Source organism: Pleurodeles waltl, chromosome 6 (genome assembly GCF_031143425.1).
Source record: "Pleurodeles waltl isolate 20211129_DDA chromosome 6, aPleWal1.hap1.20221129, whole genome shotgun sequence".
In the NCBI taxonomy this organism is placed as follows: Eukaryota; Metazoa; Chordata; class Amphibia; order Caudata; family Salamandridae; genus Pleurodeles; species Pleurodeles waltl.
The window spans coordinates 1,707,876,009-1,707,948,097 of NC_090445.1; the positions used below are offsets into that span (position 1 = coordinate 1,707,876,009).

A 72,089-nucleotide genomic window follows, 5' to 3' on the forward strand; every position below is an offset into this window, starting at 1 on the left:
CCCGGGTTTTGGTTGGATAGTTTCTTTATTGGTAGGGTTTTCCAGTTCTCTTTTTATTACTGTGCTGGGTTTTCTTGGTTGCTTGCTAGTGAGTTCACCAGGGCTCTTTTTACTTCTTCTAGGTGTTCGGTTGGAGATCTCAACCCGGTCTGTTCATTGGTGGTGGAATGGGGTTTGTTCTTCTCTCCCGAGACGGTGGACCGGTTTCCCCAAAACAAAAAGAACGGAACAACAGGTAAGTGTAGAGGTAGATTTTAAGGGGATTTAAGAGGGTTAGTAGGGGTAGTGGTAGGAGGAGGGGGGTGCAGGGTTGTGGTTGGGTATTTTATCACTCTAGTGAATTCACCTTCCCGTGAATATTGTCTTTCTCTCTCTCTCTCTTTCCTTTTTTAGAGCTGGGGGAGGTGTTGTAGCACATTTGTTTGTGTGGTTAATCAATTCTAGGGCTTAAAGTACTTCCCCTTCTTTACAGCACCTTTCCCCACTCCTCCCTTCAGCCCCTGTAGGCTTTCTCCCACCCCGTAACCAACTAGGCAGAAAGGAAAACCTAAGGTACGATCGTACCTGTGAATGCCACGCCCCTCCTGGGACGTGGCGGGCCCCTCCTTGGTTCCCCGGTCTCTCTCAGAAGTTCCTCTGCGGCGGGTAGTGTGTTTCTCTGTCCTCTGGCTCCCTTGGACCCTCGTCGCAGGTTTCCTGGGGTTCCTCGTCTTGCTGCGATAGCGGCGTCTCCTTCCTCGCGGTACTCAATGGCAGGGCTCCTTCCTGCTTTTCCGACGACTTATCCCTGTGTCCTTCGTCCATTTCTAGCTCGTCGACGCCGCATTCTGCGTCTGACGTCATTCGTCGACGCGGTACCTCTCCTCAGTGCCCTGGGGGTATGTGGTTGCCGGCTCGGGGCGATGAAGGGTGACCGAGGCGATAGACGCCCGGTTACATAATGCAAAAATCAAGCTTCTCTGAGCTCCAAAGAGTCAGGCAAATTGGCAGTCACAGGCTGTGCAGGCTACAAGCAGAAACCATGATCACGGCAAGAAGAGTGGGAAAGTTTTAGCTCCGCTCAGTGTGTTAGTGCCCCTCTTTGATAGGTGCTTGAGCTTCTTCACACGAGATGGGCCGGACATCAAAACACAAATAGGACTGAAATGTTGGCCCCTAACTCTATTTGGCACCATTTATCTTCCAGGTGGATCAGCAGTGTGGAACGGCTCCAGTTGAGCAGTGGGCAGTCCCACAGGAGAGATGCCTAATGAATATAAGGGATTTGAGCACAACCACTGTGAGGGTAAAAATAGTCAAGTCCAGGACCTGTCCATCAAAACTAATACCACTTTAGAGAATCACCATATCAGTTCAAAACACAACATCTTAGACAATGACTTATGTTTGCAGCCGAGTAGCAAAGAAAGAGGAGTGTACAGAAGGGTCAAATGGATGGAGTTTCCTTTTGTTTAATGGGAAATGCAATTTTGATAATGTTAGGAAAATAACTCGGGAACTGCTACTGCGTAATAGACGGAGACTGCCACAGCTGTCAACCTTGCAACTGGATTATGAGTCATGGCTTTGGCTCCACATCCTGTGATTCTCAGGAGCATAGTTTAGTCAATGTGGATTGGGGGAAGTGGGTATGAATCTCGAACTTCCCAATTGAAAAAAGCAGTGGTCTGCAGGGTGGAGAGGTGAAATGACCAAGATTTGGGATGAACTGGTCCCCGAACATGATCAGTACTGATTTGCACTAGGTGGGCCTCTGTCTAGAGTGTCACAGTGGGCAAACAAATGATGGGTTGGGATGCTTCCCTGCGCGACTGCCAATAGTTGGACTATTTACAAGCATTCATCCCATCACCTTTTGGGTATGTTTTTAAATATTTTTATTGAATGTTTAAATAGATAATGCTCAAAGTACACAATGTGGATGCAGAAACACCAGCTTACAATAAAAGAAACAAAGAGATCTTATACAGGTACATCATTTTATGACAACCATTGCGTTCACAATTCCCTTCCTGTAATTGCAACCATTACAAAACAGACAGAAAGGGTATAGGGCAGAACTGTAAATGGTGTCTACTAAAGGTAAACGTGATCTATGAGAAAGAAAGGCACAGGTCTACAGCGAGTAATGTCAAAGGCAAGGGGTGAGGAAGAGCCAAGTGATATAAAGTCACTAGAATCCAGAACATAAGCTGCAAAATGCTAAACTGCAGGTTTACAGCTGATGAGTGAAAATGTGTGGAAGGGCCCTAGGGTGTTGCCCTGTGAACAGGTAGGTGGCAATTCAATGAAGTCCCCCCACTCCCATGAGAAGTTAAACTGTGTCAGATCGCCAGCACGCATCTTGTTAGTTAGGCGCAAACCGGACAGAAGCAATCCAGTGGAATTTCTGTGAGGTATGAATCTGCAAGCCTCTGGTGTGGTCCAGGATCCCCAGTGGAGCTTGGAGGGGAGTAGCATGGCCAAGGGTTTTTCATAGAAGACGATCAGTCCCATCCCAGAAAGTCTTGAGTGCAAGGCAGGACCAGAGAATGTGTAGTATGTCGCAGTCTGGGCCATGACATTGCCAGCAATCCCACGTGGGTGTCAGTCATGCCCTGTGTAATTTAGCCAGAGACCAGTGCCAGTCTTGTAAAACTTAAAAGTAGCAGAACTTAATGTGAGATTCTTTCATACCCTTGCTATAACAAGCAAGGAGCTACAACCAGTGTGCAAGGGAGTAAACAATTTGTTGTTAAGTCTGCCACCGAGTCCAGGAAGGCATTCTAGCAGCTCAGAAAACAATTTGGACACCAGGAGACTATAAAGTCCAGTGATCAGCGTTTTATTGGTGCCCTACTGCACCAAGTATGAGTGGAGCAAAGATGGGGAAAACCAGTTCCTCATGTATTTTCTCCAGACTTATGAGTGTGGAAGGTGGAATTTCACTGCAAGCCTCTCCTAGGATTTAAGAGCATCCTCAGACAGTAGATGGCATAACTCCAGAATCCCTGCACAGATCCAACCCAACCAAGACAGAGTGGTCAATGGAAAGTGGGTGGTGTGTTCTGAGACTGGGGCGCACTCAGATGTAGAAAGCCTTCTTCCTGCAGGGGGGCATGAGTCGCTCTCCAGACCACATTAATCTTCAATAGCATGGGGTTACAATTGGTCCTGTGATGCCCACAGACCTGCATACAGAACTGTGAGGCCTGGAGTGTTGTTAAGTAAGTGTTGTTCGATCTTCACCCAGAGAAGCAGTTTGTTGTGCCAGCATAGGTGGTATGCCACCGGTGACAAGTGCTGAGCCCTGTAGTAGGTCTGAAAACAAAGGATGTGCAGGCCCCCAGAGGATGTGGCGGCATACAGTATCGTAGATGTCAGTCTCTGCGGACCATGGAATCAATTTGTTATAGGAGGCTAGCCGGTATATTAAGATGAAGCATGTCAAACAGGTAGTTAAACCATGGCCTGTCCCCAACATGACCATTTGGACTTTCCCTCATAAAGAGAGTTGAAGCGCCGACCACTTGGTGAAGTCCCATTTAGAGTAATCCAGGACCACAGCATGAACATCTCCGTGTAACAAGATCCCCAAATATACCAGAGTGTTAGAAAGTCATGTCCCCGGTAGGTTAGATAGCGATCAAGAATGCATTTTGAGCATGTCACACCCCAAACACCCCTGGAAAACTACTCCCTTGTCCGTCCCACTTAGGCATGGTAGTTCTCCCCAGGAAATCATGAATGATCATGTACAACATGGTGACCTGAAGTCCCTGTCCTTTGATCACTTCTTTTAAATTTATTCTCACCGCATGCACTTGTCTTTGTCTCTGCTACAAGGAGACTTGATGGTAAAGTTTTAAAATCTGTGCATTTAGTCACGCCTCCATGTTTCCTGTCTTCTCCTTTTCCACATAATTTTATCAAGTGACTGATGACCCCATGTACTTAGCTCAAGTTGCAAATAGATGTGGGTGCACCCACAAATTAATATGGTGAGCCGAACCAAGGGTCTAGCTTAGCTCTAAGAGTCCAAGCACAACCCAAGCCATGAGAACCCTTGCATGTATGTTGTGCAACAATGTAAAAATAAGAAACCGTCACTTGAAAATTCTAAAAAGTGTACTTCTTTAACACAGTGAAGCGTTTCACCTTTGTGCATCAAATCACTGCATTGACATACATATGTAAAAAGTGATCGGCTTTTTTTTTTATAAAGAACTTTTATTGGTTTTGCAAAAACAATAAAAATTAAAATACACACAACATGGTACCAACTGGTACCCGGAAAAAGGTCCCCTCCCACACCCCAAACAAGCTACCATAGACAAGGTTTACAACCAATATACAGCTGCCCGGACATATTCTAAAGGAGAAAAGAAGAGAGAGAAGAGGATAACAGGCGAAAAACCCCCACGAATTACTACTGGAGGTAGGCTCCCCCCAGCGGACCGTGCAGCTCATGAGCGAGTTAAGTGCACCACATGGCCTCCCATTTCCCCCACACTTTGTTGTATTTAAAAAGTGATAGTTTTTAAACATGAACTTAGAAACATTAATGGCTCGCCTCCCGAACGAAAGAGTCATTAGTGAACTCAAAGGCGAGTCAGTAGTCATGTAAACCGTAAAGGATATGTGGAGGTAGACAGTTACAGCGCTCTTAGACAATGTTATGACAGGGCCACTGGGATTGTGCGGCCACAGCAGTTTTCGAATAGTTACTGATTTGCCGCATTTGTCCCAGAATCCATCATCTATTGCATAATCTGCAGATTTTTTTTTTTTAAATGGTTTCTGGCTCAAACGGTTCAAAAGTTGGAAAAATGCAGCAACACGTGTTGCAGTGTGGTGAAAGGCCCTTTGCAACACGGTACTGGTCACCTTTCTGTTGCTTATAGCTATATTTGGGTGTTGCCATGGTAATAGAGTGCATACAATGCCCAGACAGTGTTACCAAGTTTTAAAATGATGAAATATTGAAATAGTACTACTAGAAAATTGCCGCATTACGCCACATAAATGGCCTTTTCTTGCCGTATAATTTACTTGACTGTGCTGCATAATTTAGCCTTCTCTTGCCCCATAATTCAAGTCACCCTTCATTGTGGTAATTCTCCTGTCAGTGGTACCTCTATAATATGGTCGTTTATTAATCAAAAGATTGATGAACTAATGCAAGAATCTTCTAACAAACACTGCATCTCAGCATCTTTACTCAGTTCCTTATTAGTGATTTCAAATTTGAAGATAAGTGCAAATTCTCATCTCCTCATGCTCAGCTCGTGGTTGCTACCTCTTGAACATGCTTTTATGTGTTCTAGGCCGAAGTGGAAAGTCTTGTTGTGAGGTTGGTTGAAACTGGTTATAGTGTTTCGTTAAATGTGGACCCAGCTCAAATTTGAAGTTTCTGTAGTTTCCTTAGATGCGGACTCTCAGCGGTCTGATCGTGCTCCCTACATATAGTTTGGAGTAGGGACATATGATGTATATTATGAATGTACAGTTACAGTTGATCCAGTCTCTCACCAAATGTTTAATTCCTGGTTCAGGCTCAAATTCCTTAGTGTTAGAAATTGGGTTTCTGGTTGGCAGAGCTATGCACCCTCTCCAAGCAGGAACCACAATCCTAGTCAGGGTAAGTCACAAACACAACCTAAATTAACCTGTGCCCCACCCGATGGAACAGAGCAGTCAGGCTATACTTAAAAGTAACATAAAGTATTTGGTAAAACACTTCAAACAGTAAATCAGTTAAAACACCGCACAAAAAGATACCACATTTGGTTGGGAAAATGTAACTTCAATAAAAAACACAAGACCAAAATGACAAGAATCCAATGAACAGAACTTGAGTTATGAATTTTTAAAGATTAAAATGTAGAAAAGCACTTAGAAGCATAACGCGCCAACTGGACCTATCTGGTCGTGCTGGACAGTGACAAAGTAAAAAGTTCAGGCCGACTGCGATATAGCATGTGACGGCTACAGGAACCCAGCTGGAACTCCTGAACCAAAGTACCTTAATCCTAAATGTGTTGATGATGAAGATGCAGTGAGCAGGCTGAAGTGATGAGTTGGTGTTGATTCCTGCAGTGGAGGCCATGCTTCGATCTTTCCCACTCGGTTGCAAAGATACATCCATATTCTCCACACAACAACGCGAGGTGTTGGGTCCGAGGTGCGGCATTTCCAAAAGCAATACGCTGAGGTAGATGTGTGCTGGGGGAGGCGATGCGTTATCTCCAATCCACGCAGTGGGGCCAATGCCCCGGGTCCAATTCTCATACCAGGGGCGATGCGCTGGTTCCGATCCGCACAGCACCAGTGATGAGTCATTTCAGCTGCAGCAATCACCTTAAGCCCACTACCAAGGGTCCAGGACTGGGGTGGCACCACTTGATGACTTGGCAGGGCAAACTCACAGATGGCAGAGTCCAGGTGTAGATGTAGATGATTTGGAGATCTTTTATGTCCCTGCGACTTTAAAAAACAGGAAGACAGTCAGCTGGCCTTTGGAGTCATCCTGGGTTCTGGATTTAAGTGATGTGGGTCCCGTCCTTCTCGCTCAGGCAAGGATGGCAGCAGGTCAGCATAGCAAAAAAGCTTTTCTTTCAGAGTGGCAGTCCTTCAGCAGCACAGCAGTCCTTCCTGGCAGAGTATCCACAGGTCCAGAAGTGTACTTAAGTGGTAGGGTCTGAGGTCCAGCTCTTATATCCAGTGGTGCCTTTGAAGTAGGGAGACTTCAAAGGAGTCTTTGAAGTGCACAGAGATCCTCCCTTCTTGCCCTGGCTCCAGACTCACTACAGGGGGTATGCAGTCCTTAGTGTGGGGGACAAGACACATCATATTCAGGTGTAGGTGTGACGGTGTGGCCAGCTCCTCCCTCCCATCCTGTCCTGATGGCCCATCAGGGACCATCAAGTCATACATAAGCTTCTACTATGTGTGGCTGTCTAGAGGGAATACACAAAGCCCAGCTTTCACCCACCCACACAAGTGATCAGAGACAGGCTGCAGGCACACAGAGCTAATAGCAGGAAAACGCTGTTCTAAAAGTGGCATTTTAAAAATTGTAACAATAAGTCCATCTTTACCATTAAAGAAGATTTATCATTACAAATCCATAGGACCTAAACATGACAGATCTACCCCCTCTCAATAAGGAATTGTATCTTATTAAATGTAATAATGAATCTCTAGTGTTACTGTATGAGAGGGGTAGGCCTAACAATAGTGAAAAACACATTTTTGAGTTCTTCACTACCAGGACATGTAAAACTGAAAGCACCCTGCCCAATATGCTACCTACGGCTTACCTTAGGGGTGAAAAGGGGAGTTTAAGGCTTGTCAAGAGGTTTTAAAAGCCAAGTTGACATGGCAGCGTGGCTGGCACAATCAGTGCTGCAGGCCCACTAGTAAAGCAAAATATAAACGCTGTGGGATAGCGTAACTGGATGGACGGAATGCGGAACCAATCAAACATTCACCCCCAGTCACAGATCTGGGTTTAATCCATCCATTATTTTGCTCACCATGCCACCCCAGTTTGACCTGGCCTAGCAGTTCGGGCTGGACTGTTCCCATGGGGAACAGGGTCAAGACTGATTTGCATATGGCTGGGTCCAAACTGGAATGGCATGGGCAGCAAAAAAACGATGGATTTAGGCCCAGATCACTGTACTGGGGGTGAATGTTTGACAATGTTCAGCATTCCGTCCATCACTTGTTGTTTTTGCTTTGTCGCCCTAAGTGGGAAGGGTATGCCCAGACGTGGGTTCCGTGCTTCCCATGCCACTGGATTCAAGCTAGCCTGGCAGATGAGGGGTGAAATCCCGAAACCGGTCCCAGGATGCTTGTTTCCAGTCCAGGGAAGACCTGGCCTAGCAGTTCGGGCTGGACTGTTCCCATGGGGAACAGGGTCAAGACTGATTTGCATATGGCTGGGTCCAAACTGGAATGGCATGGGCAGCAAAAAAACAATGGATTTAGGCCCAGATCACTGTACTGGGGGTGAATGTTTGACAATGTTCAGCATTCCGTCCATCACTTGTTATTTTTGCTTTGTCGCCCTAAGTGGGAAGGGTATGCCCAGACGTGGGTCCCGTGCTTCCCATGCCACTGGATTCAAGCTAGCCTGGCTGATGAGGGGTGAAACCCCGAAACCGGTCCCAGGATGCTTGTTTCCAGTCCAGGGAAGACCTGGCCTAGCAGTTCGGGCTGGACTGTTCCCATGGGGAACAGGGTCAAGACTGATTTGCATATGGCTGGGTCCAAACTGGAATGGCATGGGCAGCAAAAAAACAATGGATTTAGGCCCAGATCACTGTACTGGGGGTGAATGTTTGACAATGTTCAGCATTCCGTCCATCACTTGTTGTTTTTGCTTTGTCGCCCTAAGTGGGAAGGGTATGCCCAGACGTGGGTCCCGTGCTTCCCATGCCACTGGATTCAAGCTAGCCTGGCTGATGAGGGGTGAAACCCCTAAACCGGTCCCAGGATGCTTGTTTCCAGTCCAGGGAAGACCTGGCCTAGCAGTTCGGGCTGGACTGTTCCCATGGGGAACAGGGTCAAGACTGATTTGCATATGGCTGGGTCCAAACTGGAATAGCATGGGCAGCAAAAAAACGATGGATTTAGGCCCAGATCACTGTACTGGGGGTGAATGTTTGACAATGTTCAGCATTCCGTCCCCAGACGTGGGTCCCGTGCTTCCCATGCCACTGGATTCAAGCTAGCCTGGCTGATGAGGGGTGAAACCCCGAAACCGGTCCCAGGATGCTTGTTTCCAGTCCAGGGAAGACCTGGCCTAGCAGTTCGGGCTGGACTGTTCCCATGGGGAACAGGGTCAAGACTGATTTGCATATGGCTGGGTCCAAACTGGTATGGCATGGGCAGCAAAAAAACGATGGATTTAGGCCCAGATCACTGTACTGGGGGTGAATGTTTGACAATGTTCAGCATTCCGTCCATCACTTGTTGTTTTTGCTTTGCAGGCCCACTAGTAGCATGAAATGTACAGGCCTTGGGCACATGTAGTGCACTTTACCAGGGACTTATAAGTAAACAAAATATGCCAATTAGGTATATACCAATCAAACCATGTTTAGGGGAGTAGGCGCAGGCACTTTAGCACTGGTTAGCAGTGGTTAAGTGCATAGAGTCCTAAGGCCAACAAAAATGAATACAGCAAAACATGGTAGGAAAAAGACAAACTGAGGGTGACCTGCAGATGGAGCCGTTTCCAGCACTGGGCTGTGTTGATACTTAGCTTGCAGATGTTACAGTTATGGTACATATAGAAGCCTACTGGTTTATGTAGAACAGTCGTACATGCTTCCCTACTGTCAGTGAATTCTGATTTGCTTAGTAGTTGTCTTAAGTTTTTCCTCTGATGAAAACCCTATTCTGGGTAGTTGTGAATGTTGCTAATGGATGGATTGTTAGGCAAAAGATGCCAATTGCGTTTTAGGACCTTTCTGATTATGTACTGTACACTGTGAAAATCCGTTAGGAACTGAATATTAATTTTGGTTTCTGTTGGTTGATGGGGTTTTGTTTGTAATAGTGTATGGCGTGATGCTTGGTTGTTTCTGTCATAATCTCTGTGTTCCAGCCTTTTGATCAGATCTTTTCATTCCATCATATGTGTTTCCTTGTCACTGCAGTTTTGTTTGATGCATTGTAAGTCTCCGTTTGGGGTGTTTTTAATAGGCCTAAGTGGATAACTGCCTGCTTGTAGGGTTGAGTTAAAGTTTGGTATAAATTTTACTGTCCTTGATATAGATGATGATGCCCAAGAACCCAATTTGTTTGGTGGAAAAAGTTGAGGTTGTCTTGATATTCCATTCATTGATACTGATTTTTTCAAGAGAGACCTTTAAAGGTGCTTCCGGGCCTTGCCATACGCATAATGTATTGTCAATGTACCTGCCCCAAAGGTTTATGTGACAGTTATATTCATCAAATTGGTCAGACTCCCTGCATCAAATTGGTCTTGACCTCTCTCATAACTATACATGCATACGATGGCATGAATTTGGCCCCGATTGCGGTCCCTCATGTTTGTTGGATTCTCCATTGAAGCTGAAGATATTTTTGATGGATTTCGTTCCCATATGATGTCATTCAGTTTTCCCCATGATATCCTTGGTGTCTCATATATAGGAAGGAAGGTCCTTCATAAATGGTTGCAAATGATGGTTGATAAATTTTATTACAAGACCGGAAGCGATCGTTATGCATAAATCCTTTATTGCTGACCCAACATGCAGCCTTTTAAATAACAAAAATACATTATAAAGTAAAATATTCTATTGTGGAATCCTGGCATAGCATGTATATCCGTAGCAACAACCATCTTCCTCTTTTGTTAGCTCCTCGACTGAACAGGTAAGTATACTGTTGATCTCTTCTATATGTTATTGTTTGATTAGCTGATATTCTCTAGAATATGAGAATATTTGATCATTATGGAGTTGTTCCAATTTATGGAATAAACTTATTTCATTTGCTTAGATTTGTTTGGGTTTTTGCTACAATGATTTAGTTGTTAGTCCTTTTTTATTCTTTTAAAATAATGGTTTACATTGTTTTCGGTACATAAGGCTCTTTCTTTTGAAGGCATAGAACGTATTCCTTTCCTCTCCTTTCATGCCTCTCTGCCCCCTCCACGTGATCGGAGGAGAAATGCTTTTGCATTTCTCCTTCGATCGGGCGCTGGAAGCTGAGCTTTCAGCGCCGGTGGGGGAAAGCCTCTGATGAGGTCAGCGCACGAAAGCCAGAAACCCCAGAAAAGGCATCTCGACAGACCCAAAGACACTGGGCCGAGGACAAAGCAGGATGACACCCTGTCCTCAATGCATGCTAGCCTGAGCACTACAAAAGACGTTGGTGCCCATCGCGGCACAGGAGATTATGATGTCCTTCGTGGTACAATAGACAGCCAGGACTTGTTTAGCCTGGATATATTTGATGCTAGTGACAATGATAAGGGCTTTGATGAGTGTGTCTATAACACTGAAGAAGACCCAGACACTCTGGACAGTTTAGATGATGATTTGCAGGGCACCTCTTCTACTAAACCTATTACACACCCTTTGGGCAATTAAATGTCTACTCCAAATTCCAATAAACACCCTTGTATTTCCGAGTGGTGGCCACTTACGCATATGGCAAGATTTAGTAAGCAGTGGGTTAGGAGACCCCTTGAGAGGGAGCAGAGAAACTTAATGAAGGCTGAATGTCCAAGGCCGGTCATTGATGACAAAGTATGTCAGACGTTAAACTTGGATCCGGAACTGGTTATGTTCCTTTTTAAATCTGGCGAGGACCCAAGGAAGGACTTGGAACAGTGCCTGAAACTATGTCAGGACCGTCTCCTAGATGTTATGGGTTCTTTGGCTTGAATTTTGGATATAGCAGAGGAGGCACATATAAATGATTCAGCGATGGATCTAGACCTTCTCTGGGGTTGGAGCCAGAGGGCAGTTTGCATGTTGGGAAATGCCAAAACAGCTCTCATAACTGAAAGAAAGGTCATCCTTACGAGGATGAGCTCCAAACTCACAGAGTTGGCTAATAAAGGCAGAAGGTGCCCTGGGAGGCCTGCTGTTTGGGCAGGGTTTTATTAGATTGTTGTGCAAGTAAGTCTCTCCTTTACCACTCTAATCAAAGCCCAGTATAATTTAAGATGTGTGTTTGGGCCACATGTTTTTGGAAGGGCCGACAGGAAGGGACTCGTTGCTTGCCGAGGTCCCACAAGGTCTAAATTTTATGCCCAGAGCCAGTGAACTCAAGGTTCCAGGGCCACAGCAGAGGCTTCCAGACCTCACCGGGTTTTTAACCCACAGAGGGAAAGATTGAGGGTTAGAGTAGGAAAGACGAGGTTGCATGGATCAATCTCTGAAGGCAGGTGGAACAATTTGCACTGGTTCTTCCCTAGTAAAGGTTGCTGGAAGATTGAAAATGGCTGTTCATAGATGGGGAGATATAACAAATGATCCCTGGGTAATAGAAACCATACTAGGCTTCAGCATAGATTTCTGGAATATTCCATTTCAGACATCTCAACCCTGAGAAACTGTCTTCAACAAAGAGAGAATGGACCTAGTAAATGTGGAGGTTTCCCAGATGATGCAAGAGGGTGCAGCAGTGAAAGTAAAAGACTCACATGATGGGTTTCTGAGCACAATATTTTTGGTAAAAAAGAAAGACAAGGGATGGTGCTCAGACATACATTTGAGAGCTAAACAAATATCTGGTCTATCGTCACTTCAAGATGGAGGGGACCCATCTGTTGCAGGATGTTTTGCAGCAGGAAAAGGATTGGTTAGTGAAGCTAGACTTGAAGGATGCATATTTCATGATCCCTTCGGCAGAGTTTTCACAGAGATACCTCTGCTTCAGATTGAGGGAAGTGTTATACCAGTTCTGTTGTCTTCCCTTTGGTCTTTCCTCTGCTCCATGGTTTACCAAGGTCTTAGCACCTGTAGTGGCTTTTCTGAGTCAGAGAGGGATTTGTTTGATAATTTATTTGGATGACATTCTGCTGATTAGTCGGGTAATGACAGATCTTCTTGATCAGTTAAATCTGACAAGCGAACTCATGGAGAGCCTTGGTTTCATTGCCAATGTACAAATATCAGTTCTGGTTCCAAATCAGTGGCAGGCAGGGATTTCCAAGTTTTCAGGTAGATTCCCTACAAGCTCAAGTCCTTTTACCTTAGAAAAAGATTTTAAAAAATAAGAAAGGAGGTGAGATGTATTTCAGGAAGAGAGTTTGTGACTATCAAAGATTTGCAAGGACCATTGGTCTTTTGTCCTCCTGGATTCAGGCTATTTCGCCAGGTCCACTACATCACAGGGCTCTACAGAGATTCAAGACAATTGAATATACAAGGGTATTTGGTATGCAGATCCGACAAATGTATCCCCAGAGGCTTGTTCGGATGTGGAATGGTTGTTGAACAACCTAGAGTGTCGGAACTGGAAAGCAATTTTTAGGAATGTGACAGAATTTACCTTGGAGACAGATGGCAAGTCTTTGGGCTGAGGAGCCTGCCTTAACAATTTAGAAAGGGGGGGGTTGTTGGTAAAGTTTAGAGAGTTCTTTACACATACATTGTTTGGAGTTGATGGCTGGACTGAATGGTCTAAGGAGCTTTAAGGCTCACTTGGCAAACAGTGTGGTCCTGATTTGCATGGACAATGTCTCAGGTTAGAGATCAAGGCACTTAGCCGAATTACTGAGAGAAATGTTGTATTTCTGTTGGAAACACAGGATTATCTTGACAGCAACCATTATTCCTGGCAAATTGAATCTGAGAACATATTGGAATTCTCGTCACCTCAGGAACTTCTGCAATTGGCAGTTGAATCCAGAAAATTTCAGGGAAATTTAGGAACTTTGGGGTCCGGTAGAGTTAGATCTTTTTGCCAGCAGGCTTGCACGTCAGGTATCGAGATTTTTCAGCTGGAGACCGGACACAGAAGCTCTGGCACTAGATCCGTTTGTCCAGGATTGGAATTCAGGGAAGGGTTTTGCCTTTCCTCCCTTCGCCATGATCCAGAGGGTACTCAGGAAGGTTTGGAAAGAAGAGTGCAAATTAGTGCTAGTCACCCCCTTTAGGAGTTCACAGGTTTGGTTTCCAGGGGTGATGGAGCTAGCAGTGCAGGATCCTTGTCTTATCCCAGTACATCAGGGTTTGCTGATATGCCCAGATGGAGAAGAACATCCCTTAGTGGTAGAACAAAAGCATAGTTTGGGTATTTCAGCTGGTTACGCTTTAATAGGTGACACCACAATTGGGAATGACCCACTAATCTGCCGGATGATGAAGGATATATGAACTAAAAGACCTCCTAGGCCTCGTTATACTTCCCTATGGGATGTTAATGTAGTTTTCAAACTTTTCGACTCATGGCCAGGTAATTGGTATCTTTCCTTAAGACAAATTTCACAGAAGGTGGCAACACTTCTCTGTTTAATATTATTCAGAAAGTTTCTGATGTTAACGTTTTGGAAATTTGTAACAGAGTGTATTCATCAGATGGTGTTCATTTCAACATTTGGAAAAGGGCAAAGAATATGTCTGGTCATGTCTTCTATCTTTTATTCCAGGATTGCCTAAAACTATGTACAGTGATAGCCTCCGGTCTTGTAATGAAATGGCGAATCTCCAATTAACATGCTGAGAGACTCCTGATTTCATTAAAGACAACGGAGGCTATCATTATCCCTCCCACCGCACCCTGGGGCGAGGTATTTATTTATGTTGGTGATAAAGCAGCAAGTTTTTTTTTATTAAAAAAAAAATAATAGATTAATGAGCTTTTGTGTATACTTTTTGTTTTTTAAACAGTTTATTTTAAGCTATATTTATCTTATTTTAAGTAACAGTGTTTTAAACTTATCTTTCATCCTTAGGAAATCATTCTTAATTGGAAAAGACTACAAGGGACTGTCTGGATGTCTTCTGATGGCCTTGTTACAAAAGTTCCATTTTTCTTCAAGTTTTTTTCTTCATGCCGCAGCCTAAAAGGGGATGATGGTTGTTGGTATGGACATATATGTTGTGCCAGGATTCCACAATGGAATTTTACTTTATAATGTATGTTTGTTCTTTAAAGGGCTGCATGTTGGGGCAGTAATAAATGATGTATGCATAATGATAAGGTGCTTAATGGAGAGGTTTTCTCATCCCATGTAAGTCAAGGGAATGCCATTTTTCAAGTTTAATCTTAAGGCTTTTCTGTATGTCTTTAGTTGGAATACTGGCTACTTTCTCAGCAATGTTTGTGTGTAGTTGTTGCAGTGCTTCATTTGTGTAATCTTCTATGTGTAGGACTACACTGCTCCTGTGTCTGCGTCTTTGATGATCACATATTTGTTGTCCTCTAATGCCTGGGGGCAGTTCTTTCTTTTGTACTTAGTTTCCTGGTAAGAATCCGCTTTTCTTGTTGTACTTAGTATATTCTTCGTTAAGGTCAAATGTGACCATTGTATGGAAAAGATTTGTGGTATTTCTGGATGCCAGTTGTGGAGTAAAAATAGATTTTTTTCTGGATGTTTGCAACTCTACATCAGGGTCAGGTTCTGGGGCAACCTCGTTGCAAATCTCTTTGGGCTAAACCTCCTCCCAGCAGGGTGCATGTTTCAACATGCGTGCACTCTTATGGAAGGCTTCTCTCAGCCGGTCGAAGCCTTCCAGGTACCTTGCATCATGTTTTTGTGTCCTTTTGGGTGCTGAAATGTTAAGGCCACTAGAGTCCCCCATGTCCCCCTATATCCCAGCAGCATCGGAAATATGGGCAGTCAATTTGGCCATGCTTTCCTGCAGGGATGCAAGTGCCTTGGCAATAGCCTGGGTGAAAAGTTTGTTAACCTCAACAGGAAAGCGGTGCTGAGGGGCATTCTTCTTCCAACGCCAGGTTGGATCAGTACTTGTGGTCCCTAAAGGACTCCATGAGGCAGAGGATGGGATCACCTGAAATGTTTCATCACTGTGCTAATTACTGAAGGGCAGTCCCCTTGCTTGTGCTCCAAAGTAGAGCTTTAAGTTATATATATTATGCAGCCATCAGGTGGCATCACTGAGGCAATGGGAAAGGCCTGGAGGCCTGAATCCGATTACCGCTAGTGTGTTGTAAGCGAGGGTTGGAGGGAAGGACGGGGGTTTCCTGGTAAAACCAGGGAAAAAAAGAGCCAATTGGAAACTCCCTAACATGCGTTAACAGTTCGAGGAGTGCTGATTGTAAGTACTCTTCACGCGGATCGTAACGCACCGCACAGGCACCACTGACGTGAAAGAGCGCCACCTGGCGGGCCCTAAGGAGACACGCTCAGGCCGTAGCCTACTGCACGAGGTAGAAGCTGAGCAGAGCAGTCAAATACAATACAGAAATAATGCATGATGAACAAATAACAGTGCTATGTGAATAAAATATCCCAAAACGAACACCAATTAAAGCGTAAAGGGAAGTGAGGGACTTAATTGAAGCAGCAGTGAAGAAAGAGGAAGGACTTGGGGAGCCTGGATTATATATGGATTTGCATGTGAATTGGTTGATAGTTACTATGGACACGGTTTCTTGACTCATTGGATACGTAGTCTTTGTGTGTTTTTTCGTTTGAACTTTAAACCTGCTATTAATAAAGTGTGAAGAAAGTAATGCATAATCCTCACCTGTGTCCTTCATAGAATTGAAACTTTCCCTCTTGTTAGTTAAGAAATTTCTTAGTCTCCTGCCTGAATCGGGTATGTTGATATGTGCTACTGATTCAAGTTATCTTTTTGACACTGTTAAATTATGCCAAAAGATGTCTCTCTTGTTTTACAACGAAGGTCACTTGTCTTTTATTCTTGGTGCACAATTAGTAAATCTGACAAAGACATGGCAGACCCGACTCAAGGCCCCCCGACCCAACTACCAAGCCTAGAAGGCATTTTGGGGGGTTGTCCCACCACCTACTGAAGCTATGGACCTGGTTCTTCTTGGCCCAACTCTACTTTTTCTATGTCTTAAAGAAAATCTGACCTCGTATAATGTAATCTGGCGCTGCTGTAGAGCGCTCTAAGGCCTTTGGGCTAAGTTTGCAGTATATAAAAACTGCAAACAAAATAAGGTGGATAAAGATGATTTATAATTGTTAACTCTGGTCCTGACATACATCTGCTGCACTGAACATTGCATCTGGTCCCTAGCCCAAGGATGTGGCCTGCCTCTTCCTCCTGGGACAGGAGTGGTCCTCTTTCCCGCCTTCCCACAGCGTGTAGTCCTACCTCCATGTCCATGACTTCTTTTTCATCAGGGTCTTGTCTTTCTTCTATTGCTATGACCTGCTGGGTGTCACCCTGTCTGCTGTATTGTGTGATGACCCGAACTCCGCCCACTGCCTGACGGACTGCAAAGTCTTCCCATAGCAGAGCCCCTGGTGCCCCGCGCACCCAATCAGAATTGAAAGCCGGCAGCGGTTGGGGGCGGGTTTCGCCCCAACGGACCAATCGGCGCTGTGGCAAAGCAGCGTCTGGAGAGCCCGGCGCCGCAGAGCCGAGCAGCACCGGTCTGGTGGACTCTCCCTGGCTCCCGGGCACCTGCCGCTACAGGGCCGCGGCAGCCCCGCCCTGCCCTAGCCGCCGTCCCGAAATAGGTAGGTGGAGGTCTGCCGCTACCGCTGCTGCAGCTCCACCAATCGCAGCTGGAGAACCGCCTCGACATGAGCGACAGGTAAGCAAGCCAATCCACGCAGAGGATCGTGCTGACGCTATGGCGTCGGTCAAAGTCACGCCTTTTTGTTTGCCAGACGTGTGTCCTAACCAATAAAGTGTAAGAGGTCTGCCCGACTGGGCCAGTGGCACGGCGCGAGTTGGTCCAAGGGGGGTGGGGCTTAGCATTGTTGGCCTAGGAGAGATGAGGCAATTAAGAGAGAAAGAAATAGTAAAATGCACTGATCACATTGGGCACAGCCAGGCTGAGAGGAGCAATTAATCACCGAGAGGAATTAGTACCCAGAGGAGCACGGGGCTACTATCAGAAATGGAATGAGCAAAAACAGCCCTCGGGAGAAGGGGGAATAGCCACAGAGAGAGGGAGCAAGAGCCAAATTGAGAGAGACAGGGAACAGTTACAGCTTTAAAGATGAAGTAATAACCAGCCTGAGGGGGTGACCAATAACCACAGAGAGAGAAGGTGCACAAATGGAGAAGGAGCAATAAACAGCCAGAGAGCAATAACCAGACAAAGAGTGTGCAGTAATCAGACAAAGGGGGGGAGCATTAACCAGATTGAGAGAGGAAGCAATCATCAGACAAAGAGAGAAGGCGCAATAACCAGACTTGGGGAGTAATATCCAGACAAAGGGAGAAGGAGCATTACCCAGACTATGGGAGCAATAATTAGACAAAGAGAGAAGGAGCACTAACTAGACTAAGGGAGAAGGCGCATTAACCAGATTGAGAGAGGAAGCAATAATCAGACAAATTGAGAAGGAGCACTAATCAGACTTGGGGAGCAATAACCAGACAAAAGGAGAAGGAGCATTAACCAGAGTAGGGGAGCAATAACCAGACAAAGATAGAAGGAGCAATAACCAGAGTTGAGTACAATAACTAGACAAAGGGAGAAGGAGCAATAACCAGACAGAGGGAGAAGGAGCAATAACCGGACTTGGCAAGAGAGAGGGACGTGAGACCTGTTTCACAGAGAGGGAGCGATGTCCAGACAGGGAGCGAAAGCAGTAATACAATTGAGAGTGAGGAGGCAGTAACCAGACTAAAAGAGGGAGTCTAACCATACTGAGGTAGAAGGGGAACAATAACCATGGAAAGAGAGAATGTGCATTAATCAGACTTAGAGGGAGCAATAGCGAGGTTGAAAGAGCAGAGACTGTAACCAAATTTACAGATGGAGTAATAATCAGACTGAGAAATGGAGCAATAGCGAGAGAGAGAGTGAGAGTGTGCACTAGCCAGACTTACAGGGAGCACTAGCCAGACTGAGAGAGAGGGAGAGCAGTAACCAGACTAAGAGAGCGAACAGTACCCAGACCTGGACAAAACGTAAAATAACCAGACTGAGAGAGAGGGGAACAATAACCAGAGAAACCACTAATCAAAGTGAGTGGGAGCAATAACCAGATAGACAAAGAGGACGTAAGAGCCAGATAGCTGGAATGGGAGCACAACCAGAAGAATAGTAATTACCATAGAGAGAGCATTAATCAGACCAAGAGGGAGCAGTAATCAGTCTTAGAAAAAAGGGGCAACCACCACACTTTGAGAGGGCACAATAACCAGACTGGAAGATAGAAGGTGCAATAACCAGTCAGAACAGTAACCTGACAGAGAACGCAAGAGAGAACTAACAAGAAAGAAGGAGCGATTACTGTACTTACGCTGCAGAAACAGAGCAAGAGCGAGTGATAACTTCGTAGAGAGATGGAGCAGTAACCAGAGAGAGAGCAATAACCAGACTGGCAGAAGGTGCAATACCCAGTCCGAACAGTAATCTGATGGAGAGAACATAAGAGAGAGAGAGCACCAATAAGAGAGAAGTAGCAATAACCATACTTAGGTTGTGAAAAACAAAGCGAGAGCAAGTGAAAACTAGGTAGAGTAAGGGAGTAGTAACCAGAGAGAGTGGGGGAGTAATAACTAGACAGCAAGAGAAGGCGCAAAAAACAGAGAGAGAGAGGAGCAGCAAAAACCAGACTGAGAGAAGGATCAATAACCAGACTGAGAGGAGGTGCCATAACCAGACTGAGAGAGAGAGAGGAGGTGCCATAACCATACTGAGAGAGAGAAGGAGCAATAACCAGACAGAGATAGGAGCAAAGACCAGACTGAGAGAAGGGTCAAAACCAGACTTAGAGAAGGTGCCATAACCGGATTGAGAGAGAGAAGGATCAATAAACAGACAGAGATAGAAGAAGCAAAAACTATACAGAGAGATAAGGAGCAAAAACCAGGCTGAAAAAAGAGCAATAACCAGTCTCCAAGATAGAAAGTGCAATAACTAAACACAGAGAGAGAAGGTGCAATAACCAGACTCGGAGAGAGAAGGCGCAATAACCAGACTCTGAGAGAACAATTGCAATAACCAGACAGAACCATATTCAGGCAGAGGGAGTGCAATAGAGAACACTAATAAGAGAGAAGTAGTGATAACCATACTCAGGTTGTTAAAAACGGAGTTAGGGCGAGTGATACAGAGGTAGAGAGAAGGTGCAATAACCAGATTCTGAGAGAACAGGTGCAATAATCAGACTCCGAGAAAGAAGGATCAACAACCAGTCTGAGAGAGAAGGAGTAACAACCAGGCTCAGAGGGAGAAGGATCAGAAACCATTGTGAGAGACAAGGAGCATTAACCAGACTGGGACACAGAAGCAGCATTAATCAGACTCCGAAAGAGAAGGTGCAATAACCAGGCTCCGAGAGGGAAGCAGCATTAACCAGACTCCGAGAGGGAAGCTTCAATAACCAGACTGAGAGCAAAGGTGCAAGTCAGAACAGCAATCAAGCATAGAGTGCAAGAGAGAGCACTAATAACAGAAGGAATGATAACCATACTCAAGTTGGGGAAATCACAGAGAGCGAGTGATAACGAGGTAGAGAGAGGGAGCAATACCCAGACTGAGAGAGGGAAGAAGCAAAAACTATAGTCCTGGAGAGAAGGTGCAGTAACCAGACTCAGAGAGAGTGCAAGAGAGAGCACTGATAAGAGAGAAGGAGTGATAATCATACTCAGGGAGCAGAAAACAGAGCAAGAGGGAGTAATAACTTGGTAGAGAAAGCAATACTAGGCAGAGAAGAGTGCACATTCTTTAGTCAAAGAGAAAGCTGTAACCAGACAGAGAGAAAGCAGTTGTCGAAGTGGGAGAAAGAAGGAGCAATAATCAGAGAGCGAGCACAATAATCGAACCGAGAGGGAGCAATAACCAGAAAGAGAGCAATAACCAGATTGAGAGAGTGGAGAACTAAGAGAAAGTATTTTCAGAAGGCTGCTTTGTGAGTCAGGAGAGCATAGACTACAAAACCTGCGTCAGAAATCTGTTAAGTAAAATCCTTTTGACGTGGGAGTTGTAACCAGACTGAGAGGGAGGGAGCAATCACCAGGCTGACAAAGGGTGTAATAACCAGGCTGAGAGGGGTACAATAGCCAGACTGAGAGGGAGTTTGGGAGCAATAATAAATAAACTTGAAGTGAGAGCAGGAGCAAGAACCACACTGAGATTGGAAGCAATAACCAGACTTAAAGAGAGAGAGGCGAACCAGTAACCTGACCGAGAAAGGGAAATAACTAGATTTAACCTAAAAGGGTGCAATAACCAGATTAAGAAAGAGAGGGGGGCAATAACCAAACAGTACTAATCCGAGAAAGATGGCACACTAATCAGACTGAGAGCGAGGGAGCAATAAATCGGTCTCTGAGGGACAGAGAAATAAGAAAAGTAACAATAACCAGACTGAGAGAGAGCAGTCCCCTGACAGAGAACATTGATGGGACAGAGAGAGAGGGAACTTTCTAGGCAGAGAAGGAGAACATGAGCAAAAACTAGACGAGAGCAGGTTAACCAGGCCAAGAGCGAAAGCAACAGTCAGACTGATAAGGGTTTAATAGACAGACCTAGAGAGGGAGCAAAAACCAGAGTTAAAGAGAACACGAGCAACAACCAGACAGTGAGGAAGCAACAACCAGATTGAGAGAGAGGAATAAGTAGACAGAGTGGGCGCAATAACCGAACTCACAGAGAGATGGTAATAAAACTGAAACACAGAGGGCTATAAGATGAGAGAAGCAGTAACCAGACCGAGAGAGAAACAGCCAGACTGATAGAAAATACCAATCAGAATATAGTAATAAGCAAAGAGAGAGAGCAGTACTCAGACTGAAAGTGGAGTAAAAACCAGAACGAAAGTGAGGGGACCCATAACCAGACACATTAGTAATCAGAGAGAGAGAGCATGAGCTCACCATCGAGACCACAGTACCCAGACTGGAAGAGAGAGAGAGAGAGAGCAGTAACCTGAGTAAGAGAGAGGGTTTGCAAAAGTTACAAGACTGAGCGAGAGGGGCAGTAATCCCACATTATCACATAGAAATGAGGTTCACTTACAGGCATGGGCATACGAGACGGCTCCTGACAGCCATGCTGCCTGTTTCCTGTCCACAGATTTTATTTACCAAAGCAATATTTAAGGGAGAAAGACTAGTAACAAGAAAGATGGAAGGTGCAGTGTCGAGAGAGGAGAAGCAGCAGTAACTCAAGAGTGTGCAATAGTAACAACAACAGCTAACGAGGGTAACCATGACCAGAGAGAGAACGAGCTATGGTTAGAAAGGTGTGAGATATATTATAGCCTTAGAACCTGCCGTAGCGGGCTCTACTGGCTATTAAAGGCCCGCTCCCCGCGTTAAATGCCCAAGCCGAAGGCGTAGCGGGCCTTTAATAGCCGGTAGAGCCCGCTACGGCGGGTTCTAAGGCTATTAGAACATTCTGCCACACAGGGCAGAATGTTCAATTTAAAAAAAAAAAGATGTTCACGGAGCCCAAGGGGATTAGGATCCCCTCGGGCTCCGTGAGGCTTTGTTCACAGCTGCTGCTGTGAACAAAGCGAACATTGGAATGTTGGCGCTGCGGGCTTTTACCTGCCAGTAAAGGCCCGCAGCCCTCCATTGTTTTCAATGGAGCCTCCAGCATTCCAATGTTCTAATAATAGATAGAAGGTGTAGTAATCAGAGTTGCCTTCATGTCACTGGAACAGCTTGTTTCCAGTCCTGGGATTTAATTTCACACAGCAGTAACCAGAGAGGGAAAGAGCAGTTACAAGCAAGAAATACCAAAGATTGGAGCGAGAAAGGAGGAGCAAAGACGTAAGTGACGTGCCACAGGAAGGCAATCTACTGTTCACTCGTCCTGCTTGAGAAGCAAACTTTCCTGATTAAAAATTATTATTTTCATTTTGTGAATTTCCAGCTACAAAGAAAGCATAACTACCTGTTGAATCAAGTTAAGAAATATTATTACATTTTTGCCCCCATAACGATACCTACATTGGGCACTTAAACCGGCAGAGATACTTTCCTTTTTTATCCTTGGTGAAATTACTTTGCACCCAACATCCAAAAAGTGGAAGTAAAATAGTCTATCTTCTAATCTTTACCTGGAGCCCTTTGGACGACACGTATGACATTGCGTAAGCAGTAACAAGAAAATCTATCGGCACGGGTTCAGGAGGCTACTTCAATCACTCACTCACTTCAAGGCTATCCGTTTGTCTAGTGACTGCTAGACTGTGAGCTGATCCAAAGCATTAGGTGCCTTAAGTCTCTGAGGCATTGCGCCCATGAACTTCATCGGAACACTGAAACAGTTGATAAAGAGGCGACCATTGTCAGTTTAACAGCAGAGCAACATCATAGCAGGAAGATGCCCCCTCTTGTAAGGCCAGATTCTATCCTGTCACGTTCCTTTCCTAGAAGTCAGATTGGAAAGTCCAAGTGGATAGTCCTGTTTCACTGCTCATGTACAGATGGTTCTGATCTTCTTCCCTCTCATTACGCTGTTATCAGGTAGTAAGTAGACACTGCAGTGTTCACAGTTGGCCAGTTCGACTTCCATGTTGTGTGCAAGCGTGCCACCATAGCTTCCCAACTGCGCCATAAATGTTAGTGATCCAGTATTCAAGATTCTCATGTAGTCTTGCTGGGCAATGTTGCCATGCTACTTCCATCAGAAGGCCCCCTGGGTAAGGGCTGATCATTCTTATTGATCTTGTTGGACTTGTCAGCTGCATTTAGTATGATAGATCAACCGACCGACCTCCGCGTTGGAGCGTCTTCGCATGGTATTGCAAATGAAAGGGATGAGGTTAGTCTGGATGCCATGTAGTCTGCGCAGCAGTTTTACCAGATTTAACGTAAGATCATCCTTGCGTGTAGCCAGTGAAAGTAATGTATTTTACAGTACTGTGATGTGTCTCACAAGGGATCCGTGTATTAGATCTGTAAATAAAATTTCTACCTTCTTGCCCAGGGTTTTAGATCCTGAACTGTTGTGCCTGTGGTTGTTGCCAGGAATAAATGAGAATGTAAGGGGTTACCGCTCCCTACATTGTGCCCAAAATGTGGAACAAGCGCCTTCCCAAAGTGAAAATCATCAACCACTTGTTATTTACAAACAAAAATGAAAATTTGGCGTTTGCCAATGATCAGAATCGTGTTTCTCGTTTCTAGTGCTGCCAGAAAACCATAGGTCGTTTTTCTTTTTTTGGAGTTGAGGCTGTTTTACTCAGTTAGTACTTCGAAGGCCGTTAGACTGTCAGAGCACTGGAAAAAAGCTACTTAATCAAAATGATCATAAATCAATGACTTTGGCTGTGGCATGCTACAGGAGTCACTGTTTTCTTCTTGCTGATTTGATGCCTGTGACCTCCCTCCTTGAATTAATGAGAAGCTATACATTTGTGTCATGTGTTGTGCGGGAGACACATTTTGTAGCAGCACTAATGCCAGATCTAAGTTATGCTTGTTAGAGAGGCAGGTCCCTTTTTTCTTCAACCAGAAAATAACCCTGATTGAGGGGGTAGTGGGTCTGTGAGTGAAACCTTGTCTCTGGAACATATAAAAAATCTCCTGAGTGATTCAAACTGAGGTTTGGGTGGATCTGTTGTGAATTGGAGGATTGATTTTAACAACACACTCACAAAACTATATTAAAAGTTTTGTATAAAAAGATCCGGGAGCTAGATCAAGGGCAGAGTGGATGGATCCTTTTCAGCATGTCTTAGAATTATTTGATTGTCTTTAATGTAGCCGAGCTCCTCTAATAACAGTGACTTAGTCCAGGTATTATGATGGCAATCAGTAACCTATTTACTTTTTTTAATATGCCCATGTATCCGAATGGAATGCAGAGCAGAAATCATCTCAATTCTTCATAATTCATTTATAATTTTCCAAAAATGGTGACATACTTTGAGTACCACTTTCTTTCACCTGCAGTGATTTCTGGAAACCAGCCTGTTCACATGTCATGGAGCTCCTTCAAACCAGCAGCACAGCCTTCACTACAGTTTCTAAAATAGTGGAATGTGAGCCTCAGGGCTTAAGTAGCACGCAGGGAGCTTACACATGAAGAATTGTTTCACCAATGGTCTTGTGTCAAAAACTATGCAGCTTACATTAGACTCTACTGTTCTGCTCTTCTGGGTTCCTACCTAGAAAAAAGAACAGAGAAGCATTTGGGAAATAATTATCATTTGACAATTTAAGACTATTGAATAGTTATGTTTGTAAACTTTGTAAAAGTGTGTGCAACGTGTACTGCAGAACCTCTTTGTGAATATATTGTTGGTTTCATTTCTGTTACCTAAATAGGTGTTTTTTAAGACATGGTTGTCCAATCCTACTCTTCTAGAAATTTTAAGAGGGGCACCCATCTGGGATGGGCACTGAAAATTTTAAAGCTATCTCGAGCAGCTCACTAGCATTGCCAGCATAGCTGAAAGCCTTGCTGTGCTGCTTTACTCTTCAGAATATCAAAACTATGCACTTCAGGATATTTTAAGGCACAATGTAAAGCAATCACTCTCAAACACCTTCGTAAGTAGAATAATCAAGTTTATTTAAGGGGCAAGTTCTCAGCTAGCAAAACCAAACCACACTAATATATATATATATATACACATCAGGAGAATAACATGAGAATAATGATAAAGATATAAGCACTCTGTGAATAATTGCAAGAGTAAGTGCATATAATACAAGCACACACAATATACCTCAATGCTCAATAGCATGAAAATGACTGCAAGAATAAGTGCATATTACGCGCGCACACACAATATACTTCAATGCTCAATAGCATGAAAATGACTGCAAGAATAAGTACATATTACGCGCGCACACACAATACACTTAATAGATTGAAAAGCTTCACCGAAAAGAGCGTCTGCATCCCTCCGCCGTACACAAAGCTGGGGAACCCAAATCAGCTGGCACAGGGAGCCTCTGTTCGGGACAATCAGTCCTCCTGGCGTTGCGTCCAACCCAGAAGAGAGTTCCTAAACCAGCCCATCCAGGCCCCCAACTTTTATAGTATTTACTAACGCCCAGGAGTCTTTTCTAGAAAAAGACCCCCTCCTTTACAAATTGTGCAATCGGCGGTACCTTGTTCACCCTTCGAGACGTCTCCTCAGAACGGGCCAAGTTCCCAGGAGAGGACTCCAAGGTGAAGCTTGCATTCCTCCTTGTGTACAGGCGCATCCCCCTGTTGTTCTAACTGATAGCTCGTGGAATGTAAATAGCGCCCTTCGTACCAGGCAGATGGAGCGAAGTTGAGCAGAAAAACACCCCACCCTTCAGCTTGCCGAAGCTTGTGGAAAAACACAGAACAGTGCCTCACGCACCGAACCAGACTCGACAAAATGGAGTCGTGAACCAAAATGGAAGCGAAGGCCAATGAAAGCAGAGGCCAATGGTCCACACTCTGCACCACTGTTTACCTTGCACGTAGTGCTGCCGCATGCACGTAGTGTATGTAGCAATACATTTCCACCCTTGGACCATTTGGCCAACTTACAACTAAGTATATCCTATAAGCTGAAATGGCAATGCTCTTGGGCGACACTGAGATAGAAGGTTAGGCACACACTGAATACAACAACATAATGAAATTAAAATAACTGTTATGATAATGATTACACCAAAGATATAACGCAGTTGGCCTAAATTAGGCAGCCATCCAAAAGCCCAATCCCACCACCCCTTGTCAACATCCTGCTGCACCCCCTTCACCAACTTATGCAGGGCCTCTATGTGGGAGTTGATTGATATGGAGTGGTCGGATAAATTGAAGCAACATAATCCTTCAAAATCACTGCAGCCATGGTTGTGTTTAAGCAGTAAATAATCAATAGCAGCACGATTCTGCAAAGCAGCTCTTCTAATTCCCTGTACATCTAATAACAGCTCAGCTAAGGCAGCTGATGTATAGTTAATATTCTTGACTACTAAACATGCAAGTTTTTTAATAACTCTGGTATTATATACTGCAAGTCCTGGCACCCCTACGATAGAACCAGCTAAACTAACATATTCTGTTCTGGACAGCAATGAAATTTCAGAATCACAGTCCGTAGGTAATTGAATAGTGTCTCTGGTATAGCGAGGGTGTAGAGCAGTATCCATAGGAAACATGAGAAAGCCCAAGCGTGACCAGGCACAAGGCCCTCCGGTTAGATTGGCTGGAATATAAGTAAAAGAAAGATTACCACAAGAAAAGAGCCAACCTTTAGGCAACTTAACATTTTGAATGTGGCTGGCAGCAGGCACCACATGTTGGCAAAACATCGAATTATTTACATTCAAACAGGTTAGGTCAGTCCGTGAGTGGCACAACGTCCGTTGTGCAGCAGTTAAGTTTTTGTCTCTTTTCTCCAATTTGAGCTGAGCACATTTACCTATTTTCATAGGATCACAGGTCAATGAATAGCACACATCCCCATTTGAGATGTTAAACGTGAGTATAGATGTCATGTTCCTCCACAACCGCCGGCCCACCTCCGGGCAATGACGGCAGTACTCATAGAGTGACAGATGGGAGGGAACGTCACTCACATCCACCATTCCATCCTGGTTTGTATTGTTAAAGATGTGCAATAATACAGCAGCAGGAGTGGGCACTGCCACTAGACAAGTGGTAATCAAATCTTGAACGCTTTGCATGTTACTCATACAGAAGTGAGATATATTCAGCACTTCCTGCGCTAGATGAATCCAAACATTGTTCGGTTGATGCAGCAGCGTTGGCATCTGCGGCTGACGGTTGAATTTTTGGGCTATGAGCCCCTCCCGCTCCCCGGTGGAGTCTCCCGAACGGGCTCCATACACCACACTCATGGCACAGGCACTCCACAGGATGATCTGAAAAGAACAAAGGACAAAACACGTATTATCATTCTCGCAGATAGCATTTGTCAGCGGGAACATGTTCCCATTTGTCTTGACCAGGTCGCATAACTACCAGGACATTGTCTGGTCCAGTGGCGATGACATCAGCGGGTTGAGGAGGGTTATTTGGGGATTCAATCCACACTTTGGCCCCTGGGTTCTTGTCAGTAGATCCGAACCCTCCTTTGCCTCTCACAGTGAGAAGAGCTGGGACGCTCCCCTTCTTAACAACACCTCCATAAACCGGCATAATGACAATTTGGGCAACGCGATCACCAGGTTGCACCACTAGGTCTGTGTCACCACTGTTCAAGAGAATGACTTTCAACTCGCCTTGGTAGTCTGCATCTATCACGCCTCCTAAAACTTGAATGCCCCTCAAGGCAAGCCCAGATCGAGGGGCGATCAGACCGTAATGCTCAGGGGGAATCTGAATTCCCACCCCAGTTTCAATCAGAGTGATGTCTCTAGGTTTCAATCGATGCATGTGTAAAGCACGTAAGTCAAGTCCTGCAGATTCTGGTGTAGCTCGATATGGGGCCAAAGCTCCTGGGGCTGTTTCCCAATACACAATGGTATTACTCGTTGTAAACGGATTAACCTGTAAAGCAGGTGTCAGCATTCTCATGAGAGGTGTCTCGGCATTTGTTAGGGGTCGGTTGTTCAAAATTTGCAAAGCATCATACAAATTATCCCTCCACCCCTTCAGTGTCCCATCATTCAGTTTACGCAATTGTTCCTTCAGCAACCCATTCATTCTCTCAATCAGTCCCGCTGCTTGTGGGTCGTAAGGTATGTGAAAAATCCACTCAATATTGCGTTGTGCACAATAGTCCTGCACTAGTCTGCCCTTGAAGTGGCTGGCGTTATCACTTTGAATCTGGAGTGGCACCCCATAGTACAGAAACAACAGATCTAGTGTTTTCAGGGTGCTCTGCTGAGTTGCGCGCTTGCAGGGAAAGGCTATGAGATAACCAGAGTAAGTGTCTACCACAGTGCAGGCACACTGACACCCTCTGCTCACTGGCATTGGTCCAATGTAATCAATCTGCCAAATCTGTCCCGGCAATTTACCTCTACCTAGCTGGCCTCTCACCACCTGTGGGACCGGTCTGTGCTGTGCATGCTGACAAATGGGACATTCAATGATCGCTGTTTTAATCAAATCTAGGGGAAGATGCATCCCTCTAATCTCAGCCCACCTGTGAGTAGCCTTTTCTCCAAGATGTCCGCATTTCTGGTGTGCCCATTTAGCCATTCCCACCAAATCAGAACTCTGCGCCTCCACTTCAGCCTCTTGAATCTTGGCTCGATCGTCTGCAAGACAATTGAACCATCGGTCTAATGAATCAGTTGGACAGTGAGCGTCCACATGATAGACAGTCACGGTGCTTTGAGGTAACATTTCCCAGATCTCCTGCCATAACTCCTTCCCCCATACCTCTTTGTTATGGATTTTGTACTGATGTCCATGCCACGTGGGAAGCCAAGTAGCTAACCCATTGGCGGTAGACCAGGAATCTGTATAAATGTGACATTTTCCGGGTAGCTCCTGTTTTAAAGCTTGATACACGGCATAAAGCTCTGCATACTGGCTACTTTTTCCCTGTCCTGTAGTTGTCAAAAGCTTCTTGGTAACAAGATTATAGGACACTGCCTTCCAGTGCCTTTTCGCTCCAACATATTTTGCTGAACCATCTGTGAACCACACATGTTTTTTGTCATCTGCAGACAAGTCTGCGAACGGCTGGCCCCACCCTACTGGGGATTCACACACTGAAGGTACATCATGCAACATTTCGGAATTCTCCACTGGAGCCTGCGCTACCTGCTCATGCAAAACGGCGGTCCCTTTTGGACCCGCTCGTGCCCTGTCCTGGACATACCATTTCCATTTTATAATGCTGGCTTCTTGCGCATGTCCAATTCTATGAGTTTTTGGGGAACTCATCACCCACTGCATGATGGGAATTTCAGGCCTTAAAATCACATTGTGTCCCAGTGTAATTTGCTCAGTATCAACCAGGGCCCAATAGCAGGCCAGCAGCTGCTTCTCAAAGGGAGTATACCGCTCTCCTGCCTCAGGTAACTTCTTTGTCCAAAATCCCAGGGGCACCCTCTTTCTTCCTTGTTTTTGCCATAAACTCCAATTGGCATACTGCCCCTGGACTGTCACATTCAACTCAATGTCTCCCTCTCGAATCGGCCACAAATCCAAAGCATGCTGAATGGCGTCTTTCGCCAATTCAAACGCGCGCTGCTCCTGCTCTCCCCATTCAAACGCATTTTTCTTTCGTGTAACTTTGTACAATGGGGCCAAAATCTGAGACAAATGGGGTATATGTTGTCTCCAATACCCGAATAGTCCAATAAAACTCTGGGCTTCCTTCCGATTTCGCGGTACTGCGAATTCCTTAATCTTTTGTTTCACTTTTGGCAACACTTCTCTGTGTCCCTGATTCCACTGAATGCCCAAAAATTTCACGCTCTGAGACGGTCCCTGCACTTTCTCGGGGTTAATCTCCCACCCTTGATTCTGCAAATGTTCCACCACCCTGTCTAGCTGAATTTGCACCTGTTCTTGCGTCTCTCCCTGCATCATCACGTCATCTATATAGTGAGAAATTTGCACTCCAGGAACCACTGGTACTTCATCCAAATGCTCTGCCACCAGCCGGTGGCAGATAGTGGGGCTATGTAAATACCCCATGGGTAATCTACAGAAGGTGTACTGACGCCCCGCCCACTGGAATGCCAGCTGACGCTGGCTCTCAGTAGCTATTGGTATCGTAAAGAAGGCATTGGCAATGTCAATGGTTGCGTACCAAGTCCCACTATGTTTCTGTATGTTCTCAATCAAGGTAATGGTGTCTGGGACCGCTGCAGTCAGAGGAGGTGTATGTTTATTCAATTGGCGATAATCAATGCAAATCCTCCAACTGTTATCACTTTTACGAACAGGCCAGAGGGCATTATTCCACGCAGTGGTGATGGGAACTATTACCCCGGCCTCTAGTAAATCATGTATAGTCTGGCTAATCTCCTCATGTCCTCCCAGTATTCTGTACTGTTTCATTTGAATCACCTTAGTAGCTTGGGGAAGTGTTACCGGAGGAATCTTCAACAGCCCCACCCTTGCGGCGGCTATTGATATAAATCTTTTGGAACCAAATTGATAACATCCATCTTCCAAATGTAGGGTCATCCCTTTCAAAATGTCAATTCCAATAATGTATTCGGGAATGGGCACAATCAGGACAGTGTATTCTCTCTTTGGAAGTGCCCCTATTTTCATGGGAACCACTATCTGCACTGCTGGGGTTTCTTTTCCGCCCAATCCCGTAATGGTGAAGTACTGTCCCCTGAATTTTCTTGGATTGCCATGAATCAAAGTGGCCTCCGCTCCGGTGTCAACGAGGGCTCGAACATTTCCACGTTTCCAATAAATTTCTACTTTGACATGAGGTCTGTTATCTTTGCGAGCCCATCCCTGCACTGGAGTTTGGCCTGTTTCCTAATCTATTTTCACTCTGCGTACATCAGAGTCTGCCCAAGTCAAATCTGGATACAGTTTGCGGTAATTCTCAGGGAACTCCTCCTCCCTGTCCCTGCTTCGCAACCTCTCTGAGCTTACCAGCTCCCTCTCCCACTCTCTTCCTCGAGTTTTCCCAGAACCTGTCAGTTCCCGGTCTCTCTCCCTGCTCCGGGTTCCCTCTGCGCTTCGGTGCTCTTCCTCCCAATTTCCGTCCTCTGGGGATCTCTCTCTACGGTGGGGTTCTCTCCCTCTCTCTCCCTTTTCACCCTCACGCTCCTCCCCTCCTGCTTTTCTCTGGTTCACCACTTTGTTATCCTTCTTGTTCCCTTTCCTGCTCCCCTCCTTTTTATCCAAACCGCGTTTGTGGTACATTTCCCACATGTCCTTGGTGCTTATCCCATCAATTTCATTCCTGGTCACCCCATCTCGCAGCAAGGCCTGAAACATGTCTCACCTTGTCACCCTGTTGTTATCAGTACGATTCTCAGACCGTGAATTCCTCTCTGGCTTAGCCCATTCTCCTAAATCACTTAACTCACGCACCGCTTCTACCACCTGAGACAATGGGTTACCCGTCTGATTAATTAACAAAGTCATGATGACATGCTTATATGCAGGAGGAGCGGCCCTAATCAGCCGGTTTCGCACAGACACACTTGAAATTCCATTCATCAAATCATGGGCATTACCCATAAAGATAGCTGTTTTCATCCCTTCTACCTTCAATCTCTGTACTGCATCTCTCAAAGTATACCAAGGTTTATCATTAGGCGGCCAGTCTGACTCTGTCGGATACTTCTGAGCACACCCTTGCGCAGCTAGCTCTAACAAATTGGTCATGGGACCATTCCCTGGATAGGTTCTAAACTCATTTTGAATAACCGGGTCTGTACTTAACATACAAAGCCTCGGGGCGTCGCCGTGATCCAATTGGACCCCCTGGCCCCCCATATTGTGCACCCGCACCAACCACGTAAGCAATGTTTCCCCAGACCTCTGTCGAAATCTGTCTATCACATCACTTAGTTCTTGCTGTGTATAATCCTCCAGGGCATCCAACATCACCCCTCCACGATTAGCTGGGCTATGCTGTAACTTTCGCCGATATATGGGCTGCGCACGGACAACATTCCTGCGCTCTGTCTTCTCCTGTCTAACATCTTGGCAGTCATCGCCCCCAGACCCATCTGAAAAATCAGATGTATCCCAGATGTTTCCATCCCAAAATTCAGGGTCAAAGGCTAATCCTGCCTGAGAGATAGCTAAATGCACCTTCTTTTTATTAACTTTCCCTCTTCGTTTCTTGTGTTTATATTTAGCTACGCTAACGGCCGTTCTCTCTGCAACCAGTTGGTACATTTCCAACTTATCACTTAATAATTTATTTTGACAAGCTAGCATGGTAGAGGAATTTCGGGCTTCTACTAACTCCTTCTCCAGCTGCTCGTGGTCTTTTTGTAACTGTAAACATTTTTCATACAACTTTCGGTACGCAGAAAGCAAGATCCAGCCTCGCCTCCCTAACGCACAAATCTCCCTTCCCTTGTCAATTGAAACTTTCCGTAAACATATAAGAAGATCTTCAGGTTCCACATTCAACATACACGCATTCCAATTTTCACACAAACCAGCACAACGTGACCATTCCTGAGCTAAAAGTTTATACGGGGCAGTTTCCCATCCCGGTATTTCTATGTCTGGATTTGCTACCTGAGAACCTGCTTTTGAGCTCGCTTTGATCTTATTAAGCATTTTCCCTTTTTTTTTTTTTCGAATCCTGCAAACGACTACGCCAATTTGTGCTGCTTTACTCTTCATAATATCAAAACTATGCACTTCAGGATATTTTAAGGCACAATGTAAAGCAATCACTCTCAAACACCTTCGTAAGTAGAATAATCAAGTTTATTTAAGGGGCAAGTTCTCAGCTAGCAAAACCAAACCACACTAATATATATATATATACACATCAGGAGAATAACATGAGAATAATGATAAAGATATAAGCACTCTGTGAATAATTGCAAGAGTAAGTGCATATAATACAAGCACACACAATATACCTCAATGCTCAATAGCATGAAAATGACTGCAAGAATAAGTGCATATTACGCGCGCACACACAATATACTTCAATGCTCAATAGCATGAAAATGACTGCAAGAATAAGTACATATTACGCGCGCACACACAATACACTTAATAGATTGAAAAGCTTCACCGAAAAGAGCGTCTGCATCCCTCCGCCGTACACAAAGCTGGGGAACCCAAATCAGCTGGCACAGGGAGCCTCTGTTCGGGACAATCAGTCCTCCTGGCGTTGCGTCCAACCCAGAAGAGAGTTCCTAAACCAGCCCATCCAGGCCCCCAACTTTTATAGTATTTACTAACGCCCAGGAGTCTTTTCTAGAAAAAGACCCCCTCCTTTACAAATTGTGCAATCGGCGGTACCTTGTTCACCCTTCGAGACGTCTCCTCAGAACGGGCCAAGTTCCCAGGAGAGGACTCCAAGGTGAAGCTTGCATTCCTCCTTGTGTACAGGCGCATCCCCCTGTTGTTCTAACTGATAGCTCGTGGAATGTAAATAGCGCCCTTCGTACCAGGCAGATGGAGCGAAGTTGAGCAGAAAAACACCCCACCCTTCAGCTTGCCGAAGCTTGTGGAAAAACACAGAACAGTGCCTCACGCACCGAACCAGACTCGACAAAATGGAGTCGTGAACCAAAATGGAAGCGAAGGCCAATGAAAGCAGAGGCCAATGGTCCACACTCTGCACCACTGTTTACCTTGCACGTAGTGCTGCCGCATGCACGTAGTGTATGTAGCAATACACTTGCCCAAGATCTCGGCTTCTGATTCGGCTGCTATTCGCTCACACAGTCACAGTGCACGGTAATAGAAGAGGCGCACTCACCTGTTTTGTCTGGTAGGATCAATGTACACCCCTGTCCCTAAGGTAGCTGTCAACATAGTTTACCCTGAAGTTGTAGTGCTTTCCTCTTAGCTAGTTTCTAAGCACTAACATAACACACCAGAAATGCACTTCTGAGGTCAAAGAAGACTTTTATTGTTGTTAATTCTTCCCCAACCCCAATTTTTATGTATGACGAATTAGTAGCTTTCAAGTCCGCGTTAATCAAACAAAATATATCAGTTTGCAATATACACAGCAGGTTATATTTTTAAGATATTGAATGCAAAGCAAAACAAATACTTCACCGTGTGGGAAACTATTTACAGCTTCATCTTTCTAAGGTCTGCAAGCTGATGACCCCTGTCAGCCGCGAGAAAGAGATTCATCTACCCACACGGGATTGCTGGCAGCTGGCGCCAAGCTCCAGCACGAGGTCCGGCAGATTCGAATCTGACTCTCTGCAGCCTGTGTCATTCGTTACAAAGGTGTGCCCCCTACTCTCAGACCTGGGAAACTGAGCAAGCCTTTTGGAGACTGGCCAGGTCTCCGAGACTACTCCTGTTCCCAAGCTCAAGCGGAGAGAAAAACACCCATGTACTCTCTCTTATCAGGTCTAGTCTACTGTGAGAAAAACATCTTGGTTCTCTTGTGCAAAAACACAGCTTGGAAAAATACAGCTTGGATTCTCAACTGCAATGTCTAACTCCACGTTAAAGGCAATAGGCAGCTAACCTAAATATCAAATGCAATGTCATGTTAAAGGCAATAGGCAGCTAACCTAAATATCAAATGCAATGTCTAGTGTCATGTCAAAGCCAATAGGCAGCTGAGCTGAATACAAAATGCAATGTATAATATCATGTCAAAGCCCATAGGCAGCTGAGCTGAATATAAAATGCAATATATAATATCATGTCAAAGCCAATAGGCAGCTGAGCTGAATACAAAATGCAATGTCTAATATCATGTCAAAGCCAATAGGCAGCGGAGCTGAATACAAAATGTAATATATGATATCATGTCAAAGCCAATAGGCAGAATATCTAATAGCATGTCAAAGTCAATAGGCAGCTAAACTGAATACATCATGTCAAAGCCAATAGGAATGCAATGTCAAAGCCAATAGGCGGCTAGACTGGATACAGCATGTCAAAGCCAATAGGCAGAATACAGAATGTAATGACTAATGCAATGTCAAAGCCCATAGGCGGGTAAACTGAAAGTAATGGCTAATGCCATGTCAAAGCCAATAGGCGGCTCAACTGAACAAAACATACCATGTGCTACTGGTGAACATTGAGCAACTAATATGCGCAGTGGTGAAACACAAAGTCATTGGTCAAAACAAAATTTAACAAATGGCAGTACATTCCGCCCTTTGACCAATGAATTTTTGTTTCACATATCTCTTGTTTCAAACAAAAAACAAAAAAACAAAAAAACATCAGCACGAAAAAAAAAACATTATCAGCAAATCAGATTTGAATGATCAAAGCAATCCCTGTAAAGCAATAGAAGTGAATTAACACATTGATCTCATAACCTTTCACATCAGATACATCTACATAGAAAAGACTGGGCAATTTTTATACTCTGAATGAGTCTCTAATTCAACAGTGTTAGCAATTTGATGTGGCATGAGTTCTACTCATGTAAAGATGCACGGTCCACCTGAAAGGTTTGCTGGAAGGTAAGCAAAAGTCAGAGTTCCATACGAGAAGAAAAAAAAAAAAAAAAAACACAGCTTAGTTCCAGTGGAAGAATGCAATCAAACAAGTTGAACTTGAACTGAAGGCGCAGTTTGCGCAAAATGGATCCATGGTGCTGGCACTTTACTCAGCCAGGTTCAGGTTGGGGATTCGGTCCCTTCCCCGAACCCACATGCACACACCGGAAGGGGAACCACACAGCACACTCGGGGACAGTGGCGAAACGTGGTAGGATCTGCAAAAGAAACAAGTATGACTTTTCTTGCAAATAACATTTTTCATTTAAACTGCACCCTTCCTCTTTCTTTCCCTGTTTTATAATCAGCAGGACGTTTTTGGGGCCCTTTGTTATATTCTCTGCAGGTTCTGGAGGGTCACTTGGGGCTTCAGCCCACACATCAGCACTGAGGTTTTTATCTGCTGCACCACAGCTTCCCTTTTCTTGCACTGTCAGAAGGGCTGGGGCAGACTCCTTCTTTACCAAACCTCCATTCACTGCCCTTTTGCCAATTTGGGCCATTCTGTCTCCAATTTGTATGAATGAATCAGATTCTTTTCTAGGTATCAGCATAATTTCGATTTTTCCTTGGTAATCTGCAGCAATCACTCTCCCTAAAACCTGATCACTTTGCCATTCCTGTCCTGGTAACTTTCCTCTTCCCAACTGCTCTGTGACTGCTTGTATGACAGATTGCTTTTGTGCGTGCTGCACAGTTTTTATCAAATCTAGGGGAATGTGCATCTCTCTCATCTCTGCCCACCTGTAAGTGGCTTTTTCTCTCAGCTGTTCACATTTCTGGGGCACCCACTTAGCCATCCCCACTAAGGCAGAATTCTGGGTGAACACTTCTCTCTCTGAATTTTTCTCATTAACATCTGCAAGGTAATTGAACCAGTTAGGTGCTAAAACATTAGCAATGAACCAAAAATCAGCGTAAAAATGACACATCTCACGTAGCTCTTGCTTTAAAATCTGACACACATTATACAACTCCATTCCTTCTCCTGTGCCAGAAAACAACATTTCAGTCAATGAATCATTAGTAAAACAAACATGCTTTTTATCTTCAGTGGACACGAGTTCAAATGGTGCACTCAACTTCATTGATAACTCTTTTACCTGTGGTACTCTAGCCCTGTCTTGCAAGTACCAGATCCATTGTATAATTCTAGCTAGGGGCACTATTTTCTTTCCTTGTTCTTGAGTTACATGTACATAAGTATTTCCTTCTTGCACTGCGCAGAAACCTAAAGTCTGCATTATTTCATTTGCCAAATCACAAGCGCGCAACTGCATATAATTTTTCACAGTGACCATATAACAAGAAAGATTCTTCTAAAACAGCCTTTTTATAACTTTCAGTCGGGCTAATTTGCTCACGTAAATTCCTATTTTCATGTTCCAACTTCTTACATTTCTCCTGCATTTCTCTGTAAGCAGATAAAGGTATCCAGACCTTTCTGTCATCATTACTTCCAAAAGACACTTTTTCTACATATATACAACAGAAATTATTTCTCAAAACACTATCAGGCATTTTAGCTACACATGCATTTTCAGACATGGTCTGTCGTGCTTCTGTAATTCCCCAAACAGAAAACAATTCACAGTTTTTCCGAGCACCATCGGGCAGTTTAACAACACATGCATTCTCAGACATGGTCTGCCGTGCTACTGTGATTCTCCAAACAAAAAAACAATTTCTGTAATTCTCCAAACAACAAAAAAACAATTACACTTTTAAAGTGTGCACTTAGAAATCTACCAACTCGTCAACACCCTCTTAATCACCTCTTAATGACCGACCCCACTCCTGGTACCAATTGTAGTGCTTTCCTCTTAGCTAGTTTCTAAGCACTAACATAACACACCAGAAATGCAGTTCTGAGGTCAAAGAAGACTTTTATTGTTGTTAATTCTTCCCCAACCCCAATTTTTATGTATGACGAATTAGTAGCTTTCAAGTCCGCGTTAATCAAACAAAATATATCAGTTTGCAATATACACAGCAGGTTATATTTATAAGATATTGAATGCAAAGCAAAACAAATACTTCACCGTGTGGGAAACTATTTACAGCTTCATCTTTCTAAGGTCTGCAAGCTGATGACCCCTGTCAGCCGCGAGAAAGAGATTCATCTACCCACACGGGATTGCTGGCAGCTGGCGCCAAGCTCCAGCACGAGGTCCGGCAGATTCGAATCTGAATCTCTGCAGCCTGTTACATTCGTTACAAAGGTGTGCCCCCTCCTCTTAGACCTGGGAAACTGAGCAAGCCTTTTGGAGACTGGCCAGGTCTCCGAGACTACTCCTGTTCCCAAGCTCAAGCGGAGAGAAAAACACCCATGTACTCTCTCTTATCAGGTCTAGTCTACTGTGAGAAAAACATCTTGGTTCTCTTGTGCAAAAACACAGCTTGGAAAAATACAGCTTGGATTCTCAACTGCAATGTCTAACTCCACGTTAAAGGCAATAGGCAGCTAACCTAAATATCAAATGCAATGTCATGTTAAAGGCAATAGGCAGCTAACCTAAATATCAAATGCAATGTCTAGTGTCATGTCAAAGCCAATAGGCAGCTGAGCTGAATACAAAATGCAATGTATAATATCATGTCAAAGCCCATAGGCAGCTGAGCTGAATATAAAATGCAATATATAATATCATGTCAAAGCCAATAGGCAGCTGAGCTGAATACAAAATGCAATGTCTAATATCATGTCAAAGCCAATAGGCAGCGGAGCTGAATACAAAATGTAATATATGATATCATGTCAAAGCCAATAGGCAGAATATCTAATAGCATGTCAAAGTCAATAGGCAGCTAAACTGAATACATCATGTCAAAGCCAATAGGAATGCAATGTCAAAGCCAATAGGCGGCTAGACTGGATACAGCATGTCAAAGCCAATAGGCAGAATACAGAATGTAATGACTAATGCAATGTCAAAGCCCATAGGCGGGTAAACTGAAAGTAATGGCTAATGCCATGTCAAAGCCAATAGGCGGCTCAACTGAACAAAACATACCATGTGCTACTGGTGAACATTGAGCAACTAATATGCGCAGTGGTGAAACACAAAGTCATTGGTCAAAACAAAATTTAACAAATGGCAGTACAGAAGTAAAAACAACAACAGATTAGTATTTGTGAGCCAGTAGGAATTTGGAATGAATGGAGGGAAAATCGGACTATGGGAAAGTTGTGTACAACAAACTGTTAACCGCATTCAACCCACAATTTCGGAATTGTCTAATAGATGAGTGTCTTTTTGTCTCAGCAGTCTTTCGGAAGCATTTATCGCGGTGTATTATTTATTTAAGCTTTTATTAATTTGTTGTCCTCTTTTGGGAACTTTCTGACAGCACTCAGAAATTGTCTGAAAAATAAGTTATTGAGTATTGTACATTTTTCTTGTAACTTGGATTTTTTCTCCTGGAAAGCTCAAGAAAAACAAATATACACCCAGGAAATAAAAATGTTTTATAAACTTTAAGTAGATCATTCTTTTTTCAAAACATATCTGATGTACTGAGCTCAGATTGGATGATGGCTGGCAGAACCAGTCAAATGTTGGGAAACTTGGCGGTGTTGCTTCCCCGGGCATTTATACTTGTTTGCTTACGATGCCAGCATGCAGAGAGTGGCTGAGCTCGAGCCTGGAAAAACAAGGAAAGCTGTCGAAACAAAGCATTCTTCTTTATTCTTGAGTATATACTTTCTTTAAGTAGTTGCATCCTGCCTTTCAGCAGATCTGCTCGTTGTACTGTGCCATGACCCTAAGTTCTCTGGCTTGTGAGATTTTGCAGGGCTAGGACTATTGCAAGGCAGCCGTACACAAGTAGTCTGTAATAAGTTGTAGATGGGACATTGGTCTGGAGCCAGTGACTGTAACCATTTTCTTGGAAGCCGCAGTAACGTCTGGCGTTCTCTGCCTCTTCTTATCTTATGGGGACAGCTAGCAAGGGAGAGGAGTTAATAGAAGGAGGATTCTTAACCAACAGAGGGGAGGAAGAAGCAGCTACCAAAGCCTGCAGGAGACACAGCAGGGCATTTACCAATGGAGAGAAGGAGGGAGATGCAATGAGAGATGGATAGTAGCAGCCATGAGGGGGGGGGACACACAGAGAAGATGGGAAGCAATAGGTAAGGAGGATGGAGGCTAGACAAACTAGCAAGGGCACTTTATTGCAATTGTATCACGGAACTTTCACCTCCCCCTAATCTTTTTCCTCTTGTCTTCCAGAAGTCTTCCAAAGCAGCTTGGCAACATGGACTCTTCCAGCGCCATCGTCCACTTGGACTTCCCAGAGATCACCTGTGCCTTGCTGGAGAACCTGAACCAACAGCGGCGGGAGGGAAAGCTCTGTGACATTACCATTCACGTCCAGGGTCAGATCTTCAAAGCTCACCGTGCTGTGCTGGCAGCCTCCTCGCCCTACTTCCATGACCAGGTTCTCCTGAAGAACATGACCTCCATCTCCCTACCAAATGTCATGGATCCTCTGGCCTTTGAAACCGTTTTGTCATCTGCATATACTGGGAAGCTGAGTATGGTTTCAGATGAGATTGTCAATTACCTGACTGTGGGCAGTGTGCTGCAAATGTGGCACATCGTGGACAAATGCTCAGAACTGCTGAAGGAGGGCCGCGGCCCATCCAGAGCTCCCTCTCGAGCACACTCGTGCCGCACCAGTGAGAACCAGTCACCCAGCAGCAGTAACTATTTTAGCCCTCGGGAAGCATCTACAGAATTTGGAGGGGTGCATGAGCCAGGCAAGTATTTGCGATCAGAGAGGGAGGGCTCTGATGCCAATGATGGTGATGTAATATTCCAGCACTCATTGGTCGAAAAGGGCCGTGACCCTTTTTCTCATGCCAGCCACTTTGTCCTGGAGACTGATGATGAAATGAGTGATGGTGGTGGCAGCGGAGAGTGCTCAAGTAGGAGGCCCGCATACATTCAGCCCAGCATCATGCCCCAGAAGCAGTGGGTTTATATCAAGAAGGAAAAGCCTCAGGAGGACCTAGTGCTGACCTGTGAGGAGGACGAGGATCCTGTAGAGACTGTTCCAGCTGCTTCCCGACAGTCTGACCTCCCTCAGGCACCGCTGAGCATCACTGATGTGCGCACCCTCCAATCCCGGGACCTGCCAAGCAGCAAGGCAGATCTCTGCCATGGAGACCAGAGGTTAGAGGAGCAAGTGAACTTCTGCGAGTCCTCTGAGGATTTCAGCTATGAAGCACTTGAGGACATGCCAAGTCAGTTCTCCCAGCGTGCACTCATGCCCATGGACATGCAAGGCAACCAGATTCTGGTCTACCCTCCCCAGGCTCCAGTGGAGCATGGTGCTGTGCAACTCAACAGCAGCTCTACAGATGGCAACAAGATTTTCATGTGCCACTGTGGCAAGGCCTTCTCTCACAAGAGTATGCGGGACAGGCACGTGAATATGCACCTCAATCTGCGGCCCTTCGACTGCCCGGTCTGCAACAAGAAGTTCAAGATGAAGCACCACCTAACAGAGCATATGAAGACGCACACTGGCCTGAAACCCTACGAGTGCAACCTCTGCAACAAGAAGTTCATGTGGCGTGACAGCTTCATGCGGCACAAGGGCCACTGTGAGCGGCGGCACCGTATGAGCGGCAGCTACAAGAAAGAGGAAGCTGAGGATCCCTGCAAGAATGATGAGCCCTGCGGGGGTGATGCCATCCGGCTGCAGCATCTGCAACAAGATGCTCTGGGGACACTGCAGCTGCACTCGGGGCAAGGGACAGGACGGACGGCCACAGCGGTGCATGAGCGGGACATCTGATGGGTGGCCATCAGAAGCCTGCCTGAGGCAGCCATAACTTTTTAATTCTTATTCTTGTAGCAGTTTCGGAGCCAGACTGTCTGGATTTGGGAGAACCATAGCTCCCACAGCATTACTCAGACTCGTTTCTAGAACGGACTAAACAGCTGGACTCTCTGAATCGTCTCTTTACGTAGCACGTATGTTCCAGTGTTAGGGGGGAGGCTGGAAGGTGGCCAGTGCTTCCAGGCTCACGGCTTCAGGAGGGAGGGCCCAGGTCTGTTCACCTGCTTAGCAGTGGGCAGAAAACTGTAATGGCAACTAGAGGAGGGCTTAAGGATGTGTGGAATGGGAATGTGATTCGACCCTCCACCCTGCTCCCTCCACACAGTGACACTTCCTTCAATGCCGTATTCAGCAATCATGCATGCGTACCCGTGCATCTTATTGCATCGGAGCTGATGCCCCTGTCTATGAACTGGCAGATATTGCACAAATCTGTCCTCACTGCCTTGTCAGAGAGCGTATCTGTACACTTCCCTTGTGATTCAACTCCTGGACACACACACACATACACACACACACACACACACGCTCACCCAGCAGTGTTCAGATGTTGTCTCTGAAGTGAATCACTTACACTAATGTTAAGAAACGTTCCCTTAAATGAGATCGTACACTATTGCTTTATTGTCGAAGTAGAATTCTTCTGCTTTTAAGAGCTGCTGTTGAGTAGCTCAGCAATGTGCAGAGCACAGAATTAGGATTGAGGAACACATGCTGCTCCCACATTGTCTTCTAGATCTGACGGCTCTGCATCTGGAGAGTCAGAACAGAAGTCTGAAGTGCAGTGGTCTGCCAGGCTTGTCCACCTTGTCTGTGGATGACTTTTCCGGCTTCTTCCAAGTCTACGTCGTGCTAAAGGCGTTTTGCATCCCAGCAGGTCTCTACTTTTGCAGAGCAACAAAAGCATTATCTGTGTCCCTAGTTGAGCTCACCCACAAGGTACATTCCTGTATTTCAACGTTTTCATGTCGGAAGTGTCATCAGGCCCGGCTTGCCTAGGTTTTGTTATTTTCTGCCGTTTGCAGCCTCCTGGCATCTCTTTGCATGCTCAGTTTTAATTTGGTTATTCTTGCTATCATTTTGCATTAGTAGAGGATATACCACATTACCCGCTAGAAAAGAGGTCCTTTCCATTTCAAGAGGAGGTCATGAAAACTATGTCCTTCTCTGCGGTCCTGATTTGTGCATCATTCATGTTCATCTATTTGTTCCTGTCCCCATTTACCAGTATCGAATTGAGAGGCCTGTTAGGGTCCACCTCCACCTCCACCTCCACCTCCACCTTCTGTCTGTGCATGTTGGTGTACAGAGCATTTGCAGCCTGTAGGGTCCGTGATGTTTTTGTCACTGCGTGGCAAGTTTGATCCATGTCTTCTCTTTACTTAGAGTCAGTATGCCTGTTGCAGATGCAGTAAGCATGCCAGGTGCATCAGCTGCTGAAGAATGATTATCAGGGCGCTGTGCGTGCTCAGTGCATAAGTTGCTCTGCGACAGTTGCGGAAGCAGTGTGTGGGCCCGTGCATCAGCTGCTGCAGGACGATTCAAGCTGTTGCTGCTGCCACTGAGTGCTCTTATCCTTCAGCAGTTTGCAATTTTGTTTGTGCTTCATTCAGCACCAAGTTAACTCCATGTCTACTTGTGAAAGGTTAAAATGTTCTGCTCAAGTGAACAGACAGGAAAACCGTGCATAGGAAGGAAGGGTATACCTCAAACAAGATGTGCCCTCTAAAAGGTGTGTAGAGCAGCTTACCTTGCTTTTTGGGGGCTTTATGTGCGATTACCGCAATCTAATTCTTCTGACCTTACGTCTTATGGCCAAATTCGCAAAGCTATTACATATCCATGTTCAGGTTAGAAACACAAATAAATGCATTTGCAAGGACAAAATCACCATAGCAATCCAAAGGATTGGAGTTAGTGGAATGTTGTCCTTGCAATGGGTTTGACATTGGGGGAAACTTAGAAGTCCACATTTGCAAATGTGAGGTTGGCAGCTGGTTTGTGGATGCTCCTGGGTTGCCCTTTCTGCAGAAGTAGATAAACACCAAATGCTCAGAGGGTTGTAGTTCTAAACATACCCTTTGCCCTTACTGTCACTCTTAGGCATAGTGGTGTCCAGGATGGGAATGGATAGGGAATGCCTCCAGATTTACTGGGGCGCAGGAAAAGGGGTTCCACACATATAGACATATATTTCCCCTTATTGGCAGACAAATATAAAGTGTACTAATGCACATTTGCATCCGATATCTGCAGGAGTTTGTAAATTCTGCATGTGCACATTATACCTGTAGGTGTACTGCACAACTATGCCTGTACCAGTTTTACCACAGAACTTTGGTGTTTAAATAAAAGCCAGACATGATCTCCTAATGTAGGAGTAGCATTTGGGAGCAAAGTATGAAGTTTTCGTCCCTACTGTTACTAGGAAGGAAGGGTGAGCTGAAGAAATGGCTGGAAGTTGAGGAGAGGCTGCTTTTTCACAGTCACATGTCTCGAATTGTAGCGACCAGGTTCACAGAACCCTTCTTTCCAGCTACCAGGAGAACTCACACCTGGCAGTACAGTTTGTTTGCAGCTTGTGTTGCAAGTCACATGCAATACACTCTCATGCCATGTAAAGTTGGGTTCAGAATACTACAACTTGCTTTTCTTGGACGCCTTCGTTTTGGAACAAAAAATGCACTTAGCTTGATGATTTAAGGGGAAGTTTGACACCCCTGACTCTCCAGACCTTCTCAGCAAACACTGAGTGAGCTATCTTTAACCCAGGGACTCCTGGATCAGCAGTGGAGAAAGACGGGTAGAAATAAGAATCTTATGAAGCACTGGAAAAACTGTAAACAGTGCAAAATAAAACTGCTTATTATTAACCACCTGAGATTACACCTGTAGATACTTGAGGCCTGTCAGCTTGTGGAAACAGCAAACCTTGCATATAGCACCTGATGACAGAGCTTGCTTGTCCAGAGTTTACGTACTCAAGGGATGTGCCATGTTGTAGTTTAAGTAATACACAACTAACCACACTTCTCTGCCAGCCACTAGGGTGCATTGTATGGAACTGTTCTGTGGCCATCGTGACTTGTGGATTGGGTTTGGCCTGCAAGGATCAACAGTGAAAAGCTGTCTTTGAAAGCAGTGAAGTTGCGAAGCGCTATGGGGCATCATTCACATGTATCTGGTGATTGCTCATTGAGGAAGATCATGGTTGAAGTGGTACGGTTGGATGTTCTTGGTGTAATCTCAAAAGGCACTGCACAGTAGTGAAATACTGGTGTGCCCCATACTTTAGTAGCCGTGCTTTGACCATTAATTTATACGTACACCAAGGTCTCAAGATAATGGGGCTGTGAAGACATCCTCTTCTCTTTATGTCCACCCATGCAAATGTACAAAGCACTCCAGGCTGAATATAAATAGTATTCTCACCACACATCCTGTATGTGTGCCCCTGCCCTATGGAGTTTTGTTGGGCAAAGAGGGAAAATTCTGCAGGCAAATGGACAAAGAACCAAAGATGGTACTTGGCAAGAAGGAAGAAACCTAATAGTCTGATTTACATAAAAGCCAATAAAATTATCCAGTAGCTACATGCGGACAAGGCTTTCTGGTAAAGTCTTTCCTCCCTCTGCCTCTTGTGCGGAGTATGTTTTGGTGTGAAAAAGTTGTCAAGAAAGTAAAAGTTCAATTTTCTTGTAAGTCTGCAGCATCTGCCTGGAAACTTGCATATATATGCTGATGCAAAATCGCCCAACTTGCTGTTTAGGATGGTGGGGAGTCAACCTGTGTTTCACAACTGTAGACCTGATGCCTTACAGTACCTAGCACTTAGTCTTGTACAGACCAAACTACATGAGCTGCTTCAGAGCAGCCACCACTAAATTTGAAGCACTTTTGGCTACTTAAGAATTGAAGATATGATCTTCACAGTTGCCCCTTAAAGTTTAAACAAGTTCTTCTCAGTACTGTGAGAAGCAGGCTTGACATTATGAGTAATAACACACTGGTTTAAATCAACAAAAGAATGCACTACAGAGGAATAAAGAGAAAGAGAGGCTTCTCTTCATTTTCTCAAGTTTAACCTCCGTTCTGTTGTGGCTTAGAGTGTACTCGGAGTCAGTTTTCGGAAGAAGCATCGCACTTTTGGAGCATCTAGTGACAAACGTAAGTTTAGGAAACTGAATATCTACCAGCATGCCTCTTTCATACATTCACATGTTTAAACTCCTGCCTTCTCTTTAGCAATTTCTTGAATGTACGTGAAATGAAATTCCGTTACAGGAGCAGTGTTAAAAGTACGTACTTAGCTACGTGTTGGTAGCTAACAAGAAAAATAACTGACGAGCAGAAGGGTAAAATATTTTGTGAAAAATTTACATGAGGGAGCCTTCGCTGTGTCGCACGGGGCGGAGGAAGAGGAGCACATCGGTGGATGCTACAGATGATGTGTAGGATAGGATCTTTGTTGTCATTAAAGGCATTGTGCAGTAGTTTAGTTGTTTGGCTACAGCGTGACGATGACAGTGAAGTACCAAAGTATGTTTTTCCTTTTGGGCCGGAAGAGTTACTCCAGAGCTACGTTACAGGTAAGTGATTTCTTTTGCGCCATGGGTCTATTGTAGATTGGCAAGCTTTGCCTATCTACCTCTTCTGTGGTTGTCTGTGTAGACATCCACAGAAGAACGCGTGAGCAAACACCATCACCCATTTGCACTCTAAGAAAGGGAATGACAACAAGGCTGTCTTGATAAACTTGGAGAATAGCCACCACTTGTTGCAGTGCTTAATGTCAAACATTTTATTCTGTTTCCCAAAAAACAAAAAGAAATATTCCTTAAAAATCCAATGTTTTAGTAACTCACTCTTTCTTGAATTATCACTCATTTGTGAATTTAGCATGATGAGAGTTGCCAGCAAAGAGGCTTGTAAACTTTGGAACATGTGAAACAGAGTCCTGTCAGGGTCTTCAAATACACATGCAAGTGCCAAATCAAAAGTTTCAATTTATGGAAATGACCTGTCTTGCTAAACTTGATGGGATAATTTTGATCTACGGAAATAATATCTGCCTTTATGTTCCCCGAACCCTAGGGTGAGCCTAGGAGATGGATGGAACAGTGGCCAAGGCAGTGGCGGAGGGAGATATGGATGCATTGCCTTCCTGGAATAGGAGCTAGTTACTGTGAGCGGGGCAGGTACAGTCAGTAGGTTACCGAGTGTTACCGCAAATAGGGGGATGGGTGGGGTGGGAGGGGATACCGTCTTTGTCCAGATTCCACCATTAGGTGCTTTAAGTGGATAGGATGTGGTGGGGCGGGGTATGTCTTGTCAGTGTATTAGACCTGTTGTTGTGTATTTATCCTGATCAGACGATCAGTCTTTGCTATGTACTGTTATGCTCTTGTCGGACTCTTGCGCCTATATATTGTGTGACTGAAGTCAGAATGAAGATCCTGCTTTCTTCCCTCTATTTGTGTCTGTCTCATCTGTACCCTGCTGGCATCTTTTCAGGGTTGGGGTTGGGGTAATTTATTTTTGCTTATGTGTGAATTGTCCATGTGGCAGCCCCTGCCTGTGTCAAACCAACTTCTTTGTCAGAGGATCTTCCTCAGATTGTGTTTGCAGCATTTTCTCTTGATGAGCCACATACTATGCATTCAGCTCCTCTCCCGTTGGTCCCTGGTATTCTGAATGCTTTTCTCCCATTCTTTACGTTTCAGGCGTGATGTGAATGGCTCATGACTATGTCCGCAAAGTAGCGGGGACACAGGCTCCACCTCAAATTATGTTTTTTCACCATTGGGCTTGGAAGTGTGCTTGTTTGCCATGGGTTTAAGACAGGGGTCTCCAACCTTTTCTGTAATAAGAGCTACTTATGTTCAAAGACCGTTATCTCAAGTAACTAATCTAATTAGTTGTAATAGTGAGCACGTCAGATAAGATTACAGTAGTGGCTATCCTGCGCATGATTAGTAGCCGTGATCACCTCAGTGCGTTCTGCAAGGTTACCAACAATAATATAAAAAAGGCTTTGTCAGTTTGGAATTCCACTACATGGCTAATACTTAACAGCCATAGCTTCAATGGCTCTGGCACTAAGATAATAATATCAGTAATAGTTTGCACTAGTGCCACATAATTTATATAGTCGAATATCAGTTGTAATGTTCTTTGATCATGAAACCATATGAGTTCTGAACTCATTTTCATTTCAAATACACACTCTCAATTTCCGTACACACATAATAATACAACAAAGCAAAAGCTTCTACTTGGGCTGCACAATGGAGAGCTACTTGTAGGTAGATGGAGAGCTACTTGCAGCTCCTCGTTGGAGAAGCCTGGTTTAAGATATTGACAGGCATTTTTTATCGGCGAAAACACCATGATGATCTCACTGCTAAAGAAATCCGGACCAGTAGGTCGCACTTTGGAGTCACGTTCTATAAGAATGAGCGGAGGGGATAGTAATGGAGAATCCCACTTTTAAGTTTTGTCTTCAATGCAGCATGTGATATACAAGGACATATATGAGATCTGTAATCTGTGTGCAGGTATTACAACAAATCTGAACTGTCAGTGGTGTCAGTCCTTCTGACCATTACATTAAGAAAGGAGTACCCTCCTGCTTAATACACCGTGTTGAGAGGAAAAATGTACCAAGTTTCTATTGTAGAAAGCCCACTTCATCCGCTAATTTGTTGACGTGTATCTGTATTTCAACAAATGGCAAGTAAGGATGAAGACAATTCATCATTGCCAAGCTCACACTTAAGAAACCATACATTTCTTCCATAACGTACTGTAATAAATTGGATTATGGTGACTACCCATCTCAAGGAATAATCACAATCCTTGTCAGGGTGAATTTTAAACTCAATACCCTAGTAAATGTAGCTCAAAGCAAACAGCCTTAGCTCTGAGGCAATGTGTAAAGTATTTCTGCACTACTAAAACAGTAATAAAGCCGAAATTAAAACAATAAAAATCCCAAAACAAATTAGAAAAATAGAGTAAAATGTAATAAACTAAATTATGCCAAAATTACAAAAATAATCCAACAAGCAGAGCAGGGATATGAATGGTTAAAGTTTTTAAGTAGAGAGAGTACCACGAAGCACAAAGTGCCAATGATAGTCAATGGGCGTGTTAGATCAGGACCTAGGTGCAATTGCAATTTCGACACTGACCACGATGGAGCAAGGGTCGGGTACACTAACCAGGTTTGTCCTGGTCGAAGATTTTACCTTCTGACTTAGTCCTTTAAGTCCCAATCCATCACAGGAGTATAATTCTTATGCCTTCCAAGGATCTTGGGGGGAGGCACAAGGAGACTCACTGGGTGTCAGGTAGAGGCCAACTGCAAAGTCCAGTCTAGGTCCAGTTGCCATTCATCGGGTGGTGCAGGAAAATGCTTATATTATTTTGTAATACCCCTGTAGCTTTAACAGAAGGATAGCCTTGTAACCCTTGGAGTCCACTTCTTTGTCCTGCGTTCAAGATGGTGTGTAGGTTCAGTCCTCTTGTGATGTTTCACAGGTCCAGGAGTGTTCTGAAGTTGATGCCTAGAGATGCCATTCTGCTGCTTTGCATGAGCTAGTAGGTAAGAGTGACTCCTGGACACTCCTTAACCAATGGGATAAACGTTCCTAGGGCCAAACCTAACCACTTTGGGCATTTTCAAGATGGCAGAAATCTTTGGCCACACTAAACTTAGGCTCTGAGAACTGGGGATGTGTTCGGAGAGGGTACTATGGTAATCATAGTGACCGCCCTCATCTAACATTAAAATCCAGTTGTGCAGTCACTGCACAGTGTTTTTCAGCAGCCAGTCAGTGGAGACACAAGAATTGTTTTGACATCTAGTTTTCTTGCCATTCAAGTACACGCCCAGTTTTAAATCCTGCATGACAGGTCTGCTGGGAGTTACATATGACACTCTAGCAGGATTTGACAATGTAGTGTTCAAAAGAAGCCAAAAGCTAACATTTGCTTGTGACAAGCAAGGCCTCTTTGAAGTTAATCTAGTTCATTGGCCCAATACGACTAGTCATCCTGTCAAGGAATCAACAACACTTCCCCACTCCCAGGACTCTGTTCTCTGCTGTGGGAGCAGTTTTCACACCTCTTCAAATGCAAATTACTGGTTGGCAGATGTGTGTGAAGACATGTAAATGCACCCTACAGGAGCTTCAGGCAGAAAAAAGGTAACTTTAAAAAAGTTACTTTTCTGTAATATTTATTAAAATGAGACTTCACCATTGAATTGCATTTTAATAACTTTTAAAATTAGTTGTTTAACTATTTGTCTAGCTAGTCCCATTCCTGAGGTACAGTATTAGGATTTTTAATTTGTACTCTGGTTTTTACATAGCACAGCTCAGCCAGTCACTGTGAAATATAGCTCTTGGGTGCTAGTCACTTTAAGGACTTATTAACACTAAATTTCTACATGTCCTACTTTTAAATACTGTGCACTCTGCTTTGTAGGCACTAAGGCGTGCACAAAGGGACTAGTTAATATTTGAAAGGGAGGTTTAGACCTGTCAAAAGGGTTTATTTTAACATTTTTATTGCATTTTTACCCTGCTATAACTAGACTACACCGGGAGGCCTGAAGCCATGGTTTACACTTCACTGTAGTGGATGGCTCACTAGGTGCTGTAGTCTTCTAGGGACACCTAAGTTACAGGCCCTGTGTACATTTTGTACCACATATCAGGACTTATAGATAAGCTACATTTACCATTTAGGAATATGGCAAATCAACCATGTTTAAAGGGGAGCAAAGGACTTTACTTCTGGTTGGCAGGGGTAAGGTGTGCAAAGCTCTAAAGCTAGCAAAAATGTAGTATTCAGCAACAGGCAACACACTTGGCTTGACTATGCAGAAAAGGCATATTTCCCTAACCGCAAGTAAACCTAGCTTGCTCACACCTGGGATTGTATTTGAGTGCACCACTATTTTCTGAAAGCAACCACGAATATCAGGGTAGTAAATACGTATCCCAGGTATCTTCTTTTCCAGATGTCATAGTGTGACAGTGAGGAAGGTAATGCAGCTAAGAATGGAGGTCCCCTGCATAGGAATGATTCCACACATAAGAATACTCATTCATGTACTCCAGGAGTGGTTGTAGTGGCCACAAGTGACTGGTCTTTGGAGGATCGTGTGTTGGTTTTGCCTATGGTTCAGCACTAGTTTTTATATAGTTGAATTGTCCTAACCTATAGCTGGGGCAGTTTGTTTTCAGACTTGTGGCTGCAGAGGACCATAACAACAGACTCCTCTCACATGGTCTCTTAGCTTTCAGAAATCTCTGACAGTAGGTGGTTCTGAATTATACACAATATGTGCAGAGTGTATCAACTCCAGGAGCAAGGAGGACCCACTAATCCATTCAGTGTGAGCACAAGACACTTGGTGCTGAGAGAACATGTGCCGGTTATCATAGAGAATGAACCGTGTGCACAGTAACTACAAATCTCCAAGAGAGACACAAAGGCAGATATATCCCCAGTTTCTGGAGTGTACCTTCAAGAATGAGGGGCATCAGACATAGCTCTGTTTGCCACTATTCAAAGCAGCTGATGCCAGAACTTTGCTTCCAGGTACTCTCTACCTCGGTCTCGAGAGCCCGCTCTGTAGATATATTGTTCAGAGGCATTTCCAAGAACTTTCTTCATGCCTCCTCCACCTCCATGTGTGGGGAAACATGCTGCAGGCACCAGTGATAGTGGTTCTTCTTGTGACAGCCATATTTGTTTCAGCTGATGAAAATTCTTCAGCTGCACAGAAAACAACCTTGGCACTCCGATATGATAGATAGTGTAACTATATTGAAGGATGCACAATGCAGACTTCGTTAGTAACTAAATGAAAACCAATGACAGCATTGCAGAAAGCTTTGACCTTTTCTGTATTAGCTGCCAAAACATTTGTTTTTCTGAAATACTTTGACATCTGTGCATCTACCAGCAGTGATAGCCTGTCTTCAAAGTGCGGAAGATATGCCCATTTTGGCGCCACCAGATATTAGGGCCTATAAGAAAGCCCTGACATGTATCTTACAACCTGCCCCGTCGTGTACTCAGTGTTTGATTCATGCAGTTTTGTGGTCTCAAGCAGATGGCCTTCCTGGTAGCTGTTATCTCTGTACTCAAAGTTAGTGCATTACACGCTCTAGTGTTAGATGGCTAGAATTTGTTAACACACTCAGACTTGCTACTGATGGTCTCCTAATTTCAATAAGAGGATTACTTTTTCACAGTAGATGTTAAAACCAGCTGTTTGGTTCTTTCACAAAAGCAATCTGTATCACAAACCCGTTGTTTATTACATTTGTACCACCACAAGAGAGGAAACCTATTCCATTAGTTGAGGTGAACAGTACAGTGCACATAAATCTGTTACATATGGGCCAATCATACCTTTCATTCTTTGTCAAGCCTACTCTGGCTACAGCACAGAAGCAGCTGTGGTCTATCTGGGAAACCTTCCTATAGCTGACATTTGCAATGCAGCTATATGGCCCTTTCTATTCTCATTCATAAAACACTATTGCCTTACTGTACATGCTGATGAGGCGTTATTAGGCCACATGATTTTCAAACACTTATTTCATCTCCCACTTCACAAACGGTGGTCTTTGACCCTTCCTTAAAAACATGCTGCAAATAGGAAATTTGCAGCCTTTTCCACTGCATGTGCACCAACAGCCCCTTCCCACTTGTGCAACATACCAGTAGGTTGTATGTGTCAGTGGCTGGATGTGAGTAATTCTTTGAAAGCTTGTCTGGGTAATGGCAGCGTCTTCCAGCAGCCACAGTACTCTCATAGGAAATAAACATAACAAACAGTTTGTTTAAGCGAATGGTTGCTTTGATAGGCGTAAAAAGTTTTGTGGCCTAGTAAAACCTAAGAAAAGAGTTGAATGTGGAGAAAACACTTAAAGGTATACACCATCAGAAGTGAGAGCAGGCTAAAGACAAGGGGGGAAAAGACGTGAACAAAAAATAGATAATTGGGGATAATGCCCCAGTCGACAACTATACTCTTGTCTGTGTTGTGATGCGGAGAAGTGCTGTAAAGGTCTGCTTTTACACGGCACTGGAAGTTGTCAGCATGACGAGTGATTATAGTGAATTTGTTTCATAACCTACAATAAAGGGACAAACCCATCATGGGATGGTTTAAAGAAAGAAACCAAAAATACGAATTGGATTTGAAGTTCGAATCAGTACTGTGCAAAGTGCATCTGCAATCTTTCAAGATGGGACCAGTCCCCCAGAAGCCTCCTCCACTCGCGCACCCAGGAGAGAGGTCTACCAGGACTGGCGAAACCAATGAAGATGGTGCCCAGTGAGAAGAAAAGGAGGCGGAACCAATGAAGATGGAGGCCCTGCCCAGTGAGAAGAACAGGAGGCGGAAACAATGAGGCTGGTGGCCCTGCCCAGTGAGAAGAACAGGAGGAGGAACCAATGAAGATGGTGGCCCTGCCCATTAAGTAGAACAGGAGGCGGAACCAATGAAGATGGTGGTCCTGCCCAGTGAGAAGAACAGGGGGCGGAACCAATGAAGATGGTAGCCCTGCCCAGTGAGAAGAACAGGAAGATGCTGCAATTGTGTGGAACCTGGAGCATCAGCTGCCACATGAATCTTCCACAGAACAAGCTGGAAACCGATTTTTAAAGGTAGGTAGGGTTTACGTAATCATCCTAAGGAAGGTATCTGCACTGTAGAGAGATCAAGTACTCACCATAGTTGGTACCTTCTTCTGTCCAGTGCATGATACCATGGCATGCGCACATCACTTTAATGCCCAGGCAGGCTACTCATACTCAACCCTCCCAGTGCTTAGTTTGTAAAAGAAGAAGTGCTGGGGACCAGTTTTACTCAGAAGCCCACGACTGGTGCTATTAAATGTTGGTGGTGTCAGATAGCAGGCTGCATGGCCTTGGATCCACCACATGCCTCTTTAATCCATTACCAGACATTCCCTGACCCTTTATTTCACTCTTGCAGGTTCTTTTTCATCCATCATTTCTACTTTTGCCACTGGATTTCCATCTTTCTCCCCTCTTTGCCCTTTTTTCCCTCTTTCGGGCCTCACCTGCAACCACCGGCTCCAAATAAGCACTGCCCAGGCCCAACCAGAACCACTTGTATATCAGGCCTATCTGTCCACCACTTGAGACATAATTCCATGGTTTGGAGGGAGTAGAGGGTTTAGAGAGTTGATTGTTTTCTTGAAGTTGCTCTGTAGGTAGAGGCAATGTAATAATTACATGAGTAACTTGATCTTACTTTATTTTTAATGCACTTTTTATACATTTACGTAAACGCATAACAAGTTTGTATTGACTGGTGAGATTGCCAGTATTTCCTCAGATAGCAAGGAGCCCTCCATACCTTCTAAGTTGATGATTAACTACACAATCTGTTATGTTTACGTGGGAGTTGTGTGGAGCGCAAACATGCACCCAAAGTTATTTTGAAACGGTAGGTTGGTCCTTGGAGACCAAGAAGTTCAGGCACATGTGTCTAGCTGGATTTTGCGTTGAGTAAAAGACAGGACCATAGCTATTGAGTGTTCCATGCAGCTTATGTAGGATCTTTACTTTCACCCATTTCCCCACTGGCAGCAGCATAAATAACTCAGACTGACTGTAGGGAGAGCTTCATGACCACTCTTGTCAGCAGCATTCTGTTGAAGCCTTTTTTAATAGAGATGTAGGTATACCAAAGTAAAGGCTTTAACATCACAATCATCATATCAGAAAGAACATAAATTGTATTTTAATGCCAAGCCAATTTGGTGAAATGCTTTTCAGTTGCTTTCAAATGAAAACAGTTTTCACTCTACTTGCCACTTGCGGGCGACAGAGAAAAAAATCAAATAGTATTCTTAGGTTCTTAAGCTTCTCTTTTAGAGTAGTATGTATACTCTACAACCCTTATACAGCACACATTCACCTAGCATGTCTCTGCGCGAGGAAGTTGTAGGCTGATGTAACTAGAGCATGTAGTCAAGAGGATCTTAAGGTACTGCTGAAAGACAGGTTTTGAGATGTAACTTCCTCTGTTTAGCAGAAATGCATTCCAAAGAGTTGATGCCAAAACTGAAAAGAAGGTGCCAGCAAACTTTGCTTTCTTGAACTGAGAATTTTCAGCCTTTCAGAATAAGAAAAAAAAATTAGCATGGGGTGTCAGAAAGCTAGCTGCCTGTGTTCCAGATTAATGACCAATGTCGGTCACCCAATCCTGCCCCTTGGTGTGCCCAACAAAAAATCTACATTGGATAACCTGTGTGTGGTGACAAGCTGGTTCTGCGACTTTGCCCCCTAGTTGGAAGTACTGGTGCAACCCTCAGGGTTTCCCACACCATTCTTCAGCTACCTGACTTCCAGAGAGCTGGCAGTGACATGTTATGGTTTGCAAGCCGTTGGTTGCGTTATGTGCCTAGGCTGCCATGTTGATCACGCTTAGCAAGTGAGAGTGTCTCTTTCCAGTTGTCCGGAGTTAATGTTCTTCCATGGCACCAGTTTTCACAACTTCACTTTGTTGGTCTGGAAACTTGTTGACCTGCTGCAGTGGTGGTGGATTGCCGTCTTGTAGTTATAGTCCTTTTGGTGACCACTGATTGTTGCAGGCTGAAGAACCAAAGTCAGAAGTCTGTTACTGCCTGGGTCCTGATGTCGGCCCAGTGTGCGCTATCTTGTTTCCATAGAGGTCTGCAGCTGAGGGACTCAGTGCTTCTGACTGGGAATACCTTTTGTGCGCTTGCTGTTCTGGGATGGTGGCTCTTGTGGGGCAGTCCGCCAGTGAGTGTGGGCGTTGGCTGTTGTGCCCTGAGACTGTTAGGCTGCTATGCCTACCCATCCTTCCTAGTCCCAACGGAGTGGTGGTGGGATTTAAAGCTGTGCTGCACCCTGGCTCGGAAGGTTTGGAGAAGTATTATCTTCTATCAGGACACTGTTGTGTCAGGCATATTCCCTTAATAAGATGCTCTACTTCGGAGGGAGCTAGTGAGGAAGCAGCCTGCTGTAGAGACAGAATCCTATCTCCTGAGCCCACATGTCAGCTGGACTGCCATGTTCTGGAGAAACTGAAATTTGGCAATTAAAAACCCCTTGAAGTCCCAGATAGAAGGCATAGTAGAAGGCATAGTGGTAGTCTAACTGGAAAAGTGCATGTTAAGCAAGTCAGATGAAAGGAAGAACTTTTTCGGTAACCGTAAGAGGCAGTCTACTGGACCCTATGTCTCTGTAATTGGGTGGAAAGGGACAGCTTCTGCTCAAAGAGGACAGACCAGTTGTTATCAATTTTATGGTTGGGCTTTGGTCTAGCTGCGAAGGCCATAAATCCGGAAGTTCCTATGGGATGTTTCTCTCATGAAATCTTGCATCTTAAAAAGTGAGCCTTTTCATTTTAGCAGCACCACCCCATAATCCTCCCTGAACCAGAACGCAAGCAACCCCGCTTGGCTCCAGTGACACAGTATGCACAGGACCCACATCTGGTCATAACCGTCCCACTTAAGGCGACACAATAAGTATACAAAACAGTGATGGGTGAAACCGGTCCTGGGTTGCTTGAGATCCAGTTTGGGCTGGACTGTTCCCATTGGAGCAGGGTCAAGACTAATTTGCATGTAACCGGGTCCAAGCTGAGGTGGCATAGTATGCAAAGTAATGATGGATTGGGATGCGGCCCTAGTGATTACTAGTAGCTGAGATTGATTTAAGCATTCCATCCATCACTTTTTTGTATACTTACTGCTGCCAAAACATGGCTAAATGAGTAGGAGTTCTGTGCTGCTCCCAAGTTATCAGCCTTCAAGCTCCTGCTCATCCATGTGGGATCATTGCCCTTTAAGGAAGCAAAGCCCTCAGCCCCCCTGCATCGCACTGCTCTCAGCCCTGCAGTTATCTTCTTTGGAGAAGCAATACTGTGCCTCTGGAGTATTTGCTGCACGCCCAACTCTTGTGTGAGTGTTCGATGAGGGGAGCTAGACCAAGTGGTTGTTCACACTTGTTAACCTAATTGCGCTTTCCTAGGAACATGGCATTCTGTCAGAATTCACAGACCAGAAGATTGAATGTTAGATGCAGAAAGTAGTGCTCCTAACAATTAGGAGTTTCATCTCTAATGGACTGAGGTTTAAAACATTCACATCCATCTACTGGTCCAGCGCTGCTAGACAGAAGTAGACCCAGAAATTGGAGTGGCTTAGATCTAAATTCTAAAATGATCTGTATAATTAACGAAAGAGAGCTCAGATAAATTGATCAAAAAGGACAATGGTTGTAAAACTTATCTGTTGAGGACTTGTGTTCTAAAAAGAGACTACCTTATTGAACCAAGTCCATACACGTCTATACCCCCATCTTAAAATATAGTGTGGCTTTGTCGAGATTAAAGGCTGGCATGTCCAGTTACATTAGAAGACAGAGGCTGGCCAGAGCATTCTCCTGGGCCATGTCATCCTCTTCTCCAGGGCTGAATCCTGCTTGAAATTTATCAAGAAGGTAGCTGATGGAAGTAAAATAGAACATGATTGCTCTAGTGAAAGGTGAGGAGACATCCGCTTTTTGATGGAGAAATGTTTTCCTTCTTCTACCCAGTCCGAGGTGGACTTCTTCAGGTGAGCCCTATTGGAACCAAACCTTGCACTAAGGAGCATGAAGGAGGAGATAAAAGATAAGGATACCTCTGTTTTTTGTGGCCTTGTGGATTCCCAATAATCTACTAAAGCTATGCCTGATGCATTAGGAGGATTTGTCTCCATTTAGCCAACAAGTGACATATGGTAGCAAGAATGTCCCAGAGAGGATCAGTCTGCAGTGCACATAGAACCAGACTTCCAAACGCCTCCATGGCTGGGGTGTAACGCGTCCTATTGTCGCAGTCCAGTTAATGACGGATGTTTCCACTGCTCTGCAGGGTGGTTAACTTGTATTAACAGCAATTGAGTTTTGAGAATCTGCAACAATGCAGTCAAGCTATGTCTGCACATTTGGGAACTTCTTGAGCCTTTGGGTACAATACGCCTCCTAAGCTAGCCCAGTCATGGCCTACTTTCACTGGAGATGCTTGAGGTAACGAAGGCGAGCCTAGGCTGAATAGCTCCTACACCGGTTACATGCCTGTGATGCTCCTTCAACCCAGACAAACAGGAGAAGAAACAGTAAATGAATTAAAGTTTCACTGTTATAGAGAGGAGTATAGTATCGAAAAAAACAGTTAATTTTTTCGAACAGGCAACTCCAAGATAGTCAAAAGGGCTGGTAAATAGGACTTCTTAATTATTATGTGGGATTTCTGTAATATTTGTGGGATTTGTTTCTAGTTAGGATTTCGATGGGCCTGAAAGGTTGACAAGAGAATGGATGTGTTGTCAGGCTGTGCTAAAGAGAGTTCACTAAAATAATTCCTTCTGTTGCGAAAAAAAAATCAAGATTATGGTGGTCATTATGAACATGGCGGGAAACACTGTACCGCCGGCGGTGGCAGTAACTACTGACAACAGACTGGAGGTCGAGTCCGCCAAATAATGAAGCCAATGAGAAACAAGCAGCGGGCCATCCACCCACTGCCATTTTGGTAGACCTGCCGACGACAGGGGAGGCTGCCCTCAGGCCTGCGGAAAGGCCCTACCTGCCCACCAAATTATGAAATACCACACCGCCATCAGTTCCGGCGGCGGGAACCACCTCCAGGTAAAGCGTGGCGGAAACGACCCATAAAAAGGGAAACACTCACCGGAGGCGCACAGAACACGCTGACGCAGACATGGAGCGAGAGTTGGAAATAATGCCAGTGCTTCTCCTTGCCTTATTTCTCCAGGACTGTGACCGAAGACGATGACAGTAAGTATCACAGCCTAGTACACATAGGAAGAAAGGGCACAGTTACACACCCACCCACCCTGCAATGCACTCCCAGTCCCTCCCACCGTCCCGAGCCATACATACCTTACCAAGATGTACTTAACAGACACAAACCAACAAATACCTGCACCAAAGCACACACGTGCACCCTCCCAACCCCCCACACACAGTGAAACAGTGCACAACGGCTCAGTATTGTGCCACCAGCTCTGCTGGGCACAAAAATTTAACTTTAACAAAGAAATATGAATGTTCAAACAAGGCCATTGGCCAGTCCATTTCAAAGTCCCGGAAGGGCAAATATAGCAGACACTTGACCACTACGATGGTAAAAAACTCCACTGAGAAGGGGCATCAATGGGGGCAGCTAGGCACCTCAGGGAGCAGGGGGTGGTGAGTCAGGTGTTGAAGGGGGGGGTCTTGGGCTTAGGTTTAGGAGGTGGAGGTGGAGAGGGTTTGGGCTTGCCCTTGGAAGGAGGGGGAGTGGGCCTGGACCAGGGGGTGGTAGGGGGTCCTGGGGCAACACAGGGATTTTTCCTCTCTGGGGAAGGGGCATGGGAAGGGCGGACTTAGAAAAGGAAGTAGTAGACTGGACTAGGGCATGGGACCATTTAGGGACACGACGGTGTGGGCCAGTGGGCTCAGACAGGTCAACACGGGAGAGGAAAAGTTTCTTAGGTGCAGTTGGAGGGGATTTGGAACAAGGTCTGGGAGTGGAGGTTGAGGGAGTGGTGGTACGAGGTGTAGGTGTGCTGGACGTGGATGCAGGGCCTGTATAGTATGCTTATGTATGGTGGGTGTGTGTGTTGTGCATGAGTGTGAGCGTTTGAGTGTTTTGGGAGGAGGGGGGTGGACACAGTGGGAGAAGACAGGCTGCCAGTGTAGGTGGATGTTGTGTGGGTGTCTGCAGGTCTAGTGAGTGTGCTGCAAGTGTCTGTGAATGTAGTCGTGAGTACAGGTGTGGTGTCTGGGGTGCATGACTGGATGTCAGCTGTTGTGGTGACTGCAACAATTTGCAACAATGGGGACAGCAGCAGTGACCGAGGGGGCAGTGCATGTGGGTGTGCATGGTGAGGTGACAGACAGGGAGGACGGGGAGGCTGGATGTTGTTGTGTGTGCTTTAGTATGTTGGGTGTGTGGCTGCATGTGTTGGGAAGTGTGGTGCTTGTGTTTCTCAGTGTGCTTCTTGTGTGTTGATCTGTGTGTATTGCTGTCTGTATGTGTGCTTGGGATGGGTGAAAGAAATGGGGTGCTGGAAGGGGTAGAGGTGGTGGGAGAGGGGGTCAGAAAGGCCAGGGACACTATCAAAGAGGAGGCCAGAACCTGAAAAGACCTCTGTAAGCCAGACATGGCACCGGGAATGCCTTCCAGGAATGCATTGCATTGCTGCTTCTTGGATGCTAGACCCTGGATGACATTCACAATGGTTGTCGGCCCTACAGAGATGGTTCTCAGGAGGTCAATAGCCTCCTCTGTGGGGCCGGGGATGAGGTGCCTGGGGTGAAGGAGATGTCTACCCTCCTGGGTGAGCGGGCACGGGGAGCTCAGTGGGGAGCAACTGGGAGGGCGATGATGGTATGGGGGTGGGGGAGGATGACAAAGAATGGGTGGGCCCAGTAGGGTCTGCCACCACCAGGGAGCTGCTTTTGGAGGAGGTATCAGAGTCACTACCTCCAGTGGTAGTTGCCTCCCCCGTGGTACTCCCTCGCCCTCCAACCCACTGGTCCCCTTGACGTCGGTCGACTGCCTCATGGGAACCGTGGGCTGCAGCATCCCCAGTCGCCGGTGCCTCAGCTCCCTCGCCAGATAATGCTAATGTATACAAGGACACAAGAGCACAGGGGTGGGGAAACAAAACAAGAAAGAAGTATGTCAATTCCAGGAAATATGTACATGTTGGGACACATAAACTCCCACCCAGCTCGGGCACAAACCCTCAGCAGACACAACACGTTATGAATATGCCCCTGACTGGTAGGCATGACCCCACATTGCACTACACTCCCACCCTGACCCACTACTCTGATACACTTTGTGAAGTGAACCAATAAGAGACGATGCCATGCCAACACATCTACAAGTTCATGAGGCTACATTTATACAATGGTCTAAACCTGGGACCCCTCACAGGCCTACAGATCCTGTCAAAACTAGCTATGACACTATCCCACGGACGTGGAGGAGGGCAGGACTGTAGGGATACAATTTCTATGTGTCTGGCACTACTATGCATGTACCCCTTAGCATCTAACTACACTCATCATAGTGACATCACAGCAGTGTTGGCACTCACCCCCTTGTGGCTGCTGTGCTGCCTTCAAGAGCCGATCCAGATAGTCCACCCCCAGTATGCAGGCCATTAGGGGAGGGGGGCCATGGTTCAACGGGCACCCCTCCCTCATTGGGAGCCCTTCCCCAGCTGGGCCTCTCCGGTCTTCCTGGCCCAGCGCCTTAGGTCCTCCCACCGCTTCCTGCAGTGGGTGCTCCGCCAGTTGTAGACCCCCAAGGTCTGCACTTCTTTGGCAATGGGTTGCCAAAGTCCCCTCTTCTGATTGGCGCTGACCTGCATGGGACACAGAGTAAAGAAACAGACGTCAGTGTGAGTGCCCTGTACATAAATGCCATGCCCGCTCATACTGACATGGCCCATGGAGACATGCATATGAACAAATTACAAGCCAAAACTGCCAGAGAGACTACAGATGAGCAGTCACACAGCAAACAAAAACGCATACAGGCATCTGCCAAATTCACACACATCTAAGGAGGACAGATAACAACTCACGTGCTCCGCTGGTCGCCCATACAACTTGGCATACAGGGGTAGGATCCCGTCTTTCTCAGGCTCCTCCTCGGTAAAGGCCAGGGCCCGTTCCCCTGTCACATGCGCCATCTCAGGGACCAGAGTCAGGACACAGCAGCACATGCAATGGAGTTCTTCCCTTCGCGTCTAGTGTCAAGGGTCTGTCAAACTGGTGGTAGATACCGCGGCGGTGTGCACCGTCACCACCGGTGGCGATCATGATTGGCCCAGGTTCCCCGTTGACAACCATGTAATCCAATTATCAGGTGCACGGTGGAGGACACAGCCTACCGCCATGACAACTAACACCAGCAGAATGAAGTCACTTCCTCACTACAATACTTGGATGGCAGGAGGCTGCCATTTTGCTTCCACCACGTCTCCATGGCCTGGCTGGGGGCCTCCTCCATGGCCCCATTCTCTCTCCCCTTCGTCGAGTGCTGACATGAGTACGGTCCCCCACATGTAGTCATGGTTGGAAGTGTGTCTATACTGTGATGCCATTATGACTGAGACACCTCACCACACATTAGCCTGGTGGACTACCTCATTCTTTGTGTGTGTGTTACATATGTGCTGCATTGTAGAAATGAATTGTGTCACCATGTGATTCAAGTGTATGTCCAAACTCAAAATGTGTTCCCACATCACCCATAGGTACAGACCCATGTGGTGAGGGAGAGCCCCAGCTATTTACAGACCCCTAGTAGATCTGGCCACCATGGAGGAACGTCACATCATCATAACTTACCAATTTAATCGAGCTACAATCCTTGACCTCTGTGCAGTATTGGATCCTGTTCTGAAGCTGGGCAACAGGAATCACAATGCCGTACCTACAACTGTGCAGGTGCTATCTGTGCTCCATTTTGTGGCCACAGGCTCACTTCAAGTGACAGTGGGAATGGCTGCATGTGTATCTCCGCCAATGTTCAGCCACATCCTGTCCAATTTCCTGGATGCATTTGTTCAACACTTGCAAAGTTATGTCCAGTTTCCCCAAAGGGCTGATCTCGCAACCATCAAATCAGGATTCTATGCCTTTGCTAATATCTTGCATGTGATAGGTGCCATTGATGGAACCCACATAGCCCTCATACCCCCAAGAGTGAATAAACAGGTGTATCGGAATCGTAAAAACTATCACTCCATGAATGTCCAATTGGTGTGTACAGATGATCAGTACATTTCACGTCAATGCAAGGCTCCCAGGATTAGTCTATGATTCATTTGTCTTGAGAAACTGCTGTGTGCCACACATGATGGGACAGCTACAGGGGGACAGAGCCTGGCTCATAGGTGAGTGTGTATGACACTGGATCAGTTACATAGCTGACAGCAGGCTGTATGCAAGTAAGATGTGTGTGTTTCCACACTTTCACCCACGTTTGCAGGGGATTCTGGCTACCCCAACATGCAATGGCTCCTGACACCTGTGAGGAATCCCAGGACAGATGCAGAATGGAATCATAATGAGGCACATGGTCGTATTAGCAGGGTGATTGAGCACACCATAGGACTCCTGAAAGCAAGATTTTGTTGCCATCATCTCTCTGGAGGATCCCTGTGCTACGTCCCTGACAAGGTGTGTAAGATAGTGGTGGCCTGCTGCATGCTGCAAAACCTGGCTGTGAGACAAGCTATCCCACTTCTGGAAGAGGAGGATGCTGTCCAACCAGCTCTGCCACTTCAGAGGAGAGATGAGAGTGGTGGTGAGGAAGAGGAGGAAGATATCAACTCTAGGACCCAGCTAATCCTGTATACTTCCAGTGACTCAGGTACTGTTCTATGATTCTGATGGCTTCACTGCATTGGTTCAGTCTGACTCGTAGTAAGTACTGTGGTGTTCTTTACCAGTGAAAATGCAAAATCATGACTGAAGTGGCAGATGCCAGTGCACGCAATGGAATGTACAATGTTACATACTTCAGACACTACAGTCTGTTGGATCCCCTCCTGCAATAAAAGTGGAATTATGATGGTAACTGGCTAATGCATTCACATTCACAATTGATAGCTCCTATTGATTAAGGGCAGATATTGTGAGTGCACAGGTGTATTTATTCAAAGACAAAACATCCACGAGTGTTGGGACAGTGGAAGGGAGTGGGCACATGGTGAACAACATACTCAGGTACAAATGCTCAGCTGTTGGTTGCACTGGGTATCGTCCATTGGGCCTTTTGAAGATGGTGAAATGGCAGTGGCATGTCAACTAGGTAGCTCAGTGGCACACAAGGGAGACAGTTCACGGCAGAGTCACTTCCTGGCGCTGGGCTTGGTCTTGGCTGGTGTTTCAGTGGAATGTCTGGGTCTGAGGGCACGTTTGCGAAGGTGCAGCTGGGCTGCAGAGGTAGGGGTGCTGGTGTCCTCTGAGTCCTCTGGCAGTGCCAGTCCAGTGGATGGTGCAAATGTAGATGACCAAGGCAGTGTCCTGGCTAGTGGTAGGGGCCTGCAGGTGGGTGGAGGACTCAGGCTGGATGTTTGTATGGCACTGCAGCGCACCTGCAATGGAGGCCATGGTGACATTGAGCTGTTTCCATTGCTCCATGGCCTCCTGGTGGTGTGCCCCTGCAGCCTCTGATGATTCTGCTCCAAGGTGGCCAGGATCTGGCCCATCCTGTCCTGAGAATGGTGGCATGCTCCCAGGACCTCAGAAATCACCTCCTGGGCTGCTGTATCCATCCGTGGGCCCATCCCCTGGGCCACTGATGCCCTCCCACTGGCCCTAGCCCCCTGTGCCTGTGTCCCCTGCACAGATCTGGCAGTCCCGCTTGCAGTTGGCCCTTCATTATCCTGCCTGGTGGTGGGTGGAGACTCAGGCCTCTGTACATGTGGGCAGCCAGTCTGTGGCCTGGTGACACTAGTGTGGGGTTATTTGGCCAGAGCTGATGGTGGTGGCTGAGTGGTAGGGATGTCAGTAGTGTCCTGGGTGGGGCTTCTGGAGAGTGAATGTCCAGGGGTGTGGGATGGGCCAGGGATTTTCTCTGTGTCCAGATATCCCTCTGCACTTTCCTGAGTGGGGTCTCTGTCTTCAGATGGAGGACTGGCACTCCTTGACGTTTCCATCCGGGTAGCATGGGTGGTGGTGCCGCTGTGTGAGAGAATAGAGATGTGGGTGTCCTGCACTTTCTTGTCATCTGCAGCACTGGTTAGCGGTAATTGGTGGTTGCATTAGTGGCATGCAGATGCATTTATTAAGGAGTGTGGTGGTGCATTGTGGGTGTTGTAGTGCCACTGGTATTCCATGCATGGGTTGGTGACTGTGCACTGGGCTGGATGGTGATTTGTATGGGGGATTGTGGGCATGCAGGTGACTTGGGTGGTAGTGAGAGGGATGGGGTGATACATGCATTATAGGTGTGGTGACTGTTAAAGTATTGTAGTTGACTTACCCGAGTCCAGTCTTCCAGTAAATCCAGTAAGGCCCTCTGGGTGCAGGATAGCCAGGACCTTCTCCTCCCAGTCAGTGTTTTCGGGGGGAGGAGGTGGGGGACCACCACCAGTCTTCTGTACGGCGATGTTGTACCTGGATGCCATGGAACGAACCTTCCCGCGCAGGTTGTTCCATCTCTTCCTGATGCCCTCCCTTGTGCGTGGAAGGTTTCCCACTGCATTGACCTTGTGGACTATCGTCTGCCATAGCTCCATCGTCCTCGCAATGGGTGTCTTCTGCACCTGTGCCCCGAATAGGTGTGGCTCGACCCGGAGTATTTCGTCCACTGTGGTCCTTATCTCCCTGTCTGTGAAGCTGGGGTGCTTAGGGGGTGCCATGGTATGTGTTGTGGGTGGTGTGTTGTAGGTGTATTGGTGAGGGTGCTGTTGTGTGATTGGGTGTGTGGCTTGTGATGGTGGTTGTGCTATGTGTATGTTTTGGTGGTATATTTGTGTGTGTGACTTCAGTGTGATGGTGAGTTCAGTGTATGTGTATTATGTTGTCAATATCTGTTGTGCTTTTGGCGTCGCAAAGGATTGTGGGGTGTGTATGTGTGTGTTTTAAAGTGTTGTGGATGTGTGTCAAGTGTGTGGTTTTCAAACTTGCCAATGTGTGCATTTGTTGTTGGTGGGTCCCATTGCTGGCCTTGGCGTTCCGCATCGCCAATGGTCGTTCGCCGTTCACAGTCCGCTGAGCTGATTTGTGCATCATTATTTGGTGGTCAATGGATTTGTGTTCATGGCGGTGGCGGGGTGGGGTGTACTGCCTTTCCGCGGTTGTTGGCCTTGGCGGTGGGTGGAGGTTGCAAGATTTTTGGAGGTTTGTCTTTTTGGCATCATTATACGGCAGTATGTAGTTCACCGCCACTGGCGGTCTTTTGTTCACCGTCAGCACAGCAGTCGGCACTGATTGCCGCCAAGTTCATAATGAAGGCCAATGTCCCTGTTTAAGTGCAACCGATGCTCATAGGGTGAAAGCTGGGGCCACTGGGCCTAGACACTGAAATCCCCTAGTTTGAGCAGATTAGGCACTACATTGGTAAGGCTATGGGTTTAGGTAGCTAAATAGAAAATTGTAAACATCCTCCCAGCAAGGAGCTCAGAAATACTGCAGGTTATTGTGGTGACAACTCGCCAACCTTAAACTACTAAGCAACAGAAAAGGTAGATTTCAGCAGCAAGCTATACCAGAGTTTAACAATAAAGTTAGTTAACCCCTGTGTGCCCGGGATGAGACCAGCTCGTCCTGCACCCAGCCCAAGTGGGGAGCACTAGCGCTCCCCCATGGGCCTCTTTCCCACCCCCCCCCCCAGTCGGGGATTGAAGGGGAATCGCTTCACCTTTCACCCCCGACCCTCCTCACCCCCCTAGTGACGTCTGATGACGTCAGCTTGAAAATCGCGTGCTGACCTCATCTGAGGTCACCTCTGATCGCGCTGGAAGAAATGCAAAAGCATTTCTCTTCCGATCGGGAGGTGGGATAGGAGAGACATCAAAGGAAAGGAAAGAACTTACCTTTCCTTTCATGTCTCTCACAGCCTTTCTGCTGCCCAATCGCGATCGGGCAGCAAATATGCCCACTAGACACCAGGTATTTTTTTTTTATATTTCAGTAAGGGGAGTGGCCTCTTGGGCAAGGGCCACTCCCCAGGGGGCCAAATCATTTTTAGGCCATTTTTTAGATTGTGCCCGGGTGGGGGCAGAAAACCCCTAGACACCAGGGATAAATATATTTTTTTTAATGTGTGGGGAGCCAAAATATTTTAGGCCATTTCTGCCTCCGGTCCCTGGGGGCGGATCAGCCTAATATAATTATGCCCGCCCCCGGGTTGGAGGCAGTAACCACTAGACACCAGGGATTTTTTTTTTGTTTATACTTATGCGTAAGGGTAGCTACCCGTTGGGCAAGGGGCGCTCCCCAGGGTGAACAAAATATTTTTAGGTCTTTTCAGAAACCACTAGACACCAAGGATATATATATGTTTGATGGCATGTGTAGCTGCAGATACACATGCTGTGCACTGTTCCTCCCATCTAGTGTTGGGCTCGGAGTGTTACAAGTTGTTTTTCTTCGAAGAAGTCTTTTCGAGTCACGGGACCGAGTGACTCCTCCCTTTCTGCTCCATTGCACATGGGCGTCGACTCCATCTTAGATTGTTTTCTTTCCTCCATCGGGTTCAGACGTGTTCCTCTTCGCTCCGTATTTCGAATCGGGAAAGTTAGCTAAAGTATCGAAAATTCAACGGTATTGTTATTGCTCGGTACCGGTTTAGTGTTAGTGTATTGGCACCGACATCAAGACCGCTTCAGCAGCCCTTCGGGGCTTCCATTCTTCACCAAGGCCTGGTCGGCCCGACCACACCCGTCGTCTCAGACTAATGGACCGGACCCCCTTCCGTTTCTGTCCTAAGTGTCACGCAAAGTATCCTTATACAGACCAGCACAGTGTCTGTAATCTGTGTTTGTCACCCGAACACAGAGAGGATACTTGTGAAGCTTGCCGAGCATTTCGATCAAAGAAGACCTTGAGAGATCGATGAGCAATAAGACTGCAAATGGCGTAAAAACCGAAAGAACAGCTCGACATCGAGGAGGAGGAAAGAATCTCCATCCAAGAGACAGACTCGGATGAATCCCACAGTGAACGACCCTCGACAGTGCAACAAACCGTGAGTAAACCTGCCCCGTCCCAAACTCAGGGTCACACAAAAAAACTTAAGGCCATGGGGACGCCACCGCCAGCAGGCCATGGCTCAGCCCACCGAAAGGAAGGTGACCAGACATCAGCACCGAAAAAGGCAAAAGAGTTGCCGAAGACTTCCGACTCCAGTCGAGATTCCAGCACCGAACGATTTCGACACCGAGTGATCGAATCGAACAAACCCCATAAAAGCTCCTCGGAACCGAAAAAGACTATAACATCTGAAACTTCTCTACCAAAAAAAGTGGCCTCGGGCCGAAAAGAAGCTCATACACAGAGGACCCAGGGCTTTCCAAACAACTCAAGGAAAGACATAGATTTGAGCAAGAGTTGGATATAGAGGAACCTGATCAAAGACAACAGAGGTTACATATCCAAAAGGACATTGGCAAGATTCAAACTTTACCTCCACTCAAATCTAAAAGAAAACTTACATTTCAAGAAACAGAAATGCAACCAAAGGGGTTAGAGACAAGTCACCAACACCACAACCATCTTCACTGCACTCACCACAATTGTCACCAGTGGGAACACCAATAATGCAGTCACCCACACATACTGGGATGACCCAAGATGATGCTGATGCATGGGATTTATATGATCCACCAATATCGGATAACAGCCCAGAGTGTTATCCAACCACACCATCACCACCAGAAGACAGTACTGCATATACGCTGGTACTAGCCAGGGCAGCTAAGTTTCACAATGTAGCTATGCACGCTGAGCCAGTGGAGGATGACTTCCTTTTTTTAACACTCTGGCATCCACCCATGCATCCTATCAGAGCCTGCCAATGCTACTGGGCATGCTCAAGCACGCACAACAGGTCTTCCAAGAGCCTGTAAAGGGAAGAGCTATCACGCCTAGGGTCGAGAAAAAATACAAACCACCTCCAACAGACCCCGTGTTTATAATGCAACAGCTCACACCGGACACAGTGGTTGTAGGGGCAGCAAGGAAAAGGTCAAACTCTCAATCGTCAGGGGATACTCCACCACCTGACAAACAAAGTCGAAAATTCGACGCAGCAGGCAAGCGAGTGGCATCACAGGTAGCCAATCAATGGCGAATTGCAAATTCGCAAGCCCTACTTGCACGCTGCGACAGGGCACACTGGGACGAGATGCAAGACATCATACAGCACTTGCCCAAGGAACACCAAAAACGTGCCCAGCAAGTAGTTGAAGAGGGACAGGCCATATCGAACAATCAGATAAGGTCCGCATTAGACTCTGCAGATACAGCAGCACGGACTGTCAACATGGCTGTCATGATTGACAGGCACGCATGGCTGCGCAGTTCTGGATTCAAACCAGAAATTCAACAAGCGGTACTAAATATGCCGTTTAACCGACATCGGAAGTCTACTGCCATCGAAAAAATGAAAAAAGATCCGGACACGGCCAAAGCCATGGGCGCGCTCTACTTCCCACAATTTAGAGGCACATTTAGAAGACCACAATTTAGAGGGGGGTTTCGGCAACAAACATCTGAACCTTCCACCTCCCAAACAAAACCCACCTATCAATCACAATACCAAAGAGGGGGGTTTCGTGGTTCCTATAGAGGACAATTCCCAAGAGGAAGAGGGAAATTCCAGCCCGCCAAACCAAGCCCTAGCAGGCAGTGACTTCAATGTCACAACACCCCAACACTTGTCACCAGTGGGGGGGAGGCTAACCAAATACTACCACAATTGGACACATATTACCACAGACACATGGGTCCTATCAATTATCCAACATGGTTATTGCATAGAATTCACAACATTCCCTCCAGATGTGCCACCAAAACCGCACAGACTGTCTCCACAACACTTAGACCTATTACATCTAGAGGTCCAAGCACTGTTACAAAAACAAGCAATAGAGCTCGTACCCTATCACCAAAAGGGAACAGGCGTTTACTCACTATATTTCCTCATTCCAAAAAAGGACAAAACGTTAAGGCCCATATTAGATCTCAGAACACTAAATCTCTTCATCAAATCAGATCATTTCCACACGGTAACACTTCAAAACGTAGTTCCCTTACTAAAAAAGGGGGAATACATGACAACACTGGATCTCCAAGGATGCGTATTTCCACATACGCATCCATCCTTCTCACAGGAAATACCTAAGGTTTGTAATTCAAGGCAAACATTATCAATTGAAAGTGCTACCGTTCGGGATAACAACAGCCCCCAAGTATTTACAAAATGCCTTGCCGTAGTAGCAGCTCACATAAGGAGACAGCACATGCACGTATTCCCATATTTGGACGACTGGCTAATAAAAGCCAACACTCAACAACAATGTCAATTCCACACGCAATACGTCATAGAAACTCTACACAAACTAGGGTTTTCTATAAATTACCAAAAATCACATCTGCAACCATCCCAAATACAACAATATTTGGGAGCAACACTCAACACACAAAGAGCAATTGCCACTCCAAGTCCACAAAGAGTCCAATCATTCCAAAATGTAAGATCAAGCATACAACCAAACCAACACTACACGGTAAGGTTTGTAATGAAACTACTAGGCATGATGTCCTCATACATAGCCATTGTCCCAAACGCAAGACTACACATGCGACCATTACAACAGTGCCTAGCAAAACAATGGACGCAAGCACAGGGTCAACTACAAGATCTAGTGTTGATAGACCGCCAAACACACTCTTTGCTTCAATGGTGGAACCCTATAAATTTAAACATAGGGCGGCCATTTCAAGACCCAGTGCCTCACGCCATTATTACAACAGATGCTTCCATGGTTGGGTGGGGAACACACCTCAACAATCACAGCATACAAGGTTAATGGGACAATCAACAAAAACTACTTCACATAAATCACTTGGAACTGCTAGCAGTATTTCTAGCATTAAAAGCGTTTCAACCACTAATAGCCCACAAACACATTCTTGTCAAGACAGACAATATGACAACAATGTACTATCTCAACAAACGGGGGGACACACTCGTCACAACTGTTTCTCTTAGCACAAAGAATTAGGCATTGGGCAATTCACAACAACATTCGCCTAATAGCACAATACATACCAGGCATTCAAAATCAGTTAGCTGACAATCTCAGTCGAGATCACCAGCAAACTCACGAATGGGAAATACATCCCCAGATCCTACAGGATCACTTCCACCGCTGGGGGACACCAAACATAGATCTGTTTGCAGCATAAGAAAACGCAAAATGCCAAAACTTCGCGTCCAGGTATCCACACCCTCAGTCCAACGGCAATGCTCTATGGATCAGCTGGTCAGGGATATTTGCTTACGCTTTTCCCCCTCTCCCGCTCATTCCTTATCTGGTCAACAAACTGAGTCAAAACAAACTCAAACTAATACTCATAGCTCCAACCTGGGATCGCCAACCGTGGTACACAACACTGTTGGACCTATCAGTAGTACTCCACATCAAACTACCAAACAGACCACATCTGTTGACACAACACAAACAACAGATCAGACACCCAAATCCAGCATCGCTCAATCTAGCAATCTGGCTCCTGAAGTCTTAGAATTCAGACATTTAAACCTTTCACAAGAGTGTATGGAGGTCATTAAACAAGCGAGAAAACCTACAGCTACTGTCAGACTAATCAAATTATGCCACTAGACGCAACAACACAAAACATTGTAAGTTATTTATTACACTTACAAAAGTCTAATCTAGCTTTCCCTTCCATTAAAATCCATCTTACTGCAATATCTGCCTATCTGCAGATAAAACATACATCGCTTTTTAGAATACCAGTTATTAAAGCGTTTATGGAAGGACTAAAAAGAATCATACCCCCAAGGGCACCACCAGTACCTTCGTGGAACCTTAATATTGTATTAACATGACTCATGGGCCCACCATTCGAACCCATGCATTCTTATCAAATTCAATTTCTGAGTTGGAAAGTTGCCTTTCTAATAGCCATCACATCACTTAGAAGAGTGAGTGAAATACAAGCATTTACTATTCAAGAACCATTTTTACAAATATATAAACATAAAGTGGTTCTCCATACAAATCCAAAATTCTTACCAAAGGTCATATCACCATTCCATCTAAACCAGACTGTGGAACTCCCAGTCTTCTTTCCACAACCAGACTCAGTAGCTGAAAGGGCCTTGCATACATTAGACATAAAAAGAGGACTAATGTATTACATTGACAGAACAAAACAATTTCGTAAAACAAAACAATTGTTCGTAGCTTTCCAGAAACCTCACGCAGGTAACCCTATATCCAAACAAGGCATTGCCAGATGGAAAGTTAAATGCATTCAAACCTGTTACCTTAAAGCAAAAAAAGAATTACCCATTACACCAACGGCACATTCCACTAGAAAAAAAGGCGCCACAATGGCTTTTCTTGGAAATATACCAATGACAGAAATTTGTAAGGCAGCCACCTGGTCTACGCCTCATATATTTACTAAGCATTACTGTGTAGATGTGTTAGCAACACAACAAGCCACAGTAGGACAGGCTGTATTAAGAACATTATTTTAGACAACTTTAACTCCTACAGGCTAACCACCGCTTTTGGGGAGATTACTGCTTTGTAGTCTATGCACAGCATGTGTATCTGCAGCTACACATGCCATCAAACGGAAAATGTCACTTACCCAGAGTACTAACAACAAAAGAAAAGGGACCGGGAGTATTGATGGTCCAGTGTACAGTCTCCCAACAATAGTAACTAAATACAGGTACACTGTTCCAAAAGAAATATATATAGACAGGGGAGACCCGTGGTCTCAGGAGCGAGAACCCTCAAGCATCCA

General features: G+C 45.4%; 1 protein-coding gene across 1 annotated transcript; it reads left to right on the forward strand.

Annotated features, from left to right (window-relative positions):
* The first annotated feature begins 16,986 nt into the window (after positions 1-16,986).
* On the forward strand, positions 16,987-46,933 carry ZBTB22 (zinc finger and BTB domain containing 22). The gene is made up of 2 exons (XM_069241867.1): positions 16,987-17,211; positions 39,845-46,933. Exons 1-2 carry the CDS (start codon positions 17,201-17,203, stop codon positions 41,415-41,417), a joined length of 1,584 nt encoding a protein of 527 aa, XP_069097968.1. The 5' UTR covers positions 16,987-17,200; the 3' UTR covers positions 41,418-46,933.
* The last annotated feature ends 25,156 nt before the right edge of the window (positions 46,934-72,089 follow it).